The sequence below is a fragment of the Triturus cristatus genome, chromosome 11 (assembly GCF_964204655.1).
Source record: "Triturus cristatus chromosome 11, aTriCri1.1, whole genome shotgun sequence".
Classification (NCBI taxonomy): domain Eukaryota; kingdom Metazoa; phylum Chordata; class Amphibia; order Caudata; family Salamandridae; genus Triturus; species Triturus cristatus.
In genome coordinates, this window is record NC_140594.1 from 457,493,151 (window position 1) to 457,565,239 (window position 72,089).

Here is a 72,089-nt window from a genome sequence, read left to right on the forward strand (position 1 = left end):
CTAGGAACAACAGAGCCACAGGGCAGACAAACTCCTGCCCATGAGCTGGAGTCACTCTACACACCTCGCTGATGTACTACTCTGGGCCACTGGCTCTTCCACAACCATGGTCCTGCTAGCCCAAATATCCCTCAAAGCAGAGGTTGAGAGCCCATTCACTCCCACCTGGGGGAAGTGATAACTGCCACCTTCAGGGATCAGCAACCGATTATCTGAGTCCATCTCCCAGCTGACAGGGATCTTGGCATGTTCTAAGACCTGTCCCTGGAGACTACTTTCCACTAAGGCCACAAGGGGCACCCCTGTAGAATTCCCACAAGTAATTAATTTCCTTGGACAGACAGAACCCCTGGGAACACTCAAAGTAGTGGGGTTGTAAGTGGGAAGGCCTTCTTCTCAGTAGGGACATGGGGACCCTTTCCTTCCCCGTTTCCTTGGGACCTGTCTGGGTCTCTCTTGACCTTCCTCTCACTATCTTGGGGGAACCTGAACCAACCTTCTTGGGGTCACTCCCAGATGCCTTTCTGAACACTCTGGTGCTAACCCAGATGTCTGCCTCCTTAGCAAGCTTCCTGCGGTCAGTAAACTTGCTATCAACCAGGTGTTGACGCAGCTCTGGAAAACAAATACCAAGCATGTGCCCATTCAAAATCAAGTTGTAGAGGCCTGAATAATCCAAGAAATCCACCCATGATTGTGAAGAGATCTTGTCGCGGCTCCTAAATCTAAGCCTATATTTCTCACGGATCAGTCCAATCTTACTGACTAATATGGCATCCTTTCCCGTATAGCATGTCTGATCCTCTATCACTAGTGTCTATGTCTAGTGTCAGGAGTGCTTCGCTCCCCACTGTGGGCATATACCTACACAAACTACCACACCAGCACTCTTTGGGTCCTTGTGCACTCTCCGAGCCATTTCTTTGGCTGCAAACTGTTTATCTATGTCATCCCCCCCCCACATAACTGGGCACCACTTCCTTTGGGATCCTGACTCTGGTCTCTCCAGTGGCCATTGCAGGTATGCTGTCACCATTGCTGTTGCTGGACCCCGCTTGTAGGATTCTTATATCCAGCTCTCTGAGGTTTAGCTCATGGGACATCTTCCTCTCCTTCAGAGCCAATCTCATTTCCTCCAGAGTTTGTTCTTTTTCCAATATGGGGGCATATTATCAAGGACGGCGTTAACATTATCGCCGGTTTAGCGGCAGAAAACTACCGATAAACCGTCGATAATGGGCTTGATAATATGCTCTGGAGAATTCCCATAGAAGCCCATGTTCACACCAGAACATGGGCTTCTATGGGAATTCCATAGAGCATATTATCAAGCCCATTATCGCCGGTTTAGCGGCAGTTTTCTGCCGCTAAACCAGCGATAATTTTTAACTCCGTCCTTGATAATATGCCCCTTAGTTTGGTAAGCTGTTCCTCCTGCTCTAACTTAGCAAGCTCAAGTTTAGGTTTTTGATCCTCCCTTCTGCCTGCCTGATCCTCTGGGACAGGCTCTTTGAAGAGACACTGCTCCCTGCTCTGGTAACTGGTACTGCTCCTGGCAAGTTGTAAGCCCCTTCCACAGGCAGTTCCAGAGCCACTTCAGACTCTGGAATCAGGTCACCCTCCTCCTCTGGAATCTCCGACTCCACCTCTGCGATGTCACCCCTGCATCCTGGGTCGCTGCTCAGGCCCTCAAAGCTTTCTGTAGCAGCACCTTCCTGGTAAAGCCCCTTGTAGAAACTTGAAAGTCCTTGCAGAAATCTTTCAGCTGCAGCACAGTGTAGCATTCTAACCTGGCCAGCTCAAACTGAATTCTTGCAGTTGCAGGTGCTACTTCTCTAGAGAGAGGCATAATTTAGCAGAAAAATCAAAATGGCTCGAATTGGTCTTAAGTATAGAGTTCTAATTAACACTAAATTCTATATGATATTGCACAAACACAAGTCCTATCCCACGGCTGCCACCAATGTTAAAAATTAGGTCTCTAGTTGGCAGTGGTTTTCACCCTGCTCAAGTAAGGACCACGATCCTAGTCAGAGTAAGATAGATACACACTTTAAATTAACCTGTGTTCACCCTATGGTAGCTTAGCACAGAGCAGGCAGGCTTAACTTAAAAGGCAATGAGTGAAGTATTTGTGAGACACAATGAAAACACCGGAAAAAGATTCCAAAAATAGTGAATATTTATCTCAATAAAACAAGACCAAAAGGACAAATATCCAATCAGTAGAAGTTGAGATACAAATATTTAAAGAATAAATGCAAAAACAGTGCTTAGAAGTCAAAAAACGCAAAAAGGTTACTTGAAGTCTTGAGGGACTGGGGTAAATCCAAAGTTCAGGCCGACTGCGATGGAGGGCAGGCCGGCTTTGAGACTCACGCAAGTCCCGCTGAAAAAGGTCCTTCGATGTTTCAAAGCATGGACGCTGAGATCATGATCCATTGATCTATTCCACGCAGTCGGGTCACTTTGTCGGTGTCGAGATCTGTTGAAATGCAGGCAATGTGTCATCATCGAGTCGTGCAGAACATCGTCGTCGGCCCACGCAGGCTGTAGAACCGCTGTCGTCGAACAGCCTCTGCATCGGCGTCGAAGGGTGAGCATCAGTTTCAACTGGCACAGTGGTGATGATGCATCGGTTTGTAGAAAATCAGCTGTAGGACCTACTTCTGAGGCCCAAAACTGGAGGGGGCACATCAGACATGGGTAGCACTCTCGGGATGGCAGAGTGCAGCAGCACCAGCAGGATTGCTGGAAGTCTTTTGTGTCCCTGAGACTTCAGAAAACAGGAGGCAAGCCCCGGGAATCACTCTGGGTACAAGTAAGATTGGACCAGTCCTTGTCCTCAGCAGAACAGAGAACAGCAGGCAGCAGGACTACACAACAAAGTAGACAAGTTTCTCACATCAGTCAGTCCAGGCAAAATAGCAATCCTTCAGCACTGCAGTCTTTACTAGGGGTGGGCGGAATTTGCGAAAGTGACTTTGGCAAATTATCACGAAAATGTTAAAAATCTCCACAACACGCGGAAATATCGCGAAGATGCGGAAGTTTTTTTCCTGCCCGTTCGCGGTATTTTCTGAGTGGTCGCGGCTCGCCAACTTACCCATGCGGTTGCTCGCAGGCGCGGCCATCTTGTTTTCACTCTTCTCGCGGTGCATGATCGCGAGAAGAAAGACGTGATCGCGCGACCAATGACATTACTGCGGGAGCGAACTGTCGCGAGACAGCGCAAATGGCTACCAACAATCCAACATCTCGTGGAGAACGCGACCGGATCGAGAAAACTTGTCGGCGAACATGGGGATTCAGGTAAGGCGATCGCGCGGGAATGTATTATTTTACAGCGCGAGCAACAAACAAATTATCGCTAAGCTGCGGAATGCGGAAAAATTTTCGCGCTCTCCGCGGAACGCCAAAATGTCAAATTATCGCAATTTCCGCGAGCGGAACGGAAATTTAGCCCAGGCCTAGTCTTTACTCCGGCTGAGTTCTTCCCAGGTCCAGTAGTGTACTGTCTTCGAAGGGTTAGGGCCTCAGTACATATAACCAAATGTACCTTTGAAGCGGGGTGTGACTTCAAAGCAGCTCCATGAAAGGCAGAGGTCCCCATTCATCCCAGCCCTGTCTGCCAGGCTATCTGTGGGGAGTAATCATTCCTTTGTGTGGGGACAGGACACAGCCTATTCAGATGTGTGAGCTCCCGCTCTCCCTTTCTGCCCAGGAAGGCTATCAGAATGCATATGAATGCAAATGAGTCCTCTGTCACAGGAGGGTAAGCTGCTGTATGGAGTGTGAGTGACATCACAATGTGCCGCGCCAAAATACTTGGTGTAAAGCAGCCCTGAGATTAGTTGTCTACATCATAGAGTGTCTCGCTAGTATTGGTTGTTGACGCTGAACGAGAACTGTGTGTAAAGAAATTATTTCCTGGTTTGAAATTGAAAGATTTATTGTGAATGTTGATTTACTGTTGAAAAACGAAATTCTTTAAGTCTGTAGGAGACACGTTTAGGGGAGATGTAAAGATACCTGTTCAAGATAGAGAAGACACACCATCTGAGGATACGCAAGGTCATTATATGATTATACATGTGGGACTCAATACATGTATTTGGCTTAACCAATGACATAGGATCACTGAGAAAGAGGGGGCATTATTGTTTCCACGGTATGGCACATTTAATTTGAGAATCATTGAAAATCTGAGGACAGTAGTATAAAAAATGGAGCCACCTCCTATACTAGCACAGTACGAAGCGCTTAATGCTTGGGAGTGAGCAACTCAGGAAAGGCAGAAGGAAAAATTTCAGGGAAGATCTAGAAAGGCAGTGTGTACTTATGCTGATGCTAGAAGGGCTGCAGAACAAAAGAGATGGAGCACTGATATGATAAGCTTGATTGTACCCTGCATTTTCAAGCGAAGAGAGAGACAGGAGAGGAGGAGAAGAAGAAGAAAGAAAATTAAAAAAGGCAAAAAATGCAGAGAGTGGGGATGAAGCCTGTCATAGTGCTTCTAGTGATGATCTTTTGAACACATTTTTGTTGACCCCTCCACCCCCATATAATGACGCTCAACAGGAAGGAATGAGTGTCAATGGAACATCAGGAATAGCTACCATATCAATGTATGCAATGTCTTATGAGATGGGAGGGAATGCAGGAATCATTACCCCCATTAACCCAATTGTTTTGAACGCCCCAAATGCACTTACTGTTCCAGTCACTACAGGTCCCATTGTCAAGCTGTATAACACTGGATTGACAGGGAACACAAAACATACTTTGACTGCTCCTACAGAACTAGGTGCCACAGGAAACACTCCTGTTGGCCTGACAATGAGAAGAGTTCCTCAAGTTACTTCGGTTCCGACACATATGTAGAGCCCTTGTGCTGCGAGCGCATATTCAACTTTGAATCAAACCGGATTTTCCCAGACAATAGGAGGTGTTCAAAGAGCACCTCCTTTTGTTATGCTCAATTTGAATGTAACTCCAAGTAATAGCCACAGTACTCCCAGGGCTCCGATAACGCTAGGGTCACTAAATTCTGACATGAACATTTGGAATTCCCCAACAAATACAAATTCACTTACCTCTTCAGGAGGGATAATACTTAATACCCCTGCATTACAACCTGGTCTTAGTGCCCGAGAACGCAATGACTCGTTTAAGCAAATAGAACCCTCAAATGAAGGTGAAAGTGCAGGACCAAGTGAAGGACTGTTCAGTCTCCATTGAGAGAAAATAAAGAGAATATTGCCAAATTAAAGGCGGAATTAGAAGAACTGATACTTGAAACACTTGATTTGTGTCAATTAGATACATACCAAGAGAATGAACTCGCATTCATGTGTAAAGACATTACCAAGTGTGCAGGACAGGTTTATGAAAGGTTGTCCGCATTGGTTCAGAAATACAATGTTGGTTTGAAAAGGACCAATACCTTGCAGAAAGGTTACAGTGCATGTTTAATGATGAGGACATCACTAGTATGAAAACATCCGGAAAGAAATGACAAATTAAGGAATTAATTTGCCATGTCTGAAAATGGAGTGAACTAGATAGGTGGGAATGGAATAGGCAAAAAAGAAAGAAAAATTAAACCAAGGGTAGAGCTACCTCCTTCTACAGAAGGCAAAGAGGGTGTACCACATTTTCCATTGAGAAAAATGCTAGGTGGAGATTTTGTCTATGTCCCTTGGAGTAGAAGTGATTTTGCATCATTCAGCCCAAGAGACATCCTGTGACAAATGGTCCATCGCTGTTAGTGATGAAAAATTATCAGCAGGTTATTACATTTTTTTTAAATTGGAGGATCAAGATTGACAGAATTGCCAAAGAGTCCAAAGAAACTGTGTATTCTTATTATGAGAGACTGCTGCAAGTGTTTAACTAGTATAGTGGTACAGCGACTATTGAAGCCAAAGACATGGGACATTTTGTGTTCAGATTTGTGCAGGGATTGAAACCAGAAATTAGCATGATGATTCAACAGCATCTGATTTGTTAGCAGAATAAGTCAACTGATGAGAGCTTGAGGTATGCAAAGTACTGCATTGATTTATTGGAGCTGAGGCAGAAGAAACTTAAGGAGAAGTTGATGGTGATACAGATGAAAGCTACACACCAAGTTCAGAATTCACAGTTTGTTGTGAATGTTGGTCCCATGCAAGGAGTGTATCAACAGGAAGTTCCTATGATGCAATGTGGTAATGAGTTTCAACAACAAGGTAGAGGGCATGGTGTTCCAATTTATCCAAGTACAGGGATTTATGTGGCGACGTTGAAGTAGTCGAATCCTTGTCACGTTTGCAGCAAGTTGGGGCATTAGAAGAGGGAATGCCAATTGAATGCTGGGAATCAGGTTCATAATATTTGAATTGTGCAACCCCAAATAATAAGTTCAGACACAGCATGTACAGAGGCAAAGGATGCAAAACTTTCAGGTTCCCCAAGCTCAGGTAATGCAGGTTCCACAAGCCCCAAAGCCACAGCTGGATGAATATGCTTTCAGTTTTAACCAGAATCAGGTCTCCAATGAAACCCCGAAAACAGTCCTAGGATGCTTGTTTCCAGTCCAGGGAGGACCTGGCCTGGCAGTTCGGCTGGACTGTTCCCATAGGGTACAGAGTCAAGACTGATTTGCATATGGCTGGGTTTAAACTGGAATGGCATTGGGAGCAAAACAAAATTATAGAGTTAGGCCCAGATCTCTGTACTAGGGTGAATGTTTGACATTGTTAAACATTCTGTCAATCAATTTTTCTTTTTCTATTTGTCACTCCAATGCAAACAGCACACCCTTTTGTGAATCACGGTATGTCTCAACAGTACCTTATCATACAAACAGATGAGGATTTCAGTTCAGACCTGTCACAATGATGTTGCCTGAAGGAGGAGGAGGATTGTGTGCTTGGCGCAACATTAGAGGTAGACCAGAGTGGCCCATTCGTGAATGGAGAGGTGAATGGCCACCATGTATAATTTAAGATTGATACTGGTGCCACCCGCTCTACTGTGAGAACAGCAGAGGTTCCCAACCTACCCCTCTCAGGAAAGAATCCAATTTGTAGGCGGTGCCAACAAACAAATGACAAGCCCTGTTACTGAATCTGTACCTGTTAAAATAGGATCATTTTAAGGAGAATCACTGATTTGTGGTATGTGATTCAAGTTCCGTAAATCGGCTTGGACGTGATCTTTTGTGCAATCTGAATTGTTCCATTTACGGTACACCTCAGGGCATTGAGTTTCAAACTCAAGAGGAAGATGCTGTCTTCAAACTTGTATATCAGATTTTAGATGTCAGACTGTACCCTACGTTGACATGCGATGATCTGCCACCAGAAATGAGAGACACAGTGCTACCTGAAGTCTGGGGCTTTTCAGGAAAAGATAAATGTCTCATTAAAGGTGTTCAACCTGTCCGCATAACAGTGAAACGTAATGCTGAGTATTTGAGAATCCTGCAATATTATGTGACCCTTGAAACCAATGTTTGGATTACTCCTGTGATTGACTCAATGGTTCAACAAGTGATTCTGAACTAGATTATAGAGAGTCCATGTAACTCACCCATTATGGGTTTTCAGAAACCCAACAGCAAATATTGCATGGTGCAGGACCTGAGAAAGATCAGCATCATAGTAGTCCCTTGTTGACGTATGGTACCGAATCCAGTTATGATTTTATTTCAGATTCCATGTGAGGTCGAGTGGTTCACTGTCAATGATTTGTGTCAAGCTTTCTTTTCCATGCCATTGCATGAAGACAGTCAGTTCCTCTTCACATTATGGATTGGTAGCCATGTTATGGCATGGTGTTGAGTCCCACAAGGGTGTATGTAGAGTCCGTCCATCTTCAACTAGATCCTTTAAAAGAATCTGGAGTCACTGGTATGCTCTATCACTGAGACTTGATCCAGTGTATTGATGACCTGTTGGTTGCGTCAAATACACAAGAAGCTTGTAGACAGGATACTATTGCATTGATGAACCACTTAGCTGAGAAATGGACATAAAGTACTTTCCCTAGTTGCCAGGCCTTTGCAAAGGCTGACACACAGATATGTGTCCGATCCGATGACATTTGCATACATGTTTCACTTTGTTTTGCAATCAGAGGGAGGGCTGCACTTTCTCAATGCTAACTCAGCTGTACTGAAATGCCTGCAGACCTGTTGCTTATTTTTCAGCTACACTTGACCCAGTAGCTGCTGCTTTGCCCTGCTGTCCCAAACCTGTGGCCTCCACAGTTTTCAGCATTGAGCAGTGTGTGAGCATTGTTATGGGTCATCCTCTAAAAGTTTTTGTCCCCCACTTCATGGAAATATTGTTGACCTGCACCAGAACCGCGTACCTTACGAATAGCCGTATGAACAAGGCATACTTGCGGCAGTCAACATAACCCTTAAGAGATGTACCACATTGAGTTCTGCTAATCTGCTGCAGTTCCTGTAAATGATGCTATTGAGGGTGAGGTTGAACATGACTGTCTCGATGTTACTGAACTGTGCGCCAAGACCTAACATACAAGATGAGCCACTGCCGAAATCAGATTATGTAATGTCTGCTGATGGTTGGTGTTTACAAGACCATGAAGGAAGCCTACGCAGTTTGTAATGTCTCAGGTGTGGTCAAAGCCTCCTGGCTTCAAGGAGTGTTTCCTGAACAAGTGGCCAAAATTGATTGCGCTTACTAGAGCATGCTGTGTTTCAGACCAGCTGAAAGTGACCGTTTTCACTTATAGTTAGTATGGTTTCGTTCATGACTTTGGGCAGTTATGGTCCCTTAAGGGTCCCCGATGAGGAATGGAGAAAGTGTGCACAGCTTGTTATATGCATTGCAGCTACCTTTTCATATCGCAGTTGTGAAATGTTCGGCACACCGCAGAAGATGATTATGTAACTGTGGGCAACAGGTACGCGGATAAAATCTCCAGATATTGTGTCTTAAATGCTTGTAATTTCAATTTTGAATATCAAAATGAAGGAACATATGAGTCCAATTACAACCTCTTGCTAACCATAGCTGATAAATGGGAGGAAGTTAAGAGACTTCAGGAGGAAGTGTCAGAAGGATGGCTGGGTTAGAGCAGGTTGTGTCAAGAGAGATGAAGATGACGTTTGAGTTTCAGGAGATGGAAGATCTGTGTTGCCAGACAGTTTTTTACCCTCAATGGCATGACAATATTCTGGACCTGCTCATGTATGTAGGGATGCCATGGTGTTTCTGTTTCTGCAAAAGTGGTCAAATCCTAGGTTCAGATTGATAGCTGAAGGGTTGTGTCACAGGGGTGGTGTGTGTCAGCAATGAATGTAGGAAGAAGAACTGCAGTAACACTGAGTCACATATGGAGATCAGGAGGTCCATTCAATAGGATGCAACTGGACTTTATCGAGATGACTGTGTGTAATGGACTGAGATATCTACAGGTGAGTATGTGCATCTTCTCACATTTGGTTGAAGTTTACCCGACCAGGAGAAATGCCAGTCTCACAGCAGCTAAGTTGTTATTCAGGGAGTTAATTCAGAGATTCAGGTTCCTGATTTCTCTGGAATCATACGGAGGAGTGCATTTTAATAATGAGATCCTAAAAATGTTTTGTGCAGCATTGCAGCTGGAGTAGTGGCTACATTGCAGTTACCGACCTGAGGCTTTTGTCATCTGGAACAAGTCAATGGAACGCTAAAATCCAGACTTGCTAAGGTGTGCGCTTCGACATCTCCGAAGTTGCCTGATGCATTGCCCCTTGTGTTGATGAGCCTTCGCAGCGCTCCCGATAGGAGGACAGGATTATCTCCCCATGAGATAATCCTGGGCATAGCCAGGAGATTGCCAGCTATGCCTGCAAATGCAATTATGAACATTACAGATGACATGAATCTTGATTACTGCATAGGATTGGCTTATGTGGTGCATTCTGTTGTAAGAACAAGTGGGTGCATACTCCTCCTTTATAGATATCAAAATTATTCCAGTTTGTAAAAATTCAAAGTTAAAAAAAAAGATTTTTTTGTTTTCTTCTTTTCTTCTTTAATTCTGTATCCTGGTTCATAAATGGTCATCTTATTCCAGAGATTTACAGGAATAATTATGTTTAATCAATTGATAGTCAGCTTTATTTAGACATACAACAGCCACAGCCGACACCTGTTTTGCCCCTGGGTGGTCATTTGGACCAGGGCTTTCTCAAGGCTAAAAAGATATAGTTATCTTTTGTACTCAAAGCTGAAGGTTTGAATATATCCCATAGTATCGAACAGAATATGTTACATCAAATGTATCAAGGGAAACATGGATATTTTCAAGTAAGTGCGCCACAGATCCTGGGTCTAATCTCTTGCCTGATTGAGTAAGGTGGTGCATTTTGTGTCTCGTTAGATTGGAGAGGCTACAGCCCCACCTCATCAGGAGCAGTGCCATGACCTCAGTCCCGGTGACTGGGTTATGGTGAAGAAGCACATGCACAAAACGTGTTTGGAGCCTCTGTGGCAAGGACCTTAACCAGTCATCTTGGTCACTACAACAGTTGTGAAGTGCGGAGGTCTCCCCAACTGGCTGCATGCCGTGCACACTCACAGTGTCCTGTGTCATTTATTTGTAGTTGTATGTGCGCAAACAACACATATTAATGTGCACCATTGAATAAGATGCTTGACTTGGCTAGGCTTGTATTGGGAAACAATCATTACAACACAGTCATTACAACGCACAACCTTTACAACGCAGCTGTACAATTCAACTGCCTTTACATCACATACCATTACAACGCATGCCATTACAGTGCATTAATAAGGTGAATAATGAGGATTTTTTAGTTTTAGGGTGGGTAAGGGTTTTGGGGTACATGGAGATAGTATGTTTACCCCTACACTATCCAACACTTACCCTACTGTTGCACTGACTGGAATGGGAATAGTATTTTTTACCCCTACACTATCCAAAACTTACCCTACTGTTGCACTCACTGGAGTGGGAAAAGTAATTTTTACCCCTACACTATCTAACACTTACCCCAATGTTGCCCCACAAGTATTATGCGTTGTAATGGTATGCGTTGTAATGGTAGTTTCTAAAAATGCGTTGTAATGGCATGCGCTGTAACATCATGCGTTGTAATGGTAGTTGCAATGTAAAAACCTCATTGTAAAGGCATGCGTTGTAATTGTTTGCGTTGTAACGTCATATATTTGCTTGTATTTTTTGTGCATAAAATACTGTTTTCCATTTCTGCTTGCATGTCTTTTTTCGGGCAGGTATGTTCACATGGTTTATTAGTTTGAGAATAGATGTAATGCTGTAATAGTGATAGAGAAACTGAGAAGAAGACCTTGACAAAGAACTTGGAGAGCCAGAGAATTTACTACAGTAATGTATCGAAGTATCGCAGGTTACCAAGGACTCGTTCTCAGGACTGGCCTGGTACAGTCTGCTAATTGTGCAGCTCACTACATAAGAATGGAAAGGACAATGATGGCGTGATCAATGGGTGTTAGCCAGATGATCATTGTGGTATTAACTAGGGTTCTCACAGGTTGATGTTAGCCACTTTTTCCTTGCACTTTGAGAGGTACAGACTTCTATGCTTACCCCTTTGTTTCTTTGCTGAGTGTGGCTTATTCTTTCACTTATTTCTCTATCCCTAGAAGACTCTTGACTGAGCTTCTGAAATGCTGACACATTTCCGCACACTTCCCTCAATTTCCCTCTTTTTTTTCATTTCCCTGACTTTTCACAACTCCTTCAGATTAATCAACCTTGATAATTTCAGATTCTAAACCAGAGGACTTTAGATATTACTCATGTTTCAGAGAGAAGTTCAAAGACTCTTCTTCGGAGGGAAACATCCAGAACTACATGGCCAGGGCAACGAGTTCCGGAAGCCCTCAAGCGTAACCAAACTTGCCTGAACAATGCATTTGCCTAAACCACGCATATGTATTGTCAGGGCAAATGCGCTCTAGTGTTCAGGATGGGCGGGGACTTGAAACAGGAACGTCGGAACAGGAAGCGGACTCGGACAGGAAAGTGGGGATGGGGCCAGGTCTGTTGATCGCTTTCGGAGGAGGAGGAGGTTGGGGTAGCTTTAATGGCTGGGTTTGGGGGAGTAGTTAAGGAATGGGCCATTTTTAGGGCTCAGGGTGGGGTGAGCAGTTCGGGGTGTGTAAGTTAGGACCTGGGGAGGATCAGTGGCAAGTGTTTAGGGCTCAGGACTGGGGGTCACTTTCAGGGGGTCGTGGCAAGTTATTAGGTTTGGGGAGGGGACAGGGTACGTTTAAGGAGGGGGAGTGTTTTTTTGGGCTCGGGCAGGAGGAGGGGTTGGGGTAGCTTGCAGGGCTAGGTTTGGGGGAGTATTTAACAAATGGGCCACATTTTCAGGGCTCAGGGTGGGGTGGCAGGTAGGGGTTTGTTATTAAGGTCTTAGAACGGTGGCAGGTAGGGGGTTTGTAATTTATGACTTAGGGCACGGGCGCAGGTAGGGTGCTTGTAATTTAGGGCTAAGGATGGGTGGGCAGGCAGGGGGTTTGTAATTTAGGGCTTTGTGGGGCAGGTGGGGTTTTTAATTTAGGGATTAGGTCGGGGATTGGGGTCAGAGTAGTGGCAAACTTAGCCAATCATACTCCCTTGCCATTCATGCTTTTACCATGAAATTGTCTGGTAAAGGTATGCGTGTTAAAGGAATGCGTGGTGAAGTCACATTTGTGGTTTGGGCAGCATGGTAGAGACACATGTGGTTGAGCCTTGCATGCCTCTACCATACAACCATTCTCTGAGCATCCGATTCTGCTGTTTATTCTTTGTATTGCTGCGACAGAACTTCTCATTTGTCTCATAGTGATGTGTCTGAACATATTCTGGAGGTTTGGCTATCTTGTCACGTTGTTATGTACTTTTTAAGAATGATATTGAGATTGATTTACATTAACTTGACTGATAGTGTCTATTAAAACTTCTTGACCCTATTTACTGATTCCTGGGCCTTATTGTGTAGCCAAATGGGTTATTCTGTTAATTATAGGTGTTTGACCAAGTGCACACTCTCGTCACCTCTCAGTCACATAGAAAGACCCATCGGATAAGAGGTATGCCAGTGCTGGATCATGTTCTATTGGAATAATTCCTTACAGTCTGCCTTGCCTGCGTGTGGTTTTCTGCGAGGACTAGCCATGCTGTCTTGCGAAGAGTGTGTCCAGTTCTTTTGTCATTACTTTTCCTAGCTATCATAGATATTGCTTAGAAAATTGCTGCTTAATATGTTAATGCCTAAACAGTATACGAGATTTTAAACACCTTAGGCCTGTTTTTTGAGAGTTGGTGAGGCAGTATGTTCTCCAAAATGTTTGGATGCCCCTTCCACCACATTGCAAGTGCATTGAAATCAGTGGAACCCTAAATATGCCAGATGGGACACCTGCCACTTATTAGTAGATGTCACTGCTCAACAAACTCTGAATGGGGCAAGCTATTTTTATTTATTTAGTGTTTTATAGAGCGTAAACGTGATCTGTCAGAGAGCTTTACATGGATAACAAGTTGTTTACAAAGTTCGGAATAGGTGATATAACAAGCTATTCCAAAAATAGGGTTAGGCGATCATGCGGGGGATAACAGGCTATTTACAAAATACAGAACATGCGATCATGAGAACACTTTGCAGAGATAACAAGCTATTTACAAAGAGTAGGAATAGGTGATCATGTGTGCCATAGAGGGAGGTATGGCCAGTGACAGTGAACTACGAATGATACACAATGATGAGCAAAACGACCATGATACAAGAACGCAAGATTACTACAAAGATATCAAGACCAGATACAAAGGAAGAGTTCAAGTAAGGAGCAAAAGCATATCACTCGGCCGCTGACCTGAGTGTGCACTGTGAGTGTTTATAGGAGGAATTTGCACATTAGGAAAGTCTGAGCTTCCTTTTTGAATCTTGACAAAGAGGGTATTCCTCTGATGTTAGGCGGCAATGAGTTCCAGAATCTAGGAGCGGCTCCAGAGCAAGCTCTGTTGCATGTTTTCTTCTTTCAAAAGAGGGGTGGTTTCAACACAAATTCTCTGGCAGATGAGGAGTTCCTGCCTCCTCCAGATACCATGATTTTCGGGGCAAGATACGCAGGAGAATTAGACTGTAACACTTTGTGTGTGATACAGGCCAATTTGAATTGGATTCTGGCTTCCTTTGAGCGCCTTCAGGTGTTGTGAGATGTGGTCAAATTTTATTGAGCCTTTTAAGAATCTAGCAGCTTAGTTGAGATAAGCTTTTCGGGGAGCCATTGAGATCTTGGGTAGGCCATAGTGGGTTGAACATAAGTATTCGATCCTAGAGATAACTAATGCCTGTATTGCCATTTTTAGATCCAATGGGGCTTATTTACAAGCCCCTGTGCCACCAGTATGTCACTTTTCTCATGTTAAAAATTACGCAAAAGTAGTGCAAGGGGCTTGTAAATATGCCCCAATGTATCTAGGAAAGATTTTAGTTTTCTCAGGTAGCTCAGGTAAAACCAGGCATTTTTGGACAGTGAGTTGATGTGGGCTCGCATGTTCAGGTTGGTGTCCAGTGTAATTCCAAGTGATTTGGCTGAGTCCACTATCGTCGGGGTGCAGTTCAGAGCCGTGATCGACTTGGTCCATTCCAGTATGTCAGTGGGACTATTAGGAGGGGAAATTAGTAAGAACTCAGTTTTTTGCACATTTAGTTTGAGCTAATTGCTGGCGAGACATTGTACAGTCAGCTTTAGAGCCTCATTAATTGATTTGAACTCCTCTAGGGATGATATTTTGATGTAGATCTGTGTGTCATCAGCATACAACTGGAAAGAGATGATGGCGATATGCAGTATTTCAGCTAACTGTTCCAGGTAGAGGGTAAAAAGAGTTTGGGAGAGAGTTGAACCTTGGGGGACTCCGATCATTATCGGAGAAGGAGAAGATACATTTCGATTGACTAAAAATCAATGGGAGCGGTTCCGTAGGAAGGATTTAAACCATTCGAGAAGGGTTCTCCCTACTCTCATCCTATTTTCAAGCCATTCTAGAAACTTCTCGTGGTTAACTGTGTTGAACACTGATGATAGGTCCAACAGAATTAAAAAACACATTTTGCCTTGGTCTAGAGCTTGAAGGGCTTCATCTACAATATATAGCATAGTAGTTTCAGTACTGTGATCTGGCCTGAAATCAGATTTGCATTTGTCTAGCAGGTTGAATTTGGTGATGTGTTGGCTCAGCTGTTGTTGCACACATTTCTCAAGTAGACGGGGGGTTGGGAGCATACTGCCTCACATCCCAGCATAGTTCGTCCCTTTGCATCCTGGTAAATGCAGTACACAGTTCATGCTTACTTCAAAATTAGCTGGAGTTTTTCACCAAAGTTGGTGCAGACATTGCTGTATATCTCTAGACATGTGTTTCTGGGTTGAGCCCTTCATCAGTTGAGAGCAGCAGAATTAGAGAGCAAAGAAAAATCATCTGGGGTTCCTGGAAATGCTGCCACGTTCCTCTTAGGTCACAATACCACTCACAGGCACACAGGTGCATCTCCAAAGCTCGTCAGCTTGCTGGATCAAGGGAGCCTTTTAAACAGAAGGGGGGTTGGGAGCACACTGCCTCACATCCCAGCATAGTTCGCCCCTTTGAATCCAGGTAAATGCAGTACACAGTTCATGCTCACTTCAAAATTAGTAGGAGTTTTTCACCAAAGTTGGTGCAGACATTGCTGTATATCCCTTCAGACACATATTTCTGGGTTGAGCCCTTCATCAGGAGAGAGCATCAGTGTTAGAGAGCAAATAAAAATCATCTAGGGTTGCTGGAAATGCTGCCAAGTTCCTCTCAGATCACAGTACCACTCACAGGCACACAGGTGCATCTCCAAACCTCTATAATACTGCTTTGTTGAGTCATGATTCGGATTCGATTGCAACATAAATTTCCTGGCTCAGGATGAGTGCAGCAATGTTGGAGGCATGCTTCACTGCTGATCAGCAATTAAGTAGGAGACCAGAGAGCGGTGAGGATGAGTTCCACAGGGTTGTTTTGTGAGTTGGGTGGATAAGGGTACTCACGTTATGTTGTTACTGTTTATGCCTCTGTTTCTGAATGTTGACATTCTATTTGGCTTGATTGAGACCGTATGAATTTTGTTTTGATCTTTCTTTTCTGGGGGACTGAAAGCCGCAGGATATGCCTCGTAAGATAAGAGCAGATCTAGTGTTTCATCCTCTGATAGGTAGTTGAGTTGTTTGCAAGGGCGATGGTGTCTGTTGGCCAGCGATATGGGTTGATGGAAAGGCTTGATTTGTAGGTAGAGTACTGATTTTTGAGTGAGCTTGATTTTAGAGAGAGTGTTCAGTAAGGTGTAGGATGCTCTTTATTTCAAGAATACCATTATGGATGCTCTGAGCTATGGTTCAGAGCTTCAAGGTCTGTTAGTGTAGGTGATTTGAGCGGCGAAAGGACCCATGGATCAGGACTTGGTCTGCTAGCATACTCGGGGAACCTGGTAGAGGAGTTTGAACTCCCTATGGCTGCATTTCTGAGAGGAGAGGTGAGCAAAGTTCTTGTCTTGCTCAGCAGGGTGGCCAAAAGGCTTTGAGGGGTAGACGGCGAGCTCTGGGTGACTTGTGTGTAGCCGCTATGGATGTGGGATGGAGATGAGGATTGGAGGATGGGGATGTAGGCATTGCCTTATTGAGATGTTGAGGATATTGGGGGTTATGTTGGGTGGTACTCTATTAGATTTAGGGGAGATGCTGCCCTGAGTACCATGCTGTAGGGGCATCACGTTGGGGAGATTAGTGCCAGTCCAATCTTTAGGAGAGAGTGTTAAGGGGCTTTAGGGAGTAGCTTCTGCTTTGGTGGTTGTAAGTGGGAGGCCCTTACCCTGCAATGCAGACTTTGTGCTGTAGTGAACACTGCTCCGACGTGAGTTAGATTGAGACAGCAGGCACTGGGGGTGCGTTGAGGAGTTAGAGCCATGCACCTCTTCTTTGAGGGTGGTGAAGAGGTCATATAATTTTTTAGATCCTTGTTTGGAGCTTGGATCAGTACGGTGCCATTTTTACAGATTGTAACGTTAAGGTCAGCTCTGTTTCTGAGTTCAAGAAAGTTAAGTAGGTTTATTATGGCTGCCCACCATAGTGTTGTTTTTCTGGTATAGAATATTAGGTCATTAACAATGATGCCCTTTTCCAAGTTAAATTGCAGGTAGGAGATTAGAGTCTTAGGGTGTCTTTTCAATCAATCAATCAATAAATCAGGGATTTATAAAGCGCGCTACTTGTAACGTCCACAGGAACTCCTCAGAATCGGGGCATTGCACAAATGGGTCCACCTCTTGACATCCCCAACTCTGATCAGAATATACAGAGTATTGAGGCGATCAAGCGAGGGAAAGGTATTAGGGTAGGAACAGCGGGGAATGGGATACCTGTAAATCAAGAACACAAGGTTAATACAGTCCTTAACACTGGCTACTCTCATATAGTCTCACTAATAAGAATATTACCTGAATACAACGTTAAGTGGTCGCTGTGTTCCTCTCGATCACCAGTAAAGATACAGCTCTCAACTGTAAGAGTAACGTGCCTACAACAACAAATATATATTCACTGAAAAAACCATAGGTTTCAGGCACGTTATAGTTAGGAATTAGCATTTAAAAAACCTTAGAAATTCACTGAAGAAACCATAGGTTTCAGGGGCGTTATAGTTAGTTGGACTTTTCACTCGTACAAAACCATTGAAATTCCCCCGTTATAGTTAGTTCAGCTAACTATAACTTGTGCGCCCGCAATGCACTGCTGATGACATCACATATTACATCACTCATGACATGGTCAGTGACATCACTCATGACAACACTGATGACATCTCAAATGACATCACTGATGACATCATCCTTGTGATAGAGTGGCAGACCTCCTCTCCCCCTAATATAACCTTTGATACACACGTTCAAAAATAGAAAACAATGGACATATCAATACCAGTTACAACAACCTATTCAGTATCCACATACACATCCACTCATTCACCAACAGTCCTATACAGTCACTCATAAATGTACTCATACGCCTATACATCCTGTTACATAACGCCACTCATCCATAGAGTTACTCACACACATAGTCACTCATGCTAATAAAGAATCAAAAATCCATTTACTTGCATATACAGTTATACACACACCACTACACTTACTTCTACAGAAACTTACACATACTTAGTCTTTTAAACAATCACTTATAGAAATACATACTTATTCATACAGGAACTCTTCCAATCTCTCACTCTCACATATACTCACTTATATACACCAATAGTCACATATACTAGTTTAAAACATATGTAGTTACTCATAAATACACCATTGAGACAGTCGTTCACTCACTAACACACCCATGCACACACTCATCCTCCCATATAGTCCTGCACACATGCTGTCTTCAACACATACAAACAGTGAGTCACTCATTCATGCACCTATGCACTACGTAATACCCCCCACCGAACCATACAGACACTCATAATGATACTCAAAAAACCAACTAATAACCTATATAGACACTCATGTAGCTACTCACCAACCCATGCAGCCACTTATACACAAAGTGAGAGACTGATACAGATATTTACATATTTAAACATTACTCACAAAGCCATGTATTCACTAAGATACACTTAATCAGTCAGTTATACAATCAATTTTTCAAAAACAAATCATCCATTTAGACACTTATATACCCATTTATTCTTTCATCGACCTTGAGATATACATATATAAAATATTTTAGGGCACATTTTGAGTGACTTCTCAAATCCTCCTCGATTTCATTAAATAATTCTGATATGCAGACTGAAACATGCACTTTTAATACCAGCAGCAGACTTCCTTGGTGAGCAGTAACTTTACTACAGTGATCTAATGAGCAACTAGAGTGCTAACATTCAGAATTTATGGCAAATGTGTGACATATCTGAATACCTTCTTGATGGAATCAAAGTAAAAAACTGAAAGCATTTCCTACTGGGGAGACTGCAGTAAATGAGGAAATTAGGAAACTTCATAACAAATAAATCTCCCAAGATGGCCACCAGAGACAAAGGAGCCCAAATGTTGCACAAATATCACCCAGATTTAGCCCACATGTAGCCCAATGACAGAAGTGTGCAAAACACTTTTTATTTTTTGTGTTTTGCTGTTTTATATAGTGCAGACTTATCAGGTATTGGAGTGCTTTACATGAGCATTAGTTACATCACACAAGAACAAATTCATTTTGGTTGTAGACATGGGGAGATTAAGTGATTTGACCAGAATCACAGAATGTTGAGTTGAAGCAGAAACTCCAACCTGGTTCCCCAGTTGCAAAGTCTGCAGCTCTGGAAGTAACACCACATCCTCTCCCCTAAGTGCAACATTTAATCAAGTGGTCAACTGGATAAAAAAACATAAAGATAACAAATAATTTAAAAGTGCCTTGTCGCTATTTGAAAACTCAGAAAATATGTCCTCATTTTAGTGTTTTAGAGCACTAACCATAATTTTGTTGCAAATAAGACCCTCTCATATATGTAATTTCTAAAGGAAATGCTTTAGGTATTACAGTTTTGATTACATCAAGATGACGTCAGGTGTTCCACACTTTTGTAATAAATATAGAATGTTAGCAATCTAGTTGTTCATTAGGATACTGTTGAGAGGCAGAGGCCAGGGGCACGGACTCTGAAAACTGAAGGCAGGTAAGAGGGTGCAGAGGCAACAATTTGACCACACTGGGCAGGCAGGAAGGGCAGTGGCAGCACAACAGACTATGGAGGGCAGTGGAAAGGGGGGCAGGGGCAACAAACCAACAATACAGGGCTGGCAAGAGAGGCTGTGGCAATATAATAGACCATTGTGGGCAGAAGGAAGAGGCAGTGGTAGTAAAACCATGCATGCCAGCAGACCTGATTCAGCCAGGAAACGTCCAATGTTTTTAAGCCCAAATGGGCTTTATTTGATCTGTCTCCTGTTTACAATCTCCTCTTTTTCAATGTAAGTCAAAGGGGAAAATCAATACCCCAGTTTTTTTCAAAAATCTCCCTCTTACCAAGTTCAAAATGTTAGCAATGGAAAGCAGGAGGAATTGGGGTAGGGACATGGACTCGGGTAACAGAGGACAGGAGGGACATGGAGAGGTGCACCAAACTGACCCTACAGGTCAGGCATCAGGGTTTGCAGCAGCACAATACACCACACAGGGCATGCGGGATGGGAGTGCAGCACAACAATCCATAGAAAGCAATAGGGAGGGGACAGGACCATGCACATGGACAACAGAGAACAGAGAGGAAAGAGGCAATGGTAGCTAGCTGACCATAATGGACAAACAGGAGAGAAAGCTGCAGCATAACAGACCATAAAGGGCAGGAGGGACAGATCAGGGGCATTACAATAGAACAGACAAGCCAGGAGGGAGGGAGTAGGGGTCTGCACATGGAAACAGAGGGCTGGGGGCAAGGGGGCAGGGCAGGAGCAGGAAGATGACCATGGAGGTCAGGCAGGATGGGCACTAGAAGCAAGACACACCATGGAGAGCAACAGTGAGACTATGATGGCATACACACAGACCATGGAGGGAAGGTTGGAGGGGGTCAGGGGTAGGTAGCTGACCCCACAGTGAAGGTGGGAGGGGCCGTGGCAGCACAGAAGACTATACATGGCAAGAGGGAGGGTTAGTGGCAGCACAATGGCTATGATGGGCAAGAAGGAGGGTGCAGGGGCAGGCACAAAGGACCATGAAGGATAGAAGGGAGGGTCAGGACCTGGGCACAGACAAGTGAGTTCAGGGGAAGGGGCCTCACAACAGACCACGCGGGGCAGGCAGGAGGAGCAGTTGCAGCACAACAGACCAGGGAGGGCAGAAGGGTGTGGCAGTAAAATGGACCATGGAAGACAGGAGGAAGGGAATAGGGGCATGGAATGTGGACAGGCAGGGTGGAGGTGGCAGGGGCAGGTTACAGTCATCTGACAATGCTAGGCAGGTGAGAGGGGAGTGGCAGCTCAACAGAACATGGTGGGCAAAAAGGATGGAGCAGGGGCATGCACAAAGACATCAGAGGGCAGGGGGATTGAGAATAGGGGCAGCAAGCTAAGCACGGAGGCTAAGCAGGAGGTCAATGATGGGGCATGGAATTGAGCAATGGAGGGCAGGAGGAGTGGACTGGTACATCATGCTAAATGGAGGTCAGTGGCAGCACATCAGACCATACATGGCAGAAGGGAGGAGGCTAGTCCATGGATACGGACAACAGAGGATAGGGAGGTGGTGGATGGGGCAGCAAGCTAACTGTTCAGAGAAGGCGAGAAGGCCAGTGGCAGAACAACGGCCATAGAGGGCTGTAATAAGGAAGCAGGGACATGGTCTTGGACAATGGATGGCTAGGAGAAGGGAAGGCAGGAGCAGCAAGCTTGGGTGGGGGCAGCACAATGCCAGGCCCTGCTTCCAACCCCCCACCATCCATTGTGATATGCATCTTACTCAACGTTAAAAAGAACCTAGAAATTTGCTGAAAAAACAAAGATTATAGGGACGGTATAGTTAGACTCAGATTTCACTCATACACAAACAGTGAAATTCAGCAGTTATAGTTACCTGAGCTAACTATAACTTACGCCCCCGCAATGTACTGCTATTGACCTCAGACATTACATCATTCATGACATGGTCAGTTACATCACTCATGACATCACTCATGACATCTCAAATGATCTGTGAATGGAATGGAACTATAATCGCTAGAACTTTATTTAGGGATAGTGTGTGTATATTAACACCTATTTTTTTCCTTTTCTTTCATGTAAGAACCCTTATGAAAAGCAACGTGCCCAGATTAATATGGCCGATAGCCTTTCACTTTAAAGTAATGTGTAGTCCATTGTTTATGTTGATGTTTGCAATTCTAAGTATGTTTATTAGGAATAGGCCATGTTGATGAACATACAGGTATGGCGGTCACGCGGCAAGATATGCTGAAATGACATTGTGTGCATATTAATACTTGTTTTCTTTTCTTTATTGTATCAATTCCTGAATTTTCACATAGTGACCAGGCCAATATGGCTGCCAGCTTTTGGGATTAAAGTAATATGTAGTCCTTTGTTAATGTTGGCAACTGGAGGCATTTGTACATTTAAATAAGGATGCTACAATGACGTCTTGTATCGTTATCAAGGTTCGGACGAGCCGAAACGCGTGGATCATGTCCTTTGCAGATTAAATACTTCCAAACTACAACCTGAGTGCTGATTCCTTCCTTGTAAGAGTGAGAGGAGATTGCATACATATATATAAAATTCCCTGAAAAATACACAAGTTTCAGGGACATTATAGTTAGAAATTAGCATTTAAAAAACCTAAGAAATTCACTGAAAAAACCATAGGTTTCATGGACGTGATAGTTAGTTGGACATTTCACTCGTACAAAACAAGAGAAATTCCTCCGTTATAGTTAGTTCTGCTAACTATAACTCACGCGCCCGCAATGCACTGCTGATGATGTCACATATTACATCATTCATGACATGGTCAGTGATATCACTGATGACATCACTGATGACATCTCAAATGACATCACTGATGACATCACTGATGACATCATCCATGTGACAATCTGATACACCTCATCATACACTAGTATAACCTTTCATCACTCACTGTAAAATACAGAGTACCATATTTGAAACCACTGACACACCAATAACAGTTACTACATACCCACTCACTGATTCCTAAGTCTACACACACCACTACCCATTCAACAACAGAATCACTTATACATGCAGTCACTAATTAATTGAACACTATCAAATGCACTTATAGACATATATAGACATTGACACAGCAGTCATCTTAGTCGGTTATGCAGTCATCCTACTCACTAATGAAAAAAATTAATCACACTTACATTTACTCACTTACACAATTATACACACAACACCTCATTTATTCAAACACATAGTAACTCATAGTTAATATGTTAAAAAATCACCATTACAATTATACACTCATTCATATAGTTACTCTCACAATCACTGACTCTTATATATACATATTTATATACACCAACTCTCACATACAATGCCTTTTATTGATTTACTTTGTTGAAGATGTACAACAAAAACATATATTCGCTCACCAACACACAAATAAATACACTCAGTCACACAAACAACTGTTTCCACATGCACTCTTAAACCTATACACCTAGTCAATCAATCATTCACACATCTATACATAGAGTTACACACACCCCATCCAACCACACACAAACTCAGTGTCCCATACATATACTCACCCAACTAATCAATAACTATTATACACACTCATGTAGTTAGTGACCAACTGATGCAGCATGTTATGCAATAACAGAGACAGTGATGCACACATTCACATAGTTTAGTTACTAATCCATGTATTAAGTGAGACACTTTTAATTACTCACTTAAACAGACAGTCAGACAGCTACTAAATCCTCCATCCAGACAGTTATATGTCCACTCAATCTTCAATACAGATTGGTATGTATATAATACATATTTAAATTTCAAACGAAAAAACATTCACTGAGTGATGTCATCAGTGATGTCATTTGAGATGTCATCAGTGATGTCATTAGTGATGTCACTGACCATGTCATGAATGATGTAATATGTGACATCATCAGCAGTGCATTGCGGGAGCGCAAGTTATAGTTAGCAGAACTAACTATAACGGAGGAATTTCTATGGTTTTGTATGAGTGAAATGTCCAGCTAACTATAACACCCCTGAAACCTATGATTTTTTCTGTGAATTTCTAAGGTTTTTTAAATGCTAATTTCTAACTAAACGCCTCTGAAACCTATGGTTTTTTCAGTGAATATATGTATATATATATATATAGAGATTACCACTCATTTCACACCTGTTTCTCATATGATTGGAAACCAAGCTACACATACATATCCTCCTGCTGCTTTCCCCAAACGAAACAAGAAAAAGAAAACAGAGAGAAAAAGAAGAGTCTCTTCTTTAGTTTGAGGTTTTCTGGAGAGGCAGCAGTGCAGGTACTAAACTTATTGATCCTAGGTTCATGAGACATACACACTGAAACTAAGGGCCATATGTAGGAAGCCAAATACCGGTCGGTAACGGGCGATTTTCGGTAAATATCCCGTTACCGACCGGTATTTAGGCTTTTGCTATGTAGGGGGCATATTTCAGGATTCGGTAATTTACCGAATCGGTAAAATTACCAAATCGGTAAATACCGAATCCTGAAATGATATGTAGGGGGAGTGTCTCGTTGGTGTGGTGATTCGTTATTTACCACCAACTAAAAGTTGATGGTAAATGACGAATACCTGTAAAAAAGCATTTTTGTGCAATTTGAAGTGTGCAATGTGGCAGACATACATGCCCTTAGGGCATGTATGTGCGCCACATGTGCACACATGGACGAATCAGGGGTGCAACAGAGTGTCAATGTGACACCCTGCCACCCATGATACTGCCTCCCCCATTACCGATTCGGTATTTACCGAATCAGTAATGGTAACTGGCTTCCCATTCATTCCTATGGGCCTCCAGGCCCATAGGAATGAATGGGAAGCCAGTTGCCATTACCGAATCGGTAAATACCGATTTTTAAATACCGATATTTACCGAATCGGTAATAAATTACCTACATTACATTTACCGATTCATAAATACCGAATCGGTAAAATTCGGTATTTAAGAATCGGTAAATGTAATTTACCTACATATGTCCCTCAATGTCTAATCTTGAAGTCAGAAAAGAACCAACAAAATTCCAAAATATGCTGGGGGAAAACAAAAATAAATAAGAAAAGTATCTGTAAAGGAAACAAACAGTCTCCTTTACCATAAGTACATCGTTTTCCACAAAAACGCTGAAACGTTGGTTCCCCAACTCCGATCCAGGCAATGTGTGTCACTCGAGCCTGAGCAACACCAGGAGGCAAACAACAATCGGTCCTTTTTCCTTCCGCCTATCCTGAAGACACCCGAAAACCAGAGTGACCTTCCAGCGAGAGCGGAATAGTTGGTCAAAGTTCAACGTGGAGTACCAAAGACTTCGGTATCCACAGAGCCCTCAGAACAGCGCTCAAGCAGAATCCAGCTCTCCCAATGAGAGCATGCAGACCTCTGTCTGCCAACAAGAAGACACTGCGGAAATAAGGTACACCCACGGTCTTGCATAGAATCCTGCTCCAACTCAGAACTCTAGAGAAGGATGGATGAGGTTCCAACGGGAGACTCCGAATTCAATAGTGCAGCCACACCGTAACCTTCCTCCTAAACAACAAGAATTATGCACGCTACACAGCATGCGCCCATGATTGAAATACTCCATGGCCTTTTAGGACTTGTAGTCCACGGGTAATATTCCCGATAAATGTAACATAATGTAGGTGCAACCAATCAATGCCTGACACTACTCACCCGTGAGGTTCTCAAGGTGCTGAGGGATGCAGCTCCGGATTAGTTGAAAAAAAGCCAGGTCTTGAGGCTCCTCCTGAAGGTGTGCAGAGTGAGGGAGCGTCGGAGATAGAATGGTAGCTCATTCCATGTCTTTGCTGTGATGTAGGAGAAGGCTCTTCTGCCTGCTCTGGTTCTGCAAATGCATGGGGTCTCCACCAGGGCAAGGTCATCAGAGCGGAGGTTCCTTTTGGGTAAGTGGAAGGAGACTCTTTCATTTAGGTATTTGGGTCGGATGTTGTGGAGGGCTTTGTAGGCGTGGATGAGTAGCTTGAAGGTTACCCTCTTCTCAATAGGGAGCCAGTGGAGGTCTCATAGGTGCGGGCCATGTGTTCGTGTCGTGGTATTCCCAGGACGAGTCTGGCTGCGGTGTTCTGGATGGTTTGGAGCTTGTGTAACAGGGTTTTGTTGATTCCGGCGTAGAGGGCCTTGCCGTAGTCCAGTCTGCTAGTTATGGGTGCGTGGGTGACGGTCTTTCTGCATTCATGGGGGATACAATTGAAGGTCTTGCGGAGGGAGTTGAAGCAGGTCGAGGCGACGGCATTGATCTGACAGGTCATGGTGAGGGAGGAGTCTAGAATGATGCAGAGGTTCCACATGCAGTCCGTCAGGCTGGGGGGTTTCCGAGGGCAGGGGGCCACCAGGAGCTGTCCCACACCATGGGGGAGGGTCCAAGGACGAGGACCTCGGTCTTCTCCGTGTTCAGTTTTAGGCAGCTGTTGTTCATCCAGGCTGCAACGTCTTTCATTCCTTCTTGGAAGCTGAGTCTTGTGTCTTCGGGGTTCTTCCTGAGAGAGAGGATGAGCTGGGTGTTGTCGGCGTAGGATACTATGCTGAGCTCATGCTGTCTGACGATGGCGGTGAGGGGGGCCATGTAGATGTTCAAAGTGTGAGGCTGAGCAAGGATCCTTGGGGTACTCCACAGTTGATCTCTGTAGGTTCGGAGAGGAAGGTAGGGAGTCTGATCCTTTGGGTTCTGCCGGAGAGAAAGGAGCAGATCCAGTTGAGGGTGGTTCCTCGTATACCAGCGTCGTGGAGTCTGGCTGCGAGGGTGCGGTGTGAGACGTGACGAAGGCCCCAGATAGGTCTAGTAGGATGAGGGCGGCAGTGTGGCTCTGGTCGAGGAGCATGCGGATGTCATCAGTGGCGGTGAGGAGGGCTGTCTCAGTGCTTTGGTTGCTGCAAAAACCAGACTGGGAGGAGTCGAGGCTGGCGTTCTCTTCAATGAAGGTGGTCAGCTGGACATTGATGAATCTCTTGGTGACTTTGGCTGTGAAAGGAAGGAGAGAGATGGGCCGGTAGTTTTTCAGGTCCATCAGGTCGAGCCAGGGTTTCTTGAGGAGGGGCTTAACTTTTGCCTGCTTCCAGTCATCGGGGAAGATACCGGATTCGAGGGAGGCGTTGATGGTGTGGCTAAGTTCGGGAGCTATGGCGGCAGCAGCTCTGTGGTAGATGTGCAGTGGGCAGGGGTCCGTCCGGGCTCCTGAGTGAGTGTTCTTCATGGTCTTGGTGGTGTCTTCAGTGGTAGCAGGTTTCCAGGTGGTGATGGTCAGGTGGTTGTTGGTGGTGGAGAGGGGGGTGGGTTCCGTAATCTGTTCGCTGAAGTTGTCATTAGTGCCATGATGCTCCTTGGAGTGACAGTTGCGCTATAGAAGTGCTCAATTACATTACATTACATTACATCACATTGTCATAGAGAGCCTTGATCTTCAGGTGGAAGTAGGAGCTGAGCTTGTTACAGAGGTCCTGGGATGGAGTGACGTCCGTTGCTTTGCTGGGGGGTTTGGTAAATTATTGTATGATGTTGAAGAGTTCTTTTGCGTTACTTGCCTTGAAGGTGATTTTGTTCATGATAAAGGTCCTCTTGGTGGCTCTTATGTTCTGGTGGTATTCGTTCATGGCGTTCCTGTAGTTGTTCAGGTCTTTGATGGTTTTCTTGTCCCATCAGAGTTTCTTGAGGCATCTGCAGGAGCGCCTGGCTTCTTGGAGGTCAGTGGTGAACCAGGCGGCCTTCAGGGGGCATTGATTGATGGGGTGGCGGAGGGGTGCAAGCTTGTCAGCGCAGCTGGAGATCCAGCGGTGTAGTTCTTTGACTGCAGAGTTGGCGTTGGTTGTGGCAGGGGGGGTCGTAAAAGAGGGTGGTGTTGAGGTGTTCCTCTTTGATCTTGCTCCAGTTCCTTTGGGGTGGGCGCGGGGCAGGTTTGGGTGCGGTGGTGGTGTTGAAGGTGAAGTGTACGCAGTGGTGGTCTGTCCGGAGGGGCTGCATGGTGTGGCTGAAGTGGATGTTTGTCACTCCTGCGAAGATGGGGTCGAGGGTGTGTCCGGCTCTGTGGGTGGGGGTGGAGACGAGATGCTTCAGTCTGAGGTTGATGAGGTTGTCAAGGAGCGTGGTGGAGATGGGGTCGCTTCAGTTTTTGAGGTGGAGGTCCAGGTCTCCAATGAGGATGCAGTCCATGGAGGCGATGGCGTAGGGTGCGACAAGGTCGGCAATGGTGGTGGTGGAGGGGGCATGAGGTTTGGGGTCTATAGATGAGGGTCCCGCGCAGCGTAGTCCGGGGCCAGATCGGATCTGGAAGTGGAGGTGCTCTGTGTTTGAGAGGGGGTTGCTAGTGCTGGAGGTGGAGAGTGTCGCAGCCTTGAATCCTCGGAATCGTACGTTGCTTTTATGGTCCACCTCTCGACACCACCACGGTCTGGTTTGTTGTCACAGACTCCATGGAGTGGTCAAGCGGGGGAAGGAAAGGATGGGGACAGCGGGGAGGGAGACCTGTAAACCAAAAGTACAAACACTTAGGTATAACGAACACACATAAACATAAGGCATGTACAATCTTGTCTACCCTTATTCTGGGAAGGCACCCTTGACATATGAGTATACCTGCAAAGGAAAAAAAAGGCGTCTGCTTGTTTCGTCAGCAGTTGGAAGTAGCAGTTTTCAATTGTGTAACATTCACAGGGTACTGTTAGATCACCCAATACGCCACTCCGGGCGCTATTCACACTGGCAATGTTAAACGATAATTGTCACACAATACGCCACTCCGGGTGCTATTCACACTGGCAATGGTAAACGATAATGTCACACACCAAGGTCTGATACGTCTCACACCTATAAGGCTTCTGCCTGTTATGTTAATCGTTTTCCTGCAATCACACGTTCCAGTAAATCACAGGTAGGTAGTAAGTGACCCGCGGGGCAGATGCCACTGCGCGGTCCACTATCTGCTCCGGGGAAGGATTCCCCCAGCCGGGGCTTCCCAGGAGAAATCAAAAAAGCCTACCTCCCGCAAGAATCCGGACAAGGATTCCGCCAACGGGAGCGTAAGCGTCACCAGGACTTTTGCCGCTTCCACTGCGAAGCACTGCCACACTAGAACTCGAGGGACCCCAAGATTTGGTGCTACTGCACCCTTACCGGACCGTTGGCAGCGAGTGCTCCTCAGCGTCTGGAGTAACCGGCACCGGCATGGAGTGTTCAGCCCCGGAAATACCTTCCTTGCGCGTCGCGCTGACGTCATCGACGCGCCTCGGCCGGGGCTCATGGGAATTGTAGTCCTGAGGCCGGTCGGAACGGGAACCTCCTGTGGCGCCTCTTCAGTGTCTTCCGACGTGGCTCCTGACAGTACATCCCTCTCCTGAAGAACACTGACAGAGGCAAGGTTTGTGAGGGAAACGATTGTGAAACATCCGCACATATCTAGGAGCGTTGACGGCCCTAGCAGGTTCCCATGAATTTTCTTCTTCACCATAGCCTTTCCAAGCGACCAGATACCACAACCGGGTGCGGTGGATCTTTGAATCTAGTATGCCTCGCACTTCATGCTCAACCTCTCCATCCACCAGAACGGGGGCTGGGATTTTACGCGCCCCTGATTTAGCTGGTTTAAGTAGGGAAATGTGAAAAGCCGGATGTATACGTAGGGAAGAGGGCAGACTTAGCTTCACTACCACAGGATTGATTAGCTTCGTTACTCTATATGGGCCAATGTAGCGTGGGTTAAAGATACTGTATCTTTTAAACCTGATGTTCTTGGTTGATAGCCATACATAATCGCCTATTTTGTATGAGGGACCTTCCCGTCTATGCTTATCTGCCTGTGTTTTGTACTGTCTTTTGGCTTTTAGCAATTCTTTGCGTACCTTTTGTAATGTTGTTTGGATGTGAGTTATCCTTTCCCGTACCTCGGGCACCTTTTTTGGGCCCACAGGATGCTGGAAGGGAGAAAAGTCAGGATGAAAGCCATAAGTGCAGTAAAAAGGCGTGTGTTTTATGGATCTATGCATGGCGCTATTATACGCAACTTCCGCTAGCCATAGCTGTTCGACCCAGGCTTCGGTGGCCACCTCCCCATAACATCTGAGGTATTGTTTGAGGGTCTGATTGACCCGTTCTGTCTGGCCATCAGTTTGGGGATGGAAGCTAGTGGAAAGGTTGGATGTGATCTTAAGGGCCGAACACCATGATTTCCAAAAGTGTGCAGTGAATTGGGCCCCCCCTATCCGATATTACCACTTGAGGCAATCCGTGTAGACGGACCACATTATGCAGCAACAGTGATGCCAATTCTCCGGCTGTCGGGATCTTTTTGCAGGCTATGAAGTGAGCTAACTTGGTCAAATAGTCCACCACAACCAGGATTACTGTGTGCCCTTTGCCTGGAGGCATCCCGACCACGAAGTCCAGGGATATTTGTTTCCAGGGGATGAGTGGCGTAGGAAGAGGGTGTAGGAGACCCACCGGTCGAGCGTGGGTGGTCTTCATACGACAACACACCGTACATTCACCCACCCACGTTCTTACGTCCTTCCTGACTGTGGGCCACCAGAATTGTCGCAGGATTCGCTCTCTGGTTTTTTCGATGCCATTATGTCCTGCACTGGGTAAGGAATGACACCAGTCGAATACTTGTTTTCTTAAGCGAAGAATAGGTACCAGTATTTGGTTTCCTCGTACGGGGATCCCCCCTTTTACTGACCACTCCTTGTTATTACCCAACCATTCCTCCCATTTGGCGTGGGAAATGTTGAGTGCTATGCTCTTATGGAATTGTTCCGTGACTGTGGCGTTGATCACATTCTTGGGATTAACGATGGCGTTCTTTGCTGGAGTTTCTGGAGTGTTGGGAGAGGATTGGCGACTGAGCGCGTCTGCCTTTTTGTTTTCACTTCCAGGGCGGAACGTTACGATAAAGTTATACTCCGCAAAGAAGAGCATCCAACGAAGCTGACGGGGAGACAGGTGTCGGGCTGCTGCCATGAATTGCAGATTGCGATGATCTGTAAAAACGGTAACCACGTTTTTGGAGCCCATCAGGTACTGTCTCCATTCCCGGAACGCATTCTTGATGGCTAACAATTCCTTCTCAGCTATCGTATAATTACGCTCTGCGGGGTTTAACTTTCGTGACATGAAGGCCACCGGGTGCATTTGCCCCGTCTCTAGGTGTCGCTGTGAAAGGACTGCTCCCTCCGCATACTCTGAAGCATCCGCTTCTACGATGTATGGTTGGTCGGGGTTGGCGTGTCGCAGCACCGGGGCGGAGGTAAAGGCATCTTTTAAGGCTTCAAATCCCTTTTGGGATTCCTCGTTCCATTGAAATACCACCTTCTTCTGTAATAGGCGCGAAAGGGGAGCGGCCAATTTGGAAAATTGATTGATAAACCTACGATAAAAATTGGCAAAGCCCAAGAAGCATTGTATGTCCCGAACCGTTTTAGGAATTGGCCAATCTTTTACTGCTTGGATTTTCCTGGTGGACATTTCCTGCCCGGAAGGGGTTAGCATTACTCCAAGGAATTCCACGGTGGAGACACTGAACTCGCATTTGCTGATCTTGCAGAACAGTAGGTGGTCGCGTAGAGCCTGCAGTATGGTTCTTACATGAGCTCGGTGTATTTCTATAGATGAAGAATAGATCAAGATGTCATCTATATATACCACCACAAAACGATCAAGGAATTCCCGCAGTACATCATTCAGGAAATATTGGAAGGCGGCAGGTGCGTTGCAAAGTCCAAAAGGCATGACCCGGTACTCATACAGCCCGTACCGGGTCTTAAACGCCGTCTTCCACTCATCTCCCTGTCGCATTCGTACCAGATGATACGCCCCTTTTAGGTCTAAACGGGTATAAATCACGGCCTTTTGGACTTGTTCCAAAAGGACAGGGATGAGAGGCAGCGGGTACCGATTCTTCACGGTGATGGCATTAAGGGTGCGAAAATCCACACAGGCGCGTAACTCGCCGTTGGCCTTGGGTATGAAAAACAACGGGGACGCTGCCGGTGATTTGGATACCCGAATGAACCCTAAGGCTAAATATTTATCCAGGTATTCTCGGAGATGGAGGTTCTCGGGTTCAGTCAGGGCGTACACTCTTCCTGTCGGGACCACTGCCCCAGGCAATAGGTCTATTTGGCAGTCATACTGTCTGTGGGGAGGTAGGGTTTCGGCCAAGGTTTCATTAAACACATCCTCGTAATCCTTATAGTCTTCGGGTAGTGTCACTGGATGTTCCGCCGCGGTAGCAATGTGGTGTTTTTCCGTCTCAAGGGTATCCGGGAGAACGAGGATGGACTTGCAATGCCGTTGGCAGTAGTCGGATGTGAAGGTCAGAGTTTGTTTTTCCCAATCCACCAAAGGGTTGTGTTTCTTCAGTCAAGGTAGGCCTAGGATAAGTCCATACTGCGGCGCGGAGATAACATTGAAGACCAGTCTTTCTAGGTGGTCTTTCCCATGGAGAACTTCCACTTCTTTGGTGCAGAACCTAATGGGACCCGCCTCCAAACGTCTCCCATCCACTGCGTTCACCGCTTCAGGTAGATTCTTCTCGAGTAGTTCAAGGCCTATTTCCACCGCGTGCTCATGATCGATGAAGCACCCTGTTGCTCCCGAGTCCAGCATAGCTTGCACCTGCCTCCACCTGCCTTGGATATGAAGCTCTAGCGTCAGGAAATAGTGTTCTTTCCCGCTAAGATGGTACCGGTCTAATGAAGGGATGTACGTTCTGCTTGACGAAGTCCCTTCGTTCATCCTCAAGCTTGATCGTTTCCCGCCGTCGACGAGGAGTTGGCTGGAACTGACCTTCGGGTGTCTGGACGTGCAAATTTTGTTCTCAATGAGCACTCCCGAATAAAATGGCCCTTTTTTCCACAATAGATACAAAGGCCTGTCTTTCTACGGTGTTCTCTCTCCTGAGTGGTGAGTGAGGCCCGCACCGATCCGATATCCATGGGTTCAGGTTTATTGAGGGAGTGGGTTTCTCCACGATAGGGTGGATCATATCGAGGGGGCACGCGCTCCTTCTTCTTGCGATCCCCTTTCCGGTCGCTTAGGCGATGATCCAACCATAACGTAAGGTTTATTAAGTCTTCACACGAAGTAGGTTGGGGGTCTATCTGGGCCAAAACATCTTTCATTTCGTCCCTAAGTCCTTGCTGGAACAGTGCCGCTCGTTTGGATTCCGGCCAGTCGGTCTCTGCAATCAACCTTCGAAAGTCATTTAGGTATGAGATGAGATCTCTGTTTCCCTGTCGCAACTCCAATAGGTCTCGGTCTGCTGAATTCGTGGCGGCCCTGCGATTAAAGGTTTTCTCGAAGGCACTGAGAAAAGAGTCCCAATCGTAAAGCAGAGGGTCATCGCTCTTCACTAAAGGCACGGCCCATTGGGCTGCATCCCCTGCCAAGTACGAGAGAAGGAATGCCACCCGGGCATGGTTGGTAGCGAAGGCTTTGGCCTTGCATGTGAAGTGTAACATCACTTGGGTTAAGAATACTTGGACCTTGCTACTGTCCCCGTAATACCTCTCCGGTGGGGCCAGGGAAATGGGAGTTGGCATCTCCACTGCTACAGGAGTGGGATGGGTTACTTGAGAAATGCCAGAATTAAAGGGGTTCCGCTGCATTCTATCTACTACTACATGTAGCGCAGCGGTTTCTGCTCTAGCGGCCGCGAGTTCAGTTTGCATTAGGGCTAGTGCGGCCATGACGTTGTCTATAGTGGCCATACTCAATGTGCGATCGGGAGGATACGTATACTTGGGCCGGTTACTCTGTCGCAGCCTTGAATCCTCGGAATCGTACGTTGCTTTTATGGTCCACCTCTCGACACCACCACGGTCTGGTTTGTTGTCACAGACTCCATGGAGTGGTCAAGCGGGGGAAGGAAAGGATGGGGACAGCGGGGAGGGAGACCTGTAGACCAAAAGTACAAACACTTAGGTATAACGAACACACATAAACATAAGGCATGTACAATCTTGTCTACCCTTATTCTGGGAAGGCACCCTTGACATATGAGTATACCTGTAAAGGAAAAAAAAGGCGTCTGCTTGTTTCGTCAGCAGTTGGAAGTAGCAGTTTTCAATTGTGTAACATTCACAGGGTACTGTTAGATCACCCAATACGCCACTCCGGGCGCTATTCACACTGGCAATGTTAAACGATAATTGTCACACAATACGCCACTCCGGGCGCTATTCACACTGGCAATGGTAAACGATAATGTCACACACCAAGGTCTGATACGTCTCACACCTATAAGGCTTCTGCCTGTTATGTTAATCGTTTTCCTGCAATCACACGTTCCAGTAAATCACAGGTAGGTAGTAAGTGACCCGCGGGGCAGATGCCACTGCGCGGTCCACTATCTGCTCCGGGGAAGGATTCCCCCAGCCGGGGCTTCCCAGGAGAAATCAAACAAGCCTACCTCCCGCAAGAATCCGGACAAGGATTCCGCCAACGGGAGCGTAAGCGTCACCAGGACTTTTGCCGCTTCCACTGCGAAGCACTGCCACACTAGAACTCGAGGGACCCCAAGATTTGGTGCTACTGCACCCTTACCGGACCGTTGGCAGCGAGTGCTCCTCAGCGTCTGGAGTAACCGGCACCGGCATGGAGTGTTCAGCCCCGGAAATACCTTCCTTGCGCGTCGCGCTGACGTCATCGACGCGCCTCGGCCGGGGCTCATGGGAATTGTAGTCCTGAGGCCGGTCGGAACGGGAACCTCCTGTGGCGCCTCTTCAGTGTCTTCCGACGTGGCTCCTGACAGAGAGTTGGAGGGATCTCTTGTGTTCAATGGTGAGTCCTGCTCCTGGGTGGAGGGGCGGTCCTTTCTTTGGACCTTGTTTCCGTCAGGGATGGTGGTGGCGATGTCGGCGGAGGTTTTTTTGCTTGTATGGACAGGTAGCTGGGGCCTATATCCATTCTTGTTTCTGGTAGTCCACGAGGAGGGGCATGGAGATCAATCAAGGATGGCCATTTTGGTTACATGAAAACAAACAAGAGACGTGGAGCAGCAGGGAGGTCATTTTGAGTTGAGGGAAAAACAATAGAGAATATGGAGCTGCAGACCCACTCAAAATCAAGGCCTGGTCAACGGCCTGGACATGGTACTCTTGAGGCTGCGGGGTGCCCAGCCTGTTAGGTGCGTCTCCTAGCACATTCCATTGACGGGCTTGGCATGCGTAGAAAGGAAATGCTGCAGGGTGGGTGCGGACCCGACCAGCGCGCGTGTGGCGTCTCCCCAAGGGGGGGTCTGCTTGCGGGAGCATGACTCCAGTGTACAGGGGTCCGCGACCCTTCAGAAGAGATAATCGAGTCGAGTCAAGGCACCAGATCTGGAGCACACCCCACCCCGGGGCCAGATCCGGTAGGGATCGTGGGTATCAGATTGTGGCCTCCAATGGAGTGGTTCTCGAGCCTTGGTGGCGGCCTCAGGATGAAGGGGTCAACTAGCTTTGGAGGAGAGGTTTGAAACCAAGGCTCCGGATTAGGAGCCAACAGGCAGCGGCCACAGGGTGGAGGGGTCTGCTAGTAGTGGGCGGCGGCCTATAATGGAGGGGTCTGCAAGCCACCATAGAAGAAGCCCGAGTTGAGGCGCCTGATCGGGAGCAAACAGTAGTGGTGTTGAAGGTGAAGTGTATGCAGTGGTGGTCTGTCCAGAGGGGCTGCATGGTGTGGCTGAAGTGGATGTTTGTCCCTCCCGCGAAGATGGGGTCAAGGGTGTGTCCAGCTCTGTGGTTAGGGGTGGTGACAAGGTGCTTCAGTCCGAGGTTGTCGAGGTTGTCAAGGAGCGTGGTGGAGTTGGGGTCGCTGCGGTTTTGAGGTGGAAGTCCAGGTCTTTGATGAGGATGTAGTCCATGGAGGCGATGGCGATGGCGTAGGGTGCGACAAGGTCGGCAATGGTGGTGGTGGAGGGGGCACGAGGTCTGGGGTCCATAGACAAGGGTCCTGCTCAGCGTGGTCTGGGGCTGGTTCGGATCTAGAAGTGGAGGTGCTCTGTGTTTGAGAGGGGGTTGCTAGTGCTGGAGTTGGAGAGTTGGAGGGATCTCTTGTGTGCGATGGCGAGTCCTCCTCCTGGGCGGTGGGGGTGATCCTTTCTTTGGATCTTGTATCCATCATGGATGGCATTGGCGATGTCGGGGCGGAGATGGCGTTGGTCCATGTTTCTGTGAAGAAGGCGATGTCTGGGGAGAGGGTGTCGAGCAGGTCCTAGATCTCCGTGGCATGTCTGTGGAGGGAGCGTACGTTGAGGAGTATGCACGTCAGGTAGTTGGTGGTGCGGGCATCTGTCATGGGTTCAGCAGACGTGGGGAGAATGTTGATGACAAAGGATAGTCTGCAGTGTCAGCAGGAGAACTGGCCATGGGTGTAGTTCGGTGTTGATCTGTGGCAGTTGTTGTTCCTTCCGGGGTTGAATGTGAGGAGGGCAGCTGATTCGTAGTGGCAGATGGATGGAAAACCAGGGTCCCTGGTGCTGGCCGCGGTCAGGGTGTGGATGGGTGCAGACGGGCTTGCATTTGGGGGACCATCGGTGCACTAGTGGCGCAGCCACGCTGCGGCTGCCATTAAGTAGGGGAGGGAAGCACAGCTGGGTGGCGGGAAGCGGGAGGTGGGAACCTGGCAGGGGGAGGGGCCACAGGAGCAGCAGCGGTAGGAAGACGGAGGGCAGTGGGCACGGGACAGAAAGGGCACAGAGGACACAATTACTGGCAGAAAAGAAGAAGAAGATAGAAAATGGGCACAGAAAGAAGAAAGACAGGAAATGGCACAAAGACAGACACAGGCACAGAGACAGAAAGATGGGGAAATGGCACAAAGACAGACAGACAGGCACAGAGACAGAAAGACAGAGAAATGGCACAAAGACAGACATACAGACATGGGCACAGAGGCAGAAAAATTACCCAAAGACAGACACAGATAGCAGTGGCCTGCAGAAGAGCAAGGCTCTCCTACTAGCACACCAGGGATGAGGCGCATACAGGATCCTGTGGGTGGAGGAGGGCCTCAACACCTACCTGAGCAGTGAAAGCCACTTAGGAGCGGAGCTGCGGGGGGAGAGCTGGTCTCTGACCAGAAGGTCAGGGGTCTTGCTCGCACTCCCTCTTAGTGGCTGCCATTAAGTAGGGGGGAAAGGAAGCGCACCTGGTTGGTGGGAAGTGGGAGGCGGGAGACGGGAAGGGGGAGGGGCCGTGGGGGCAGCAGCGGCGGGAAGACGGAGGGCAGAGGGCACAGGGATGGAAAGTGCACAGAGGACACAATGACTGGCAGAAGAGAAGATGACGATAGAAAACGGGCACAGAAAGAAGAAAGACAGGAAATGGCAGACAGACAGTGGCACAGAGAGAGAAAGACGGCGAAATGGCACAAAGACAGTCAGACAGACACGGGCACAGAGGCAGAAAAATTACCCAAAGACAGACACAGACAGCAGCGGCCAGCAGAAGAGCAAGGCTCTCCCACTGGACCACTAGAGATGAAGCGCAGGCAGGAGCCTGCAGGTGGAGGAGGGCCTCAACCCCTACCTGAGCAGTGAAAGGTACTTAGGAGCAGAGCTGCTGGGGGAGAGCAGGTCTCAGAAGATTGTGCTTGAAGGTTTTGGAAGCAGTCTTGGATAGGTTGGATTGGTATGTGATAGTATAGGAGTTACATCCTGCTGGATTCAGTCATTATCCTGCCATACTGGTGAGAGAAAGAAAAGCAGGTAATGCAAGGTGATTGATTCTTGGCTGATTGAAAGAGTGATTCTATCCGCTTTCTCAGTGACTTCCCCAGATAAAGGAATTAGAGTGAGAGAATGCAGGTTAAGCAGACGGGGTGGTACTATCCTCTTACACAGTGACTTCCCTAGAACTCTGGTCAGGCTGTCCAAAGGCAGGAGATGGTGTGGTAGGTGGACTAATCGGAGAGTAATAAGAGGAGTACTATGGCTATGATTCTGATTAAACTCCTATCCTGTGTTGTAGGTTGTTATACAACGTCACTTCAATCGGTAGGGTAATCACTTAGGACCGGCAAATGTTACATGGATCCGAGGTGAAAGGACTGTAAATCAGTTTCAAGAGCACTCTTTCCTGTGCATGAGGATGTTTAAAGATGGCTGCTATGTTGTGAAGGGTGTAAGGATTAAAAGTCTTATTTTTGTTTCTATGGACAGGTCTCTTGGGCCTCTATCCATTCTTGTTTCTGGCAGTCCATGAGGAGGGGCTGGGGGATCAATCAAGGACGGCCATTTTGGTTACATGAAAACAAACACAAGACATGGAGCAGCAGGGAGGCCATTTTGAGTTGAGGGAAAAACAATAGAGAATATGGAGTTGCAGACCCACTCTAAATCAAGGCCTGGTCAAGGGCCAGGACTTGGTACTCTCGAGGCTGCGGGGTGCCCAGCCTGTCAGTCGCGTCTCCTAGTACATTCAAGTGACGGGCTGAGCATGCGCAGAAAGAAAATACTGCAGGGTGGGTGCGAACCCGACCAGCCCGCGCTCGGTGTCTCCCCAAGGGGGGTCTGCTTGCCGAAGCATGGCTCCGGTGTACAGGGGTCCACGAGCCTCCAGAAGAGATAATCAAGTCGAGGCCCCTGATCTGGAGCACAACTAGCAGCGGCCACAGGTGGGAGCACACCCCACCCCGTGGCCAGATCCGGTAGGGATCGTGGGTATCAGATTGCGGCCTCCAATGGAGGGGTTCTCGAGCATTGGTGGTGGCCTCAGGATGAAGCTTTGGAGGAGAGGTTTGAAACCAAAGCTCCGGATTAGGAGCCAACAGGCAGCGGCCACAGGATGGAGGGGTCCGCGAGTAGTGGGCGGCAGCCTATAATGGAGGGGTCTGCAAGCCACCATACAAGAAGCCCGAGTTGAGGCTCCTGATCGGGAGCAAACAGGCAGCGGCTCCGGGTGTGGACCTCAGCCCGCCCCTGGGCTAGACCCAGCAGGAATCGCGAACAGCAGGCGGTGACCTCTGACAGAGGTCTCTAATGGAGGCCCCTGGGCTGAATCCAGCAAGGATCGTGGCAGCAGACGTTGTGGCAGCAGGTGGTAGGGAGCAAGTCCCGTTCCAGCGCTGTACCTTGCAAGGGTTGAGAGCCTCCTCTCTGCTGAACTGCAAGTTGTCGACCAGGCTGGGGTGATAGCAGACACTCACCAGGTCCCAGGCATCCGAGTTCCACAATCTCTAGCCCAACAGCCGCAGGGAATATTAGTTGGACTGGTCTCTCCTACGAAGTCCACAAACTTCACCTTCTCTGCAGTCGCACGACCCATCAGCCAGCGGTGCAGGGCAGTCCCAGGGAAATTGGACGATCCAGCAGGTGAGTAATAGGGTGACCAACTGGCATTGGTGCAAATTCAGGACGGTGAGTGTAAAAATTCAGGACAAAGGGTTAAAATTCAGGACACAAATTCAGGACAGGAGGTCAAAATTCAGGACAAAACTTCAGGACAATAGATAAGTTTTACAGACACATCAGAGGAGGTTGTGCAATAGTATATAAGTAAGCCCACATATTCAACCATTTGCAAACCTATCCATCATGTATCCTTCCATCTATCATTTCACTCATCCATCCCTTCATCCATCTTTTCACTCATCCATCCATCATCCATCCACCCTTTCACCCTATCCATCTGTACACTCATCAATCCACTCTTCCACCCATCCATCCATTCACTCATCCATCCAGCCATTTACCCTTTCACCCATCCAGCCATCCTTTCACTTACTCATCCACCCATCCATCCACCCAGTCACCCAGTCACTCATCCTTCCACCCATCCACCCTTTAAGTCATCCATCCATCCTCCCTTTCTCTCTCCATCGACCCTTTCACTTAGCCATACTTCCTTCCATCCATCCACCCACCCATCCATCTACTCATCCACTCTTGAATCCATCCATTGACCCTATCACTCATCCATCCTTTCTCTCATCCATCTATCCTTTCACTCCTTCACTCATCTATTCATCCTTTTGTCCATCTACCCTCCCTTTCACTCACTCATCCATCCTTACATCCACCCTTTCACTCATCCGTCCATCCATTCACCCTTGCACTTATCAATTCATCAATCCATCCATCATTTCGCTCATCCATCCACCCACTCACTCATCATTCACCTTTTCACTCATCCATCCTTTCACTCATCCATCCTTTCACTCATCCATCCTTTCACTCATCCATCCACCCTTTTACCCATCCAGCTACCCTTCCACCCATACAGCCAGCTATTTACCTTTTCTCTCATCCATCCTTCCACTCACTGATCAATCCATCCTCTCTCATTCTCCATCTATTCAATCTTTCATTCATCCCTTCACCCTTTCACTAATTCATCCAGCCATCCACCCATCCCTTCACTTACTCACTCGCCCACCTTTTCATATTAATTTTGAGCTGAGCCTTTTTGAGAAGAGGCCCATCAAGAACTCCACCCTCGCTGCAGGAGCCATTCCAGGACTGGGGCAGAAGCCACCCAGGGCAGAGACAGGATCCACCACAGGGCGGACAGGAGCTATCAAAGGCGGGGGGGGACAGGAGCCACCACATGGGGGGACACGAGCCATCACTGGGGGGGCAGGAGCCATCACAAGAGGGGGAACAGGATCCACCAGGGTGGGCACAGGAGTGGGCATGCAGTATTCAAGTATCATCTTGGCCCCTCCAGGGTGGGGTAGGGCTCCTCACGCCCTCCTGGACAAGACAACGAGAAGACAGGCTCTCTTTCCAAAATGTTAGTTTTGCCATCCCCCACTGTGATGTACAGTACTTAAAGGAGATACTCCAAGAGAACTGATTTAACTGATTGTCGTCCATACTTTGTTAATCAGTGTGGGTGCGATTGTGCCATTTCTTTATTTTATTACATTATAGACTGCATGTTTCTAGAACTGAGGTTTGCTTACAATTTAGTGACAGTAATTAAGCTCTGTGAAGAGAACCACGTGCTGCCTCGGTGTAATCAGGGCCAGTTCTAGGATGTTTGGGGCCCTGGGCAGAAAGGGCATGTGTAAGGCCCCTCTAAATTGCAGAGACATGACGCATTCAGGGCTGTTTGCATCTGAATAGATGTCCCTGCGCCTGAAGCTGCAGCCCTTCCCTCTCAGTCACCTTCAAGCACCTCTTAACAGTTCATTAAGGGCGGAAGGTGTGAGGGTTGCCATCCCGCTGTGCCTCTCCAATGCTGCTGGGTACCTGTGCTTTGGTACTGCATCGGAGTCTGTTACACCCAACCTCAACAGCATCGGAGTCAAGAAGGGAGGTGGGTGGAAGCTGTGCCGGTTTTAGGGTGATGCGACCGGTGCCCGGTTAAAATTACAGACAAATGGCGTCCGTTAAAGAATCCTTCACGGACAAAGGACAGACGGCCGAAATTACGGACTGTCCGTGAAATTTACGGATGGTTGGTCACCCTAGTGAGTAATGCCAAAGAAAACAAATTCCCCATAGAGTTGCAATCGCTAAGAGAGGATAGTAGTGAGAGCCAGAATGGTGGGTGGCGGATGGCGGGTTTAATACAGGGATAACTACCGATTTGGGAATCCCCAACCCAGGAGCAAACTGGAGGGCTTCTATTCGGCGGCCATCTTGCCTACGCCCCGTAACCCCGTCCAGGCGGCGAGCGCTCCCTCCCCGCTCCCCCCCTGTTTGCTGCCATCTCTGCGCGCTTTTCCCTTAAGTACCACGTGACCACTTCTTGGTGCCTGAAAAGGTCGCAGTTTTATTTTACAACAAACATTTTGTAACATGAAATCTTCATATTTCAAATTTCAACATTCATGGTCTTACTATAGTCCTTCAACGACCATGTTTCACTTTTATCTATTGTTCCTTCTTTTCTCTATTCCCATTCTGGACCCCAGCCGCCCCAATTGCCTGGGAGAGGAGGGAGGGGCCCCAATCCCTGTGTTTCGATTCGCGGGTCTAGGCTTCAACTTGCTACCGATTAGGAGGGTGTCCCTTTCTGGGCATGCCCGGGCTGCAAGTGCCGTCCCGCTCGTCCTGTATCTTTTCGGGGCCCTCCCTTCTCCCAGGGGTCTCTCTTTCGTTCTCTACTAGGTTCCTCGTGTCAGCTCCGCCACGCTCCCTACGGTTTCTCGATCGGAGGGAGCTCCCCCCTTTGCTCGGCCTACCCTCGCTACCTACTCGCCACCTCCTAGCTCGAATATGCCCACGATGTGCCGCCTGAACTTGTCTCTTCCTGTCCTCGTGCGGTCTGCCCTGACTACTACCAGTTTTATGCACCCGTGCTGCTTGACATCCACCCCTGGGCCTTGTAAGCTTTGTCCCCGGAGATGATCAGCTCTCTTCAGGATTTTTTTTTTTTTTTTTTTTGCTTTGCCTCCTCTAACTACGCTTGCTGCGTGGCGCAGGTATACTGGGCTAAATTTTCGTAATTGACATTGAGGAAACTGGGGGGGGGGGGGGGGGGGCTCTCCCCTAGCCGAAAACACGGATTCCCCGGGGCCTTGTCTTGACCAACGCCCTGACCACGGGTGGCTTTTGCACTGCCCTGTCCGGGTTGTGCTCTTACCGAAAATTATAATATGCCACATGACAACAACACTTGGATTGTCCTACACCCTCGGGGACACATATCTATCATTTCGTTTATGCCCCAATCTTGCTGGTACCACCGCCCGCTATGCGTCTTTTTTTTTTTTTTTTTTTTTTTTTTTTTTCTTTCCAACATGTCTTTTAACTTTAGGGACCTGCAACTCACCGGTCTTCGTTTCGTATCGGAAGTGCAGCTGTACCTCACTGGATGCTATACCTCTGGTTTGTTCTAGCTGGGGAAGGTATCTCCATAGCTAAATCTCCCTGTGTACTCCACATAATTGAGTTTCTCGCTGTAATATGGTGATGCAGGGTGAGACTTTGTCTGAATGGTACTTTGTAAGGTATTGAGACTTGTGGGGTGAACCACTGCAGCAGTTCACTACTATTACTGTAAATACTCTCGGTGATTCCCCTCCACTAATCACCATTGGGGCCCTGTTTCGACCCCAAAAGAAACCTTTTCTTGGGTGCTGCCTGAAATATTAACCCAACTGTAACACCACCCTTCTCTGCCCCGTGTCTAAACTGGACTCCTCTAGACCTGACCTTTAACTAAGCACAAGGGGGCGTCCGTATTTAGACAGACTGTTTTTTCGGACCTTGCCCTACCTCTCCTATTACCAGTACTGCCAAGCACTGGGCTCGAACGTGCTCTTGTAGCCTGAACGAAGGGATCATGAAGCTGTGCCTGTGACTGCTGCATTGTGAATAAACCCAGTGTTTTGTCTGACAGCCCTTAAACGTACACCGGTGGGAGCCATTCCGCCCCAACTAGCTTTCAACACCCAATTGCCTTGTAACCGGGCCTACCGACTTTCCTAGGTGTGTAACTCAGCGCCTGATTTTTACCTGTAACCCAGGTGAACCTATTTGCGACATCAGAATAATGAAAGTCCGGGGATTAACGTACCTAAGCTCTACTCCATGCCTTGCAATCTGCATGCTTTTGACTCCAAAAGCAAAGCCAATGCATAGTTCTGTCTGTGACTTTCCGAGCTTGCCTACCCCTAGCCGCCCCTCGCGTGTGGGAAAGGCAAGCACAACCAGTAGGCATGTTTGAAATCTGTGACTTTTTTTTTTTTTTTTTTTTTTTTTCAACCTATACATTATTAGAAACTTCAACCATGCTGCAAAAGGAGTAAATTTGGCTATCGAACGATTCCTATTCTCAAAGAAAAACTCCCAACTGCGCTGTTTCTTTTCCGCCTCTGAGTGCTCGCTTCCCTACGCTTTCCGTCCTTTGGCTTATTTATCCTTTCCTATACCCGTATTCGACCTATGCTTGATTGTCTCTGTGCACTGAATGTAAAGTGCTCGTGTAAAGCGCTCTGATACTTAACGCGCTATATAAAAGAAAAGAAAACATGATATTTATGTCAGTATTCTGTCATGCAATCGCTGCTGCCAGACCCCTGCGCACACACCTACGCAGCATCAGCTTATTGCAGCTTGCCCTGGAAGCCTCTACAAGCCTAAGAGCATCCCGGGGGCTTTGGTATGAAGGTCGATCCTTCGGCGGGTAGATCGCCCGCGTCAAACTAGGTCATGGAGAAAATCCGCCTTGGAGGGTAAGATGCCGCAAAGATTCTGCAAAAACACTGCCTCTCATTGGAGCCTTTGTGCTCCCAAATGTACCAGATTTATATATATAGCCAAGAAAGTAAAAGGGGTGACGACAAATGCTTGCCACAGCCTGACACATTACAGGCAGAGGACACCTCTCGATGCTTTAATAGCGTGATTCAACGCCTGTAAAACCTGTTGCGTTTAGATGCCTGCATGTGCGATGCCCCTACACTGGCCGGAAGGCGCTATATAACAAATTCGGCGCCTCTGCGAGCGTGTGGACCTGGTGACTTGGTCACTGTTACAGGGTGCCAGCGAGTGCGTGGTCCTAGGCGCGGGGGGCGCCCACAAACATTATCACCCCGGGCGCCCCCAGCACTACAAACCGTCCCTGTTGTCTCCCCGGCGTTTTACAGCAATCGGGCCCATTCCGTGAAGGCTCGGGTCTGTTTTACCGGGCTCGAACCCCTCTCCACCTCTCGTAACCGCTGTGAGACGTGTGCGATGGCAGGTGCTCGGGCCCCTATCGCGGTATGGTGGTGCGGTGCGACCGGTGCTGCCGCACCGGGTGATGGCTTCCTTAAGGCGACTAAACTTTCCTGAATAAACCTTTTTTTTGCTTCAAACTGCCTGAATTCAAGCAGGAGTGCCCACCCAATCTTTATAGTGAATCCCTTTTCTGTAACGCAACCATTTGGGGATCGAATACCAAGACCTACCGGACAGCTGAGTATGATTTTTTTTTTTTTTTTTTTTATAGTCAGTTGCGCCCACCAGACCACGGTGAGTGCATTTACGTAGGCGAAGTTACTGCAGAGGGTTACTATGCCTGCTGCCAAGAACCTGTACCCAGTAGGTTACCGCCTGCATATGACGTAAACCGAACCGCAGACTACTGCGTTCAAAAGAGATATCCTTCGCTCCTTGGAATTTACCACTTAACTTTCCACTATAGAATAGTGAGCTCTTAACTTTCATCCCGGAACTGCCTATAAACCGCAGAACATACCTTATTAGACCCTTCCTTATTGTTCCAAAACGGGGTTACTGTGCTCAATGCCGGGGGCGGGGTCTTAGCGATTGTGAGTAGGCTGGCCGCAACCCTGGCTTACCAACGTGATTCGGCCGTACCCTAGCTTCGCGCAGCCCCGCTCCTTACCTCTTTCACTTAATTACGCGTCCGGGCTCGCCATGGGGGCACCGCCGCCCGCACCAGTCTTCCGCCTTTCGGGGGCACCGCCGCCCGCACCGACCCTCGGTGATTTTCCCCGGTTGCTCGCTCGAAGTCGCCAGTTGCCCCGCTTCGATCCAGCTCTTCGCCAACCCCTGGTCGTTGCCCCTGTTGATCCGGGCACCGCCGTATTGGCTCCAAGTGCCCGTGAGTCTGGATTCTGTTGTGGACCCTGCCCGTCCCTCGACGACAGCTGGGGCGGGGGTGATCGCCGCATTCTTTCCCTTCCGACGAAAAAGGCGCGAAATGCCATGTAGCGTCCTTGCGTCCTCCTCACCGGTCCGGTTGGCTTCCCCGGCCTTAAATTCTGCCTTCCATGCGATGGCGCGGCCTTCCTTTCCTTCTTTCCTGCGAAGGCGCAAAACCCCCGATGCCGTTGTTCCCATCATTCTTCTACCTTTACGAAGGCGATTGTGGGGACCTGCTGCAGTGGCTTTCCTCCTTGGCTTGCTCAAAGCAAATGTGACTTTCCTAGTCTGGAATCGTAGGTCATGGGATCCCACAAAGTCCTTGGGTCGTCTTTTGCGGTACTGGTTTGACCTCCGAGTAATTGCCTGGCATGTTGGCAGGCAGCGCCGGCATCTGGAAGTTGACTCCCAAGCCATCCGTTGTGTCGAACACCCGGCCAGAGAGGGACCACGGAGAAAAAGGGGATCCTGTCTCTTTAAGAGGTCTCTCGCTTCCTCCAATGGCCTGGCTAAGATGCGCGCTCACGCTCGAGGCTGTTCCCGCTGTTCTCCGAGCGTGCGCCGAACGACCCCTGGTGGTACTCGCGCCTGCTGACTCCCGGTCCGGAAAGGGTGGGTTTCTACGTGAACCTTAGCGCACCACGCAAGGCTCAACCAGCGGCACGTTCCGTAGGGTGTCCGCTCAACTTGCAAGGGCCGCAGGCTTCGTGTCCTTCCCGCGGTCCCCGTCGCCACCTGTTCCTCCCGGTGGCTGTTGCTCCCCTCCTTTCGTGCCCAAGATGGCGGGGGCCGCGCTGTGAAGACGGCGCCGTGCAGGTAATCTGCTGCTGCTACCTCCCCCTGGGCTTCGCTGCTCGCCGTCCCTGCCGCCCCTGGGGACGATGTTCCTTGCCCCGAGTGGGCCCTGTCGCCGCTGGCTCCCGGCGAGGTTTTCCGCCGTTCTGCTTGGCGCCAAAAAACTCCGATTCCTCTGCTTCTGATTCTTTTCTTCTTCTTCTTGTGCGGCGAGGGGGAGCCTTGAAATTGAATTTTCCTGGGCCGTTGGCCCCTTTTGACCTCCCCCTTGCCTACCTCTCTCGCCCCCTGATTGGGGGGGGGGAGCTTCCATTGTTTGTGGGCCTATCATGCCCTCCCCGGCCTAGCCGGGTTTTCTTAATTGCGGGGGCGTGGCGTGGAGGGGTCCCGCCGCCGGCCGGCGTTCCACCCTAGGCCTCTATCGGGTCCGGCTTCGCCTTCCCCGGCCTGGGTCCTAATCTGATGTAGATTAAAATGTGAAACCTAGCAATATGAAAAAGGAAATCGCTTAAAGGTACTTTCATTTTACTCTTTATTTTTGCTATTTTTACAAGAAAAAACTGTTCTATCGTGTCCTTCGTGTCAATAGTCTGTAAACTTGTTTGCGCACTTATATGTTTGTCACCAGCATTTTTCAAAACAACTGTATATTTTCTTGTCCACATGCGTTGGCATCAGTTATTAGCAGATTTGCGGAGGGAGAAACTAAATGCATTTTAGCAACCAGCAAGAACAATCTCAGAGGTATAGCACTTAAAACAACAAGTCAGTATAATTTAAAATAGTTAATTAGAAGACAGGGCACGCAACAAAAACTTCATGCGGACTCGCGGTTAGAGTTATATAGGGTGAGGAGAATACTACAGGGACGTGGAAGAGCAATAACACCATCATTGTTTAAAAAAAGACTCTATTATTTGTAGAAATATTCCTTATTATTTAACAAATGTTGGTCTGCTCTAACTTTATGAGAAAAAGGAAAATATAATCAACGATGTTGATCAATTGGCAAATGAATTAGGTACAATAAAGGAAGAATGTGGAGAACTGATGAAAACGATTAATTGACTAAAGATGTGGAACAAATGTATTTTATTATGAACCACTTAAAGTAGAGATAAAACAAGGTGCACCATTCAAGTTTAAACGGGATTCATGCCATTAATGATTTAGTTTACAACGGGAAAGAAACCTATGTAGTGAGTTTTGCACAACTAAATGAGGTAAAAAAGCAGCTTCAGGGATGGAAATTGTTCAAAACCATTGTCAGAGTCAATATTAGACACAGAACAATGGAGGGGGGGAGGTAAACTTTTTCATGGCCATTGCCATTAAAACGTGGTTCACATTTAACAAGGGAGGCTTTTTTAGAGTGTAGAAAATAAATGACTGCACAGGACAGCTCCGGAGCACTCCGGTAATGGGACAGATAACACACCTTAAAATCTTAGATCATTTAAGTCTGGTTGAATGGCCATTAAAATCTACTGGCCTGGGGAAATCCTCACTTCAGCCTTCCCAGCAAAAGTCCTGATGCCCAATGTAGAGATGCCTGACATGTTGGAATGGGTCTCTGCCAAATTTGCTTCCATTAATGTGGTGGATGCACTTATATTAAAACTAATGTGGCTGATTGTTTAGCCATCACCATGATGATGTGGCTCAGTCAGCATTATTTTATTTGTTGTACAAAATAAAGGATTTCCTCTTTAAAACAAAAATGTGTCCCCATCTATACAGAGGGTTTCCCCTTCGTAGCACAAACATTTTTCTCTTTTTCTACCTGGGACCACCATGGGTCATTTAGTGTTCCCAGGCAGTAATATGAGTGATATAAACCCTGCCCTAATTATAACGGGGATTTATCAGTGGCTGTAAAATCAGGAATAGAGATTATGGTCAAAAATAGCATGCTCAACAAATATTGTCCTGTTAATAGGAGAACAATACCTGCAATTAGAAATTAGTACTTTTCAAAAGTCCAAATTGTGATATAGATGAGGCATTCTTTGCCAATGAGTCTTATATTTTGGAAGGAGATTGTGTTTCTATAGGATTTACCCAATGAAAGTCCCTTTTATTTGCAAGGCCAGCAATGGGTGACCATTCTCTTTACCATTTTGCTTCTGATGAGTACAATGTCCTTTTACCTTACATTTGGGCAATGAGCACTAATGCTTTTTTTCGCAAAACAAATTAAAGCTCCTATGTTCATTCTATGGAAACAGAACAGTTCTATTTCATTGGAGTTGATTTTTTCCTTGCATCTTGAGGCATTCAAGTGTATACGTGCTCTACAAAATTCAGTTGATACAATATGACACAAGAAAACGAAATCTCAGAAATATATTTACTACATTAGAAACTGAACAAACTTTTTTCAGGGCTGTGCCTAAAATTTTTAATCTCACCCTTTTGTAGTACTTAGAATCACCGTATTTAAACAAAAAGTATTCCTGCCCTTGTGGGATACCATGGAGAAGTGCCTGGAACAGTAGACCTAAGGAGGATGCATCCGTCTTATCTGCCAAGAGTCTAAAGTTTTTAAAATGGAAGGAGTGGCAATATATAAATAAGTCCGGTAAAGCTAACCCTCCAGTTTTCAGATTTCTCCTCATCTTCTTCCAGGAAATTCTCGATGTCTTTGTATTCCATATAAAAGAACCAATTTTCCCCTGAACTTTGGCTATATCAGATGGACTGAACATTAGTGGAATAGAATTAAATAAGAAAGTAATTTTAGGTAGAATAATCATCTTAATTAAATTCACTCTCCCAAAGATGTTCAACGGGAGGCCTGACCAGCGTTGCAGAAGGCTACACACATCCTTATAGACTCTATTTAAGTTTACTTTGGGTATCTCTGAGATATCCTGAGCTAAATGTATTCCAAGGTACCTCATGCGTAATTTTACCCCCGGAGCTGCCACCTCCTGATTCCATTGCATGATCTCATTTTTTTCCTTATTTATCTTGAAAAACTGATATTTTCCCATATTTATTTTATGTTATCATCCTGGCAAGGCGAGAAATATGTAGTGCCTGGAAAAATGAGAATGCCCCTAATTTCTCATATGGCCTGTGATAGTACAAGCTATGATAGGATCTGGGCGGCCCTTGTGGCATGGCGGAACAGATGAGAGTATTCCAATGATTTCACCTGGGCACTGTTGGTTCTTTGTCTCCAAACCTTTGAAGGGTCATGTAGATTGAATGGAATGGAGTGGAGTAAGAAAACAGTTGCTACTAGACGCATTTTTCCTTCCCATCTTTCCTCAGGTCTAAACAACAGAGTCGGAACATCATGGGAAGAGGAGAGTGGGCGGGATTCTCCATCTAGAATGCTCATATTGGTATATGAGGAATACAAAAAAAAAAAAAAGAAACTGAACAAACAAGAATGCCACAAAGAATCATAACATTGGTCTGAACAGGGCTGCTATCCATGTTTTGGAGGCAGGGGCATAACACAGGCCTCTGCAGTCTCTCAGGGGCGCCACCAGCACTTTACATGCCCCCAAGAGCTTTAGGGGCCCCCATCCAGCCCAAGACCAATTAATATTTGTGAACTATGGGAGACTTAGGAGCCTCTTATCACAGGATGCCCCATGATTTTGCGTCTTGCCACTGCTTGGATATTCTAATTGCACTCATGTTAATAAAGAAGCAAATTTGAAGCATGCGAAAATGGTAAAATCATCAAATTTCAAATTCCAACACTAGTTGTCCGAGAATCAGGAGTCCACTATGACTCTACTTTTTAAATCCACCAGTGCTTAATTTGAGTTGGTGGTTGCCGGTGGGGGATATTGACTGAGAGGGAAAAAACACACAAACGGGATAGAAGGAAGAAGAGAAAGATAAAAATCAGTAACAAAGGGAGAATGTGGGAACCGGCAATTTTGAGACAAACTGAAAGGCATGGTATTCAGTGTGCCAACATTTACTAGCACCAGCTGCAGGCTTCTGAACACAGCTTTGGACACCAGCACTCATTATTTTACAAATTAAGCAGTGCCAGTGCTGCAGCATTAATTAAAAGCAAGTTCCACCAGGGCCGACTGTCCCAGAATTAGCCTTACCCACACTTCGCAGGATCAGAGACACCGTAATTCCTGAGCGCGTCCCTTCCACAGGCACTGGAGAGGCTGCAGTCAATTCAGGTAAGTTTGCTGCATGCTGCTCCAAGCTGATTGCACTCAGTGGTCGGATAGTTTTTTCACACACAGTCACACCTCCACAGCAACTGGCTAAATCTGTTTCCTCCTACAGTGGGTAGGAGGGTGATGATACTTAGCAGCCAGGGTGAGTTTTTCATTCCGGGCATCGGTGGTGGGTCCACAGCAGCCTCTCTCCTCTCGGCAATTACTCTGGCCAAGTCACAAGATTTGATGGCCTTAGTGACCCCTCTGCCATACTCAGGGATCACCGTATCTTCACAGTTCTTGGGTTCCAGTCCAATCACAACAGTGAAGTACATGAAAGCAGCCCTTCCGCTCCTATGGAGTTGCAGTCCACCATCGCACATGGGCTACATCCCTTACCACATAGCAGTCTTCTTTGGTGGACCCCCTGGTAGCCAAGCCCCCGTTTTTCTACTACATATAGGCTCCAGCCCAATCAGCGCAGTGATACACATGGCTGAACTCATGGTGACCCTCTTCTGGCATACAGTGGTCAACAAATTTGTTCTGCACACAGGCAGCAACACATGGAGAAGCTGTCTCCTCACTCCTCACCGAGGGAGTCTACTCACAGGCCTTTCCACTGGAACTCGCTCTTTCCATCCCTCTCTTCTTCCTCACAGGGCACACTGGTCTTAGCAAGCAGGTTGGCCCTGGTGCTCCAGGCTCCAGGGCAGGTGATCTTAAATTCCCTGGGTGATGTCTTCTCACCAAGCAGGGAGAATAGAAGGCCTTGGTGCCTGGTCACAGGCAGAAGTGTTGCAGAGCTTCCCTCCTCACACAGCCCGTCTGCCTGCTTGGCAGCTGACAATGTTTGGGGTCTCATGATCCCCTTCTAATAGTCTGTTTCCAGACACCAAATGTAATTTGGAGTCTGAGTCTTTTAAGTTTATGTTGGGGGTCTGCTTCTTTTGAAGTGCCCACTCCTCTGCCCTCCTCTTCCTCTTGAAAGCAGTCTGTCACAGCATGAGTAAATCCAAAGCTGATACCCCACAACACAAGCCATGGATGTGACTAGAGTTCACACCTAGATGTAGGCCATAGTGATATGTGTATCAAGAGGTTAGCCCAGGCCCCCAACACTACACTTTATGATTCTCTTATCAGCCCTATCTTCTTCCTGAGATGTACTCAGGCCCTTAACTTGTGACCTTTCACTGAATCAAAGAGCACCCTTTGAAGTGTATATGGGATGCCTAGTTCTTCCTTCTTCCATGTGTGTCCCACCCACCTTAGAGGAATGCAGCATTACACAAAGCTGTCAGTTGGGATTTCTCTACCTCCTCTCCATGTTTCACCATGGAGGCCAGGGTCTCCTTAAATGGTACACAGGTCCCACCATGTATTGTATCATCAACAAGCACACATCCACCTAGTGCATGTACACAATCTACACACACTGCACAGCACTGTATCCTTCATGTATTGCACCACCCATAGGCACACATACGTCCAGCACATGTATTTAACATTCACACACTGAACAGCACTGCATCCTACATGTACTGTGCCACTCATAGGACTACATACACACAGTGCCTGCACTCACTATGTACACACTGCACCACACTACACCCTCCATGTATTGACAAATCATAGGCATACATACACCTAGCACATGTACTCACCATGCACGCACTGCTCAGTACTCCATTACCCTTGTAATATACCCTTCCCTGGTACACATATTTGCAGCTCAGATACACCATCCGACGCTCTGCGGCACTTCACAACAAACTGATGTAAGTCAAGGGTGAATGAAACACACAACAGCAGTACTTTAAAAACCAGTGAGTCTGTAGGCCTCACTCCAGTAACACAGGTTTAAAATGACCTGATCTCTCCTGCCGATCACTATTTAGTATGCTGCCACCACCTTGCTCATGCTGAGTAACTTCTGAAGGCATAGCCTGTCACCATTATGAGGGGAATGCTTTGGGCGCACCGCCTGCTCCAACAAGACCACAATCCATGAGACAGGCCTATATCATGGTAGACCGCATGAGCCATGTTTGCCTATGACAACCAAAATCAGCATTAGGATCCAAACATCATTACAGTGGGGTACTCAGAGCAGGTGTGCATATCCATTACCATACAGAGCACTTTTCCTTCCCAACACAATGTAATATTTCAGGTGTGCAAAGAGTTCCTACCACCTTTGTGTAAAGGTAACAACATTTACACTTTTGAAACAGTAAAAGCTAGAGGATAGAATAGTAGCAAATACCACATGTAGCCAGCAGGTCTAAAGGCCAATATGTTTGTTTTTGTAAAGCGCGTAGGACAAAAAGCAACATCAAGGAAAGGTGGAAACGTGGTAGCAGAATGTGTCACGTATTTGAGTAAATGACACAAAACAAACAACAGCAGCAATCACACGCTATGAGCAAAAGGTAAGGGAAAGCTTTAGACAAAACATAAAGGGACTAATTTGTTTAATCATCCCAATGGATGAATGTGTTAGGAATGCTGGGCTCCTCAGGGTCCGGGCGACGTAATAGGGGTCCACCTCCAGATATCCCCGGGCTCCAACCAAAAGGTTACAGAGCCCAAAGGCGATCAGGCGAGGGAAAACAGGAAGGGGGGAAGGGACAGCGGGGAATAGAACCTGAAAGACAAATGGCACAAAAGTTATATCGGAGTTATAACGACTAGCTACTCTCATATAATTCTCACTAAGAAAGGTAGTTACCATGTGTAGTGGGAATCCTTCCCCGCGATCACTGAGATACCTCTCTCAGGACCGCCAAAATCTCACTCCAATACCCAGGCGTATTCAATGTCTGACAGCCACCACACTCCGCCTCAGTCACACCCGCAAAGTCATGAGCCTCAGTCTTCCTTCAGACCCGAGGTGAAGTTATCCACTCCCCAAGTGCCCATCCTGCTCCGATGTACCGACTGTTGGCTTCCACGGTGACTATACCGCCGCCTGAGTAATACAAAATAGTTAGCGCTCCTTCACACCCGTGAGGATCAACACGCTACTTAGTCTTGCTTCCCCAAAAGTACCGCTGCTGCTCGGTGGTTGATCCTCACCACCAATACAGCAGGTGGGTTGCAAGGCTTCCCCAACCCTAGGGTCCCCCTGCTCAGCCGAGCAAGGCTTGGTCTGGATTCTCCTCCTCCGAACCCGGAGGGGGTCGGTGTGGGGTGTGTAGCACCCTCGAAAATAGTTCAAGTCTGGTGCACCTCCTATGGTGCTCCCAAGTGATAACCGCTCCTCGCGGACCAACTGTTCTGCTCTCTCGCTTCCCCTCTGGGTTACGAGCGCGTGAGTACGGGAAAAGGAGCCAGGGACACACTTCCTACCTGCTCCTGAACGAATCACTGCAGACGCTGGATGGTGGCCTTCCGCCGTGCGCGGCGTCCGTCTGCTCGGTGCTTTAAACCCCAGGTGCTCTCTGAGGACAATACGCAGCTCCGCTCTTCTGCGGCGAACACGGAAGTTCCTCCGGAAAGTCGAATAACGCACACCTTCGGCTGCGGGGGACGTCGTTATATGGACGTCCACTTCCGGGTCCTCGAGGCTGCTGGGAAATGTAGTCTAAACGCTAGGTAGGCGCGTCGGTCTACGAATCCTGACAGAAGGCCCTCCTCCCAAGCGCCTCCTAGCACCCGGCTTCCCCGGATGCCTGTTATAGAATCTCCTCACCGCGAGCGGCGCGTGCACCGCCTCCGCGGGTTCCCAGGAGTCGTCCTCCGCCGTGTACCCCTTCCACGCGATCAAGAACCATAACTTGCCCCTGCGATACTTCGCGTCAAGGATGCTCCTGACTTCGTACTCCAAACCCTGCTCACTCCAAACAGGAGGCGGGGCTCTCCTCCTGGCCGTCACCGCCGGTTTCATCAGGCTACAATGAAAAACGGGGTGGATCCTGAGAGATCCTGGAAGCCGGAGCCGATAAGCCACCGGATTGACTTGCCTGACCACCACATAAGGCCCGATGTATCGTGGGTGAAAAATGCTGCGCAGCTTGAACCTGATGTTCCTGGTGGACAGCCACACCCTGTCACCCACAGCATACTGGGGTCCATCAATCCTGTTCTTATCAGCCCACCTTTTGTAGGACCGCTTGGCTGCCTGTAAAGCGCGTTGCACCTTCCGATGCAGCCGTCTGAGGGCGCGGACATGCTCCTTCACCGAAGGATGATCGGACACCTCTGTTGGTATGTCAACCGGGAGCGTCTTGGCGTGGAACCCGAAATTCGCCATAAACGGGGACATCCCCGTCGAACTGTGTAGGGCGTTGTTATATGACAGCTCCGCCAACCAAAGCCAGGATACCCAAGAGCCCTGTGCTTCCGACACATAGCACCTCAGAAACTGTTTCAGAGTTTGATTCAGGCGCTCCGTCTGTCCGTCGGTCTGTGGGTGAAAGCTGGTTGATGTGGCCGACTCCACTTGCAGCGCCTTACACCAAGTCTTCCAGAAACTGGCTATAAACTGAGGGCCTCGGTCCGACACGATCACCGATGGCAGTCCGTGGAATCGCACCACATGATTCAACAACAGTTGCGCGGTCTGACCCGCCGTAGGGAGGTTCTTGCATGGGACGAAATGGCCCATCTTGGTCAAACTGTCCACCACCACCAGGATAGCCTCACACCCCTGATCCAGGGGGAGACCGGTGACAAAATCCAAACTGATATTCCTCCAGGGCTGTTTGGGGGTGGGCAGTGGGAGCAGTTTCCCCTTCTTTCGGCCTCTCTCTCCTTTGATGCGGGCGCATGTTTCGCATTGCCTTACCCACTTGTGTATGTCTTGGGTCATGTCGTCCCACCAGAAATGCCGTCTCATGGCCTCCACTGTTTTCCTGATTCCGGGATGACCTGCCACGGGCGACACGTGACACCATTGGAACGCCTGGTGCTGCAGTTTGGGCGTGGGCAGGAACAGCCTGTTTCTATGAAAGGGGAGCCCCTTCTTCAGGGTTCGCTCTGTGTCACTCTGAGCCCACTTCTTCCAGTCGCCCACGGAACGGCTGATGCGTACCTCTTCCACAAATTGATCTGCCCTCAACACACAGATGACCTTGGATGGGTTAATGATAGCCACCGGCGCTGGGGTGAGATGGTCCTCCTCCACGGCCTGTCGAGACAGCGCGTCTGCCTTCTTGTTCTCTGAGCCTGGCCTAAAAGTGATTAGGAAGTCATATTCCTCAAAAAAGAGAGTCCACCGCATTTGTCTGGGTGTCAAATGCCTGGCCGTCTTCATGAACTGAAGATTTCGGTGGTCGGAATATACCGTCACCGTATGTTGGGCTCCCCACAAGTAGTGTCGCCACTCCTGGAAGGCCTTTTTTATTGACAGCAGCTCCTTCTCTGCAATGGTATAGTTTGCTTCTGCCTTGTCTAGCTTCTTTGAAAGAAAGGCTACCGGGTGCAACCTCCCTGTGACCTTATCACGTTGAGACAGTATGGCCCCGATGGCCTCATCCGACGCATCAGCTTCCACTATGAATGGAAGGTCCGTCTGCGGGTGTCGGAGGATGGGAGCCGAGGTGAATGCTTTCTTGAGGCGTTCGAAAGCCTGGGTGGCTTCAGAGGTCCACACAAACGGCACTCCCTTGCGAAGCAGGCGAGTAATGGGTACGGCGATCTGGGAGAATTCATGTATGAATCTGCGATAATAGTTCGCGAACCCCAGAAAACTCTGAACGTCCCGAACTGTCCCGGGAATGGGCCATTCGCGTATCGCCTTCACCTTTCTCTCCGACATATTCAACCCATTCGGACTCAGAATCACTCCTAGGAACTCCACCGTGTCCACCCCAAACTCGCACTTACTGAGCTTACAGTACAGCTCATTCTCTCTTAGTTTCTCCAAGATCAACCCTACGTGTCTGGTGTGTTCCTCTTTCGTGGAGGAATAGATCAAAATGTCATCTATGTAGACGACTACAAAGATGTCCATGTACTCTCGCATGACTTCGTTCAAAAAGAACTGGAATGCCGCCGGGGCATTACAGAGCCCGAACGGCATCACCAGATATTCATAGAGCCCAAAACGGGTCTTGAACGCCGTCTTCCACTCATCCCCCTGTCTGACCCTTACCAAGTGATAGGCCCCTCGTAGGTCTAGTCGAGTGTATATGACTGCCTTACGCACTTGGTCCAACAGAACGCTGATAAGTGGCAACGGGTACCTATTCCTGATGGTGTTCTTGTTCAGACTCCTGTAGTCGCAACATGCTCTCAGCTCGCCATTGGCTTTAGCTATAAAAAACAAGGGAGAGGCTGCAGGGGAGCGGGATGGCCGGATAAATCCCAGTGCCAGGTAGTGGTCTAGGTACTCCCTCAGATGTCGTGTTTCAGGCTCGGACAGTGCATATACCCTACACGTGGGGATGACGGCTCCCTCCACCAGGTCAATCCGACAATCGTATGTCCTATGTGGAGGAAGGCGTTCCGCCTGTCTCTTATTGAACACGTCTTCGTAACCTGAATACACAACCGGCAACTCCACCTCTTTTTCTGCCGCCGTAGCGACACAAAAGGGGTATGTCAAGGCCAGGGCAAGCGCTTGATGTTCCTGTAGACATCTGTCCAAACAACCTGGTGAGAGAAACCGGACCGTCCGGGCTTTCCAATCCACCGTCGGGTTGTGGCAACAGAACCACGGCATTCCTAGAATAACCTCATATTGAGGGGCCTCGATGATATTTAATTCTATGACTTCTATATGATGATTGGGCCCATCTCTTAGGGACATCTTCAGGCTTTCGGTATGGAGCGTAATGCGACCAGACTTCAACGGCTTTCCATCTACGGCCAGTACTTCCTCCGGGGAGTCCCGGGGGACTACCCCTATCGATAAAGACCGTACTAACCCCTGATCAATGAAGTTGCCAGTGGCCCCCGAGTCCAACATTACCAGTACCTGATGCACCTGCTGCCCTACTTCTAGCCCGGCTTGTAACACTATGTGGGCTTCAGTGTGGGTGGACCGAGTCGTGGTCAACGACGGTATTCTCCACTCCTTATCCCCCGAGGGTTCCCCCGGGCCCTTCTCCAAACCGCTGCTTTCGTTACTCAAGGTAGACGCCGCTGCCCTCTTTCCTCTGTACGACAGATGGGTGGTTTTGGGTTTCGCCGGACATTCACGCACGAAATGCCCGCGTTTCCCGCAATACATACAAAGGCCTAGGGTGCGGCGGCTTTCCCTTTCGGTTTTGGACAAAGGGGCTCTCACTGCCCCCACCTCCATCGGTTCGCTGTCAGAGGCCACCGGAGCCGTGTCTCTCCGGGCGGATCTGTAAGTGGACCCTATCCCTCTGTGTCTATCTCCCACCCTTTCCGCCATGCGCCCATCCAGTCGCAATACCAGATTCATCATGGCGGTGCACGTGGTAGGCTGGGGGTCAATCTGGGCCACTAGGTCCTTGAGATCCTCGCTCAATCCCTGGTAGAACAAGGACATCCGCTTGTCTTCGGGCCATGACGTCTCCGCCACCAACCGGTTAAACGAGGTGAGGTAGGTAACCAGGTCGCTCTTCCCTTGCCTCAAGGATAGCAATTCTCTGTCGGTGCTGAACGTGGTGGTTCGTCTATCGAACACCGCTTCAAACGCCGCTCTGAACGCGTCCCAGTCGGACAGAACAACATCATTGTTTCTGACCAACGGGACCGCCCAAGAGGCCGCGTCTCCTACTAGATAGGATATCGCAAACGCTACCCGTGAGTGATTGGTGGGAAAAGAGGAGGGCTTGCACGAGAAGTATAGCATAATCTGGGTCAAGAAGACTTGTATCTTTTGGGGATCTCCGGAGTACCGTTCCGGACTGGCTAAGGGAATGGGCGGTGGCACCGTCACCTGAATCTGTGGGCTGCCCCCTGGGGACGCATCGAAGGGGTTACGCGTCAATCTGTCTACCCTGTCCCTCAGGGCTGCCGTCTCGGTTCGCGATGCCACTAGTTCCTGCTGGACCAAGGCTAGTGCTTGTACTACGTCCTCTAAGGTGGCCATGTCGTACACCTCGGACCAGGAGGAGCACGATTCGTGGGTGCGTTATTCTGTTAGGAATGCTGGGCTCCTCAGGGTCCGGGCGACGTAATAGGGGTCCACCTCCAGATATCCCCGGGCTCCAACCAAAAGGTTACAGAGCCCAAAGGCGATCAGGCGAGGGAAAACAGGAAGGGGGGAAGGGACAGCGGGGAATAGAACCTGAAAGACAAATGGCACAAAAGTTATATCGGAGTTATAACGACTAGCTACTCTCATATAATTCTCACTAAGAAAGGTAGTTACCATGTGTAGTGGGAATCCTTCCCCGCGATCACTGAGATACCTCTCTCAGGACCGCCAAAATCTCACTCCAATACCCAGGCGTATTCAATGTCTGACAGCCACCACACTCCGCCTCAGTCACACCCGCAAAGTCATGAGCCTCAGTCTTCCTTCAGACCCGAGGTGAAGTTATCCACTCCCCAAGTGCCCATCCTGCTCCGATGTACCGACTGTTGGCTTCCACGGTGACTATACCGCCGCCTGAGTAATACAAAATAGTTAGCGCTCCTTCACACCCGTGAGGATCAACACGCTACTTAGTCTTGCTTCCCCAAAAGTACCGCTGCTGCTCGGTGGTTGATCCTCACCACCAATACAGCAGGTGGGTTGCAAGGCTTCCCCAACCCTAGGGTCCCCCTGCTCAGCCGAGCAAGGCTTGGTCTGGATTCTCCTCCTCCGAACCCGGAGGGGGTCGGTGTGGGGTGTGTAGCACCCTCGAAAATAGTTCAAGTCTGGTGCACCTCCTATGGTGCTCCCAAGTGATAACCGCTCCTCGCGGACCAACTGTTCTGCTCTCTCGCTTCCCCTCTGGGTTACGAGCGCGTGAGTACGGGAAAAGGAGCCAGGGACACACTTCCTACCTGCTCCTGAACGAATCACTGCAGACGCTGGATGGTGGCCTTCCGCCGTGCGCGGCGTCCGTCTGCTCGGTGCTTTAAACCCCAGGTGCTCTCTGAGGACAATACGCAGCTCCGCTCTTCTGCGGCGAACACGGAAGTTCCTCCGGAAAGTCGAATAACGCACACCTTCGGCTGCGGGGGACGTCGTTATATGGACGTCCACTTCCGGGTCCTCGAGGCTGCTGGGAAATGTAGTCTAAACGCTAGGTAGGCGCGTCGGTCTACGAATCCTGACAGAATGGGCTGAATAGTGCAAAGAGATAAACAGTGAGGGATAAACCAGGGCATATTAAGAACTGATGAGAAAGTTAATTGTCTGATTGAACAAAACTAGTTTTATGTACTTCATATACCTCGAAGATAATTTAACAAAAGAGAAACACAAAATAAGTTTTATTTCATTGCATTAACTCATTTTCACAGATACATTCTAAACAAATAATACTCCTGGAGTAGGAGCAGGGAGCTGTCCCATGTCTGCAAACTTTTTTGCAGTTGTGACATCAAGGGAGGGGAACATCATGCGCTAAAGTGAATTGTTCTCTTAATTTCTAACACTTGTAACATCTTATCATAATACTAACATTTGCAATGGTCTCGAGGATTACAGCATTTATAACCATATGCTTTTTTAACTAACGGTGTTTAAAGCATGCACATTCACAGATAACTCCTCTTTCTAAGAAAATTCAGAACATTTTTCACAATGGATATTATCTCTTTCAATACCAGTGAAATGTCATCGTCTCATACATTTATGGCTGTGCACGTTTTTTCTGTAAACACTCCACAAATTTAGGGTAAGGAAATTATGCATTCTCCAGTTGGATTTCTCTGGCATACAGCTGGTGGTCTTGAGCAAACGTTGAAGAGTTGGATATCACCATACCTACACCGGTATAGAGTTTATGGCTATGCTGTTTTTTTTTTGTTTTACTTTTGAAAACCTTTATTAAGAGGGAAGGAAAGATGGCGTCCGCAGGGTCGGACTCGTGAGCTGGCGGCTCCTGGGTGCTCAAACCCTCACGCTTTGATCACGGTGCACTGATTACCTGAGAGAGAGGAGACGAAGGAAGACCGGCACGGTATGCTGATCGCCGCGGCCGCAGCAATCTCAGCCAGGCTGCACCACCTGCATTATCGCTGTTGTTGGAGTTACGTCCGGAGTTGGAATCGGCGTTCTCCCCCGGCGTCTATACACTATACACTACGGCGGCCGCAGAGGACTGGATAGGGTTGTGTCAGCAATGCCTCCCATGGCAGCGAGAGGGAGGACTCGCCCTCTGGTGAATAACTCTGGTACTGGGCTAAAGAACACATCAAACACAGTGAGCGGCTCTAAATCGCCGATCAAAGACCCTGTGTCAAAAGGAGGAAAAGGAGGAAAATTGACGGAGAATGCGGGTAAGCGCACTATACCGCTACTATTTTCTGCCGGCAAAGTCAAAGATAAGGGGGAAGTTCTCCAATCTCCCCAGGGCATGTCTCCCGCTGTGGCAACAGGATACAGGCGCACTATGGACCCTATCTTGTAACCGGAGGGGAGAAAAAAAGACTGCAATCTTAGCGATGCTGACAATTCTAACATTATCCATAAGTGGGGCTGCCCAAGTCAGAGAAAGGGCTGAGGATACAAGCAGGGAGGGGAGCTTACCTATTAATCCTTGTGGGCCCTCTATCTTGGTACCTTAGGTTGGTGGTCCCAATGTCAACTTAATGGGTGCCAACGATCCTGGCGTGGCTTTGAAAGGGGATACAAAAGGCGACGCTACGAGTCTTAAATCTACAATGCAGGACATAGAGACTGGGGACTATTTTTTTTCACTATCTGACCAGTCAAACTCTTCAAATAATGACCTCGAGTCTATACTTGGGGCCTCAGCCATGCCTGGTGTGCAGGATGACGGAGGTAGTGATTGAAGTAGTCTACACTTAGAGCACTCCGGTGATATATCAGATGGTAGTCACCAAACAGTTCGTAAAAAATTAGATTTGAAAGGTGGTGCCAAACCAAGGAACAGTGGCAATGGATTAATGCTCTACAGTGGGACATTCAAAATCGCTCTCGCAGGAACAATCTTAGAGTTTTGCAAATTCCAGAGGGGTTAAAGGACAGGACCCTCATAAATTCATCATTGATTTATTTATGGAAGCCTTTCCAGAGCTGGGTAAATGGAATTGGGCGAGAGAAGTAGAGAGAGCGCATCGCTTCCCATTCAATCCCAGCCCGAGATCCGGTCAATCTTTGGACAGGCCTAGAGCGATTTTAATATCACTTAACAGCTTTTTAGCTAGGGGAGATGTGTATTCTTTGGCACGCCACGATAAAAAAAGGGTAGGGAATGGGCTAGAATTCTTTGTAAGGCCTTACTTTTGTCATCTAACTGGGAAAGGCGCTGGTATTTACGCCAGCTTATCGCACCATTTCAGGCCAAAGGGGCTCAAGTGTTTTTGTTAAATTCAGCCAAACCTAAAATTATTGTTAAAGATCAAACCCAGTTCTTTACCTCTGAGGTATTAGCAAAAGAGATATTACAATCTCTGTAAAACTTGTTTAACCTGGGTGTTCGCAGTTAAGGTCAGGGTCCGAATTAAGATGTAGATTCGTAACTATGTCTGCTTTCTGTTTTTATTTTTGGCCTATTTCTCCTCTTTTTCTTCTTTTCTTCTCTTTCTCTTGTGTGTTATCTCACCCTATGTGAAATTAGGTGATTTAAAGAGGATAAGGGCCATCGGCAACATATATATGGTCCAAGAATGCCTTGAATTCAACACGTTCTGTATGTTGCCATGTTTGGTTCATAGGGTGATGGGTGTGGTGTGGGGGTGATCACCTGGGTGGCGGGAGCTTGTCATCACAGGGACTATTGGTCCCAAAGCCTTGTGGAAGGGTAGGGGTAGGGGAGGTGGGTGGGGATTGGGGGGGTCAGGGGGCGGGTGGGCGGTTGGGGTGGGGTAAAATAAAGAAAATAATCCACAGTTTCAAAAACATTTTGAGTTTAACAGATCTAATGTCTGTTTTTAGAGAATCGAGTGCTGGGTTGACCCCCTATTTTTCTAATGGCTAGACCTGGACTTCGAATATGCTCATTAAATGTATGTGGCCTAAATAGTTATAATAAGAGACAAAGAGTAGCCGCTGAACTTCGGTGGATTCAACCAGATGTGGTCTGTTTCCAAGAAACTCATGTATCTTGGGGAAAGCGGAAAATATTATCAGAAATGAGTTTCGTGCTTTTAGCAGCCTCTCAACAATCTGCAATGACTCGGGGGTGGCGGTGGTAGCCAAACCTGCCATACAAACCTTGGGACGGGTATTAGCTGATCAGTTGGGGCAGTTGGGGCAATGACTTATTGTGGAATGTATGATAGGGGTGAAAACATATACGCTCTGCACTGTTTATGGCTCCAATCTTGATGAAGCCATGGTTTTGGAACAACTAAATGTGGAGCTTGCACTTTGGCCTACCCCCCTGGTGCTGTGTGGGGATTTTAATATTAATTTGATTAATAAGGAACTTCAATCGGGCATACAAAATTACAAAGGCAGGAAACCTAGGGTTTTTAAGGCGCTATTTCACTTACTGACGGATCATGGTTTGGTCGATGTATGGGATTATCTCAGTATGCACGATCCCGGTTTTACATTTTATTCCCATCCCCATCAAAAGCTGGTGTGACTCGATTATTTTTTTTGTATCTCCTGTATTATTTATAGAAGCCAAAATCCGAGTCTTCCCAAGAATTACATCTGACCACACACAGTAGTTCTGGACATCCCCGCATTAGGTTCTTGTATAAATCCACAAACTTTTACCTTTAATAGGAAATTGCTTCTTGAAAATACTTGTATAGATCATATCAAGAGCTGAATCAAGGGCTTCCTGCAAGATAACCGGCATTCAACATCCGCTGGGGTTCAGTGGCATGCTTTTAAGGCCTGCCTTAGAGTGGAGGTCCTGAGCTATGGATTGCACCAGCAAACGAAAGCTAAGCTTGTAATGCAGGAATTGTATACTAAATTTAAGACTGCGGAAGAAAATCTGGCACAAGGGATTTTGGCGAAGAATTACATTGCTGAATTAAAAACTAAGGTTGCTATATGTAAGGCTAACATCAATCTATCCTGGAGTCAGGAAATTGCAGCTAAATACTTAGGATACAAAAAGGAATGTTATGAGTATGGAGAGGCGGTAGGGTGTTGCCTGGCCAATAGATTACGTTCTAACGAAGCTGCTCATAGAATAGCTGGCATGCAGAATCAGTCAGGTGACATGGTTTATGATCCCCAAGAAATTCTTCAGATATTTTATGAATTCTATGAAAATTTATATTTGGGAAAAGAGACAGGGTTGCATATTGGGGACTCTGGAATACAACAGTTGGTAGAACAGGTTGGTCAGGAGGAGGCAGAGAGCTTGGAGAGTCCTATTACCATGGAGGAGTTAGAACTAGCCATAAATAGTATGGCGATTGGTAAGGCAGCGGGCCCTGATAGGCTCCCTTCAGAGGTGTATAGGGCCTTTTTTCAGGATATTAAAAGAGATCTGTAGGCCGTCTTCCAATCAGCTCAAATGGGAAGGGCACCACAATCATGGGACGAGGCCAATATTACTATCTTCAGGAAAAAAGATAAGCCACCGGACCTGCCAGAGTCATATCACCCGATCTCTCATGTCAACTGTAATGGGAAGATCTACGCCAAAATTCTGGCGAACAGGTTAGCAAAGGTGATTTCTCCCCTGGTCTCCCCAAAACAACATGGATTTATTCCTGGTAGGGGGACTGTGAATCATATTAGTAGAATTGTGACACTCTTCGATATTGCTCAGGTTGAAGTTCGGGACTTAGGGTTGATTTTACTTGATGCCGAGAAGGCGTTCGATCATGTAGCCTGAGATTTCCTCTGGGGGTTATGCAGCAGATGGGGTTCGGTCAGGGGTTCATCCAGGCTATAAGAGTACTATATCGATTGCCCCCGGCTAGGATCTGCTCTATGGATCTTGCATCAGACGCTATAAAAATTTCAAGAGGCACAAGGCAGGGCTGCCCCTGCTCTCCCTTGTTGTTTGCCCTATATATTAATCCTTTTTTAAGAATGTTAGAGAGAAGCACCCAGATTAAACCCTTTTGTGTTTTGGAAGATCAATTCCGTGTTTTTGCAAATGCTGATGACATTGCCATCGCAACATCGGATCCTGTCACGGCTATACCTGAAGTAGAACCCCTAGCAAGCGAGTTCGGCACAGTTTCGGGCTATAAGATGAACACATCTGAAACTCAGATTCTGTGTACAAAGCAGATTATGGCCAGCGATCCTAGAGTGGTTAAGGAGGTCGCTTATCTGGGAATTAAGATCCGAGAAAGTTTGAAAGATGTAGTCGACATTAATTGGGGGGATATCACTACCAAGGTAACTCAATCGTTAGAAAGTTGGGACTGTTTACATCTGTCCTTGGTGGGTAGAGCTAACATCCTCAAAATGAATATACTCCCTAAAGTGTTGTATTTTTTTAGATCAGTACCTTTGGAGGTATCTCGCACCCAGCTACAACATCTGCATGCACTTTGTGCTAAATACTTGTGGGCTCCAGGGAAACCCCGGAGGGCTATGCATTTCATGACTCTTCCTGACTTCACACTCTATTACTATTCCTGTCTCTTGTTAAATATGCGGATAATGTTGACTGGAGAAGATGTGAGCAATGCTGCAGAGGCTCCCTCAATTTACCAGATGGTGCTATGTAAAGAGGTTAAGAACTGCCTGTTCAAGAAATTGGATAGGAGCTACTATAAAAAAACATGTTTCAAAATTTTGTGGGCAGCTTTTAAAGTTTGGACTGTGGTTCGAAAAAATGTATAATTTCAGGGATTAACTTTCTATACTCCTACCACGGCCGTAGGTATATTACCATCAATATTTCATGACCAAGTCGCAATTAGCTGGAGACGGAATGGTATTACCCAAATCGGGGACTTTTATGAGGCTGGTGGGCTTTATGCATCTTTCACAGACCTAGCAGATACATTTCTTCTCCAAAAGAACTAGTTTCTCAAATGTTTACAAATACGTGATTTTCTGAGTAAACCACCCCAAGGCGATGGTACCACTTAAATTAGGTGAAGCTATTAGCGGTCACGAAAGGATAGGGGTCCTCTATAAAATCCTGTTAGCGTCAAGGAGGGATGATTTGGAGAAACAAAACTGTAAGTGGGCATTAAAAGTGGGAGAGCCTAAGGTTTCTAAAGAGAAGGCAATTGCTATTGCCAGGGAAATTTGTCTATCAGCGAATCTCAAAGCCCAGTTTTATAAAACTATATTCAATCTCTATCATACTCCTGCCAAGATGATGAAATGGGGGAGCGACAATGATAGTAAATGTTTCCGATGTGGTATGGATAACGCTGACAGTCCCCATAATTTTTATGTCTGTGCTAAACTAGTGCCATATATAGAACATATAGAGAAGTTCATGACAGAGATCTCTGGGGTGATCGTTAAAATATAGGCTTCCATGATGTTGTTGGGGATTGGTGAGGATCTCGAGCAAGGGAGACCCATGTATAGATTCCGTTATTTGCTTTTTATTGCCACGGCGGTAGCTCGGTTATGTCTAGCATCTTCTTGGCTTCAGCCTGAACCACCGTCTTTCGAAATGTGGCGAGCTCGGTTTTACAATATATATAATTTGGAGCATAGTCTGTATTCTGTGAATGGATCAAGAAAACGCAAATTAGGCATTTATGTATGGGGGAAATGATTGATAATATGAATTGCTGAAGGGGAAAGATAATTTAAACTAATTTAATTATTTTTTTGTGGTATAATTGAATAAAATGAATTTACGCCTTATTATCAGATATGTATGTATTTACTGATGTTTTGATACTGTGGATAATAAATAAAAAAATTAAAACAATTAAAACCTTTATTAAAGATTAAACCACATGTTGCATTACAAACTATCGGTGAGGCACTTGCATAGTCACATTGAACCACCCGTTACATACACATTGGACGTGGGCATGATGATACAACTCAGCGCACAACATAGCATGAAAAGACTTAGCGCTGATCTGAGATGAAACATCCTACAGAGCCAAAGTCTGTGTGGGAGTTAGTGCGTAGTGTCGTGGGAACAACAATGAAGTTTGTGGCTGAGTAGCTGCACTGTCTGTGTCAGGCAAGGCTGTTCTGTTGGGCGAGTTGGGCAATGGACTAGACGGAGCATCTTGATGTTGTAGATAGGAAATGAGAGGGCCCAGATATTTGGCGGTTGGCTGGTAGCTGGCATCAGATCCTAAAATTCCCCCAGTAGTGTCTGACAGTGTGCAGAATCCTCCAACTATCCCCGGACCTTGGGTGCTGGTCTCCGACCCCAGTGCATGGACACCCTGCGCCTGGCAAGAACCAGTAGCATGGCGATGAGCTTGCGACTGGCAACTGGGAACTGTTTCACATAGCCCAGGAGGCACACCAGAGGGTCGGGAGCGATGGGCGTGGAGGTGATCTCAGTGATGACAGCGCACACGTCCTGCCAATAAGCAGAAACCTTAGGTCACAGCCAGGCCAAGTGAGAAAAGTTAGCCGCCGGGGCGGAGCACCGCATGCATCCGTCATTAGCGATGAGACCCATTCTATGGAGTGTTATAGGTGTGCGGTATAATCTGTGAGAGTATTTGAAGTGGAAGAGCTGCAAACGATAGTTAGGGGACAGGCGTTTAATCTGGTTGCAGCAGTACAGCCAGACCTCCTGGGGAAGGTCTGTGCCCAGGTCCTCGCTCCAGGCAGTGCGGGCGCGATTGGTTGTGACAGGGGATGCAGGGAGCGTGAGACCATAAATTCTGGTGACCATTTTGCTTGGGGAGCTGGAAGCATAGACTGAGTCGAGGGCAGCGAGTGCAGGAGGGGGTTGAGGGAATGTGGGGTGGGTTTCTCGACAGGACGCTCTAATTTGATAATATTGCAGCGTGTCCATTGGGCCTACCGCGCCGTTGATGGTGAGAAAGGTATTATCAGGATAGAGGAATGCCAAAGTGGGGAGCCCCATACGTGCAGCGCACTTGGCCATGCCGGCAGTTTGCTAGGGTGGGAATGCTTGGTTATTGGCGAAGGGGATGGCTTGAGCAGAGAGTGTGCTGGTGTCAGAGTACTTCCGGAGACCATCCCAAGCCCAGCGCAGGTTCTCCACTGTGTTGATCTCTCCACGCGGGGGTTTGGGAGGAACAAAGAGAGCGGTCTGTAGCGGCCAAGGAGCAGCGAGATCGGCCTCCACCGCGACATGTGGTTGGAAAGGTGTGGGGTGTAACCAGAAGTGAAAAAAGCTAGCCTGGGCACTTAGCACATATAACTTTAAGTCTGGGGCGCCCATGCCGCCTCAGAACAGAGGGAGTGTAAGAATGTCGTATGCAATTCAGGGCTGCTGCCCAGCCCAGACAAGAGTGATGATAAGAGAGCGTAATTTGCAGGAAAAATGCGCTGTGAGGGGGACGGAGACGTTTAAGAAGAGATATAAAAATTTGGGGAGAACCACCACTTTGGCAATGGCGATGCGCCCCGTGAGCGATAGGGGAAGTTTCTGCCACAACTGAATCTTTGTTTCCAACCAGGACATTGCGCGGCTGAAATTGACCTTCCACAGCTCACCCACGTCCCTGCTTAGCCAGATGCCCAGATATCTGGTGGGACCCGACGCCGAGACGAAGGGATCGTCCAGGGCAAAGGGTACGGTGGCATCGGTGAGAGGGAAGAGAATGGACTTACTCCAGTTTACCTGGATGCCGGACAGGCCCCCGAACCTCACGACCTCTCTGATCATGGGGGCAAGGTTTTCCTGTGGGTTGCGGATGTACAGTGTGACATCGTCCACGTACATGGAGACGAGCCTGGCAGTGAGAGGTTCCATGGAGATGGAGAAGAGCATGGGGGAGAGAGGGCACCCCTGCATAGTACCCCTCGCGATAGGAATGGGGTCCGTAATCTGACCGCTTATCCTTATACGGGCAAAGGGAAAGGTGTATAAAAGCTGGACCTTACGCACAAAGACTGGACTGAATTCCAGACATGGGAGGAGATAGAAGAGGAAGGGCCATTCAAGGGTATCGAAGGCCTTGGTGGCATTTAGGAGAGCCTCCAGGGCCGGTAGGGAGAGGTTGATCTGATGGAGGACGGCAAATATGGTCCGAAGGTTATGCAATGTGGTACATCCGGGAATTAAACTGTACTGATCTGGGCGAGTTATCAAAGGCGGGAGAGGAAGAAGGAGCGAGGCCAACAATTTAGCAAAAATGTTGTTGTCAGTATTAATGAGGGATAAAGGGCGATAGGAGTCGCAAAGTTCAGGGGATTTGTCAGGCTTTAAAAGGAGTGTGAGCAAAGCCTCGCGGAGAGGTGGAGGAAAATGACCATGTTCGAAAGAATTATTGTATATGGTGGCCAGATGTGGAACAAGAAGGGGGGCAAATTGCTTATAGACGGATGCAGGCAGGCTATCAAAGCCAGGAGCTTTGTCCCCAGGGAGACCACTAATGACAGCCATAATCTCTTCTTTAGTGAAGTGCTCATCCAGGTATTCTCAGTGCTTATTGCCCAGCCAAAGGAGTTCGATTGTTTCAAAATATTGATCGAGGATTTCACAAGAATGCCCCTCTCCAGCAGCATATAGCTGTGAGTAGAAGGTCGAGAACCTGGCAACCACCTCACTGGGTGAGGTTGTCCTGTCCGGGTCCCCGTCTTAGAGTGCAGTGACATATGAGGTGGTGTGCGGTTGACGCAGGAGGGTGGCAATGGTTTTTTCAGGGCGGTCACCTTCACCGTAATGGTGGGCTTTAGCCTCCCTGCCCAATAATGAAATCTCCCTGTTTTCTTCGTCATGAAATTCAGTAATTTTGCCCCTGATAAGTGCCAAGGTGTCGGGATTGGGGTTTTGGGACTGATGGGAGTCAAGGGCCCTGATCTCCCCTCCAGATGCTCTAGGACACCTCGGATGGAGCATAGAACTCCAGATTGTTTGGAAATACACTCATCCCAAATCACAGCCATTAGACCCTCCCAAAGTGTAGAGGGGGAATCGACCGAACTGGAGTTGAGTTCAAAATAATTGGCAATTGCCGTTTGTATCTCCCCGCGGAAGACAGAGTCGTGGAACGCGTTGGGAGGCAGCCGCCAAGTGAACATGCGCCGCGGGGTATGCTGGGCTTGCAGGCATAAGCGCACTGGAACAAGGTCAGACAGGGTGCGGGTCATGTGTTCCAGGGAGTAAACCCATGCAAAGGCATCGAGGGTAGTGACCCAAGGGTCCAGCGGGGACCAACAACCCTGCGACCCTGTCACACAGGTGCCCTCGAGTTTATCTGGGTGGATGTGCCGCCAGGCGTCAAGCAGGGAGTTGTCGGACAGGATGGATTGTAGAAGTGAGGTAGCGCAGGGGAGCTGTGCATGCAGCCCGGAGTGGTCAAGCGAAGGTGAGGGTGCAATGTTAAAGTCGCCTCCCCAAAGGAGAGTGGCGGGTCCCAAGGAAGAAATGTACTGCCAAACTTGAGTGAAAAACTCTGGACTGTCTGAGTTGGGGTCATATATTGCAACTCCGGTAAGGGGGTGAGCAAGGAGAGTGCCGTGTAGGATGACAAATCGACCCTCCGGGTCGGCAATGGTCTGGATGGTGCACCAGGGAAGTCCTCTATGGAGAAGTATGGACACTCCGCGTGAATAATTAGAATAGAAGGAAGAGTGAATTTCACCCCAGTGTTTGGAATGGAGCCTTGAGGAGTGGGCAGGTAGGAGGTGGGTTTCCTGAAGGAAGCATATGTCTACTTTGTGCCGTATGAGATGGGCGTGCATAAGACGGGCCTTGTGGTGGTCATTAAGGCCCCTGATGTTCCAGGTCCAGAATGTGGAGTCTGTTATGTTGGGGTGCACTGACGCTGGGTGGCGGATAGAGGCCAATGTGAAGCGTGAGTGACAGGTGCCGGTGACGTGTCATGCAGTATCGAATCTGGTAAAGCACGCAACATGATGTAGAAAACAAAATTAAATAAAGGAAGTAACAAGCCTCTGAAGAGAGGCAACCAATCCAGCAACATGTAGCGAATCAGAGCGCACAATGAAATGCACAAGGTTAAAATAAGCAAAAATAATAACAAGCCTTGGTAGGGAGGCAACAGTCCCATGGATAACACCCCAACCCCCCCACCACCCACTCCAACCCCCCATTAGGTTGAGAATCCAAACCCAGCCCTCCCGGGGAACCCCAATTAGGAAGGGGAGCAAGGGAGGAAATTGAGGGAATCATCCCGAAGGGGGCATGGTTCCACCTGGCATACACCCCTGTCACACGGAACAGGGTGGCCAAGCCACAATGGAAAGCGGAAAAATCTATGGCAGAGCGGGTGAAAATAAAAAGGACCCAGGCATTAGGGAGGAAATGCAAGAAATGTAGGACTAGAATAGGCAGTTGGACACTGGGGTCGAGTCAATCAAAACGTGGCATAACCAGTACAAAGTGAATTAAAAAAGTACCCCAGAGTGGCCTATAGAATACGGTGACCAGCCAAGGTGCGGAGTTGCATAAACAGCTAGGCATTGATGAATACAGGGGACAGTGAGAGACACAGAGATGAAAATAATGGGATCAGGTGACTGGACAGTGGACCTGGTGGGCGACTAGGCCAGTCAAGAGAGTGCAATATCAGAGGAGCATGAGTCATTGTCAGTCATTGTCACTGGAGCCACCCCCAATCTCCTGCTGCAAATTGGGTGCTGTTTGATGCTGCTGCTTGTCCAGTCTCCTCGCAAAGGCCATGGCAGCTTTCAGGTCGCTGAAAAGCTGCATTTGTGTCCCAGTGTTGACCCTAAGTTTGGCCAGGTAGACCAGAGAGTAGGAGATGTCAAGTTTTTGGAGCAGCCTCTTTACTGAAAGGAATTCCAGCCGAGCAGCCTGCTCTGCCAGAGTAAAGTCAGGGTAGAAGTCAAGGGACTTACCTTGGTGGCGCACTTCACCCCACTCCCGGGCGGCCCGCAAAATCGAATCTCGATCCCGCAATTTCAACAGTTTGCCGATGATTGGGCGGGCCGGATGGCTATGCTGCTTAACCACAACTGTTTGATCTGATGTTAGAAATGGGCTTCCTAGTTGGCAGAGGAATAAACCCAGGATAAGCAGTAACCACCACTCTAGTCAGGGTAAGCTAGATACACAGTAAAAGATAACCTGTTATCACCCGCTTTCAGCTTGGCAAAGAGCAGTCTGGCTAAGCTAAAGAGGCAATGTGTACAGTATAAGTGCAACACAGACACACAGTAACACAATGAATACACCACAAAAGACTCCACACAAGTATAGAAAATAGAAAGTCAAAGTTTGGGTTGACCATGATGGAGTGCCAGCCAGTTAAAGGACTCACGCAAGCCCGGGTGAAAAAAGAACCTTTCCTGCTCGCAAACAGCAGGACGCGTCAAAGTCAAGTCACGCAGGCTCAGAAAGCGTCGATCTTCTCCATGCAGTGAAAGCGAAGCGACAATTTCCGAAGACAGTTGCCGGAGTCGAGAGGTGCTAAGCAATCTGACAGATTCGGCCTTGCATTCGAGGGGATGGGTCGATCTCAGCTCGCTGCAGTGGCAGCGATCTGCTGTCTGATGCATCGATCTCTGGAGGTGAAATGCTGGTTCTGATGCGATGAGCTGATTTTACTCCTGCAACGTGGTCAAGGTGCCGGTTCTGCTACACACAGACAAGAGATGTGTCAAAATCCATGTTGCAAGTATCTGGGTCACTTCCAGTGAGTCAGACACAGGAGAAGGGATACAGACTTTGATAACCCTGGGTCACAAGCACC